The sequence below is a fragment of the Cryptomeria japonica genome, chromosome 2 (assembly GCF_030272615.1).
Source record: "Cryptomeria japonica chromosome 2, Sugi_1.0, whole genome shotgun sequence".
NCBI lineage: Eukaryota > Viridiplantae > Streptophyta > Pinopsida > Cupressales > Cupressaceae > Cryptomeria > Cryptomeria japonica.
Window position 1 is genome coordinate 430539833 of NC_081406.1, and position 71805 is coordinate 430611637.

The 71805-nt window shown below is 51.4% G+C and overlaps 7 non-coding genes across 7 annotated transcripts; 2 read left to right on the plus strand and 5 right to left on the minus strand.

Moving 5' to 3' along the window:
• Positions 1 to 500: 500 nt before the first annotated feature.
• Positions 501 to 619, minus strand: LOC131062248 (5S ribosomal RNA). The gene has a single exon (XR_009110842.2). It is a non-coding gene; the product is annotated as a 5S ribosomal RNA (ribosomal RNA).
• A 17382-nt stretch (positions 620 to 18001) lies between these two features.
• Positions 18002 to 18155, plus strand: LOC131062121 (5.8S ribosomal RNA). The gene has a single exon (XR_009110728.2). It is a non-coding gene; the product is annotated as a 5.8S ribosomal RNA (ribosomal RNA).
• Positions 18156 to 18382: 227 nt separating this feature from the next.
• LOC131062223 (28S ribosomal RNA) lies at positions 18383 to 21785 on the plus strand. Its single transcript, XR_009110824.2, has one exon. It is a non-coding gene; the product is annotated as a 28S ribosomal RNA (ribosomal RNA).
• A 5095-nt stretch (positions 21786 to 26880) lies between these two features.
• LOC131062039 (5S ribosomal RNA) lies at positions 26881 to 26999 on the minus strand. The gene has a single exon (XR_009110665.1). It is a non-coding gene; the product is annotated as a 5S ribosomal RNA (ribosomal RNA).
• A 4160-nt stretch (positions 27000 to 31159) lies between these two features.
• LOC131062035 (5S ribosomal RNA) lies at positions 31160 to 31278 on the minus strand. Its single transcript, XR_009110661.1, has one exon. It is a non-coding gene; the product is annotated as a 5S ribosomal RNA (ribosomal RNA).
• Positions 31279 to 63966: 32688 nt separating this feature from the next.
• Positions 63967 to 64085, minus strand: LOC131062263 (5S ribosomal RNA). Its single transcript, XR_009110856.1, has one exon. It is a non-coding gene; the product is annotated as a 5S ribosomal RNA (ribosomal RNA).
• A 1993-nt stretch (positions 64086 to 66078) lies between these two features.
• Positions 66079 to 66197, minus strand: LOC131062032 (5S ribosomal RNA). Its single transcript, XR_009110658.1, has one exon. It is a non-coding gene; the product is annotated as a 5S ribosomal RNA (ribosomal RNA).
• Positions 66198 to 71805: the final 5608 nt, after the last annotated feature.

Sequence of the window (71805 nt, forward strand, 5' to 3'; positions counted from 1 at the left end):
AACTTTTTTTGCCTTTTCAGGAAACTTTTGAATGGAGTGCATCATTGGTGCGCACCAAGGAGTGCTCCGAAGTGTGCTCCAAGGTGCACACCTCTGGTGCGCTCCAAAAATCTCTCCAGCTATGTGCACCTACTCCGGGCGCGTACCAGGCCCCGCCCAGCTTCGCTCACCTATCCCGAGCATCTGGTGCAGAACCTTAGAGTAAGAAACATCGTTGTGCACCTTGGCCAATGTGTGCAACTCGACCGAGTGCACACTGGCCGAGGTGCACATTGATTTCACCTAGGTGCGAGCGCAACACCTCAGGCGCACCGGGCTGCGCACACAACCCTTGGGTTGCATCGTGGCCTGTGTGCTCGGGGCGCCTCCGGTGCGTGCTCGGTGTCGCCCCCGCGCGCATGGTAGTGCGGGCACCGCACCCCGGCCTGGCCCCGATGAGAATGCAAACAGGTAAAATGTTAATTCAAATAGCATTGCGACACCTGATGAAAAACTAAAAAAGGGTGCAACAACAGGACTTCCCGGGAGGTCACCCATCCCAGTACTACTCCGGCCCAAGCGCGCTTAACTGCAGAGTTCTGATGGGATCCGGTGCACTAACGCTGGTATGATCGCACCCGTTACGAGCTTGTCGCAGTGTGTACTTAGCAAACCGCGACCCACGTGCGAATCCACCCCGACCACCCACCCCCACCGAGGTGCACACCCTCCCTCACCAAGCGTGCCCCGTTCACCAAGTGTGAACCCTGCCCGGGTGTCGGGTGTGCACTCGGCCTAGCCTACATGCGTGCACCTGGACGGGGCGTCGTGTGCGCACCCGACCCGGCCTGGGTGCGCACCCGACCGCCCAAGTGTGCGCAGTGTTCCGTCTGTACCGCAGTGCCCGCACACCACCTCGACGCAATGACCTGCGCTCACATGTGGGCCGAGTGCACCTTGGTGCATGTTCGGGGCGCCTCAGGTGCACGCTTGATCTTGCCTCGGTGCACCAAGGCGCTCGGTTTGCCCCGGGTGCGCACTTGGTGCAGGGTGGGCACCCAAAATAGGGATCAAGCACCAAAAACAAGTTTCGGGATGCAAAATGGGACCCAAGGACCACAAATGCGTTCCAAGACCCATGATGGGTCCACGAGAACAAAAATGTGTTCCGAGACTTAATAAATAAATATTGGTTTTTAAGAGAAGAAACATGCTCTGATGCCCAGAATGAGAATCGACCCGAAAAGGCCACAGGCCAAAAGTGGGATGCAAGACAAAAAAAATGGGACACGAGGACCAAAATTGGGTTCCCAGGTCGAAGACAGGGCAACCGGACAAGAAACGACCTCTGAGGCTCGAAATGAGTCCCGACGACTAAAACTTGACAAGAAGCACCCATCAGGCACCCAACTCGACACCCATGGGACGCCGACCCACCCCGACACCCACCCGAGCTTCCACCTAGCACACCTTGGCACCCACCCACCCTGGCACCCAACCTCGCACCCAACTTAGTACCTTTGAACCCACATTGGCACTCACCTTGACCCTGGCACCTTGGAACCCACATTGGCACTCACCTTGACCCTGGTACCCACCTTTGCACTCACCTTGGGACCCACCCTGGCTCCCACCTCGGCACCCACCCAGACACCCACCTTGGTTCCTTGGCACCCACCTTGCATCCTTGGCACCCACCCCGACACCCACCTTGGCACGCAACTTGGCTACTTGCCACCCACCTTGGCTCCTTGACGCCCATCCCGACAACCACCCCGTGACCTACCTTGGCCAGGGTTGGTGCACACCCACCCTGGTGCCCACCTTGGCACCCACCCTATGACCCACCTTGGCACGCACCTTAGTACCCACCCCATTACCCACCCTCGGACCCACCCCGTGACCCACCTTAGCTAGGGTGGGTGCACACCCACCCTGGTGCCCACCTTGGCACCCACCCATCCTAGCACCTAGCCTGTGACCGGCCTGGGAACCCACCCTCGCACCCATCTTGGCCAGGGTGGGTGCGCACCCATCCTGGCACCCACATTATGACACACCTTGGAACACACCCTGTGACCCACGCACCCTAGCACCCACCTTGGCACCCACCTTGGAACCCAACCTAGCAACTTGGCACCCACCCCGTGACCCACCTTGGCATCCACCATAGCAGTCACCCACTTGGCACCCACCTTGGAACCCAACTTGGCACCCACCTCGGCACCCACCTTGACACATGTGCACCCACCTTGCCACTCACCCTAGCACCGACCCATCCTAGCACCCAAGTTGTGATGCACCTTAGCACCCACCCTGGCACCTTTGCACCCTAGCACTCACCCATCCTAGCACCTAACCCGTGACCCACCTCAACACTTACCCTCACACCCACCTTGGAACCCAACCTAACACCCACCCACCCTGACACCCACCCTAGCACCTACCCACCCTTGCACCCACCCACCTCAGCACCCACCCTATGACCCATCTTGGCACCCACCCATCCTACCACTCAACCTATCACCCACCTTCTCACCCACCTTGGAACTCACCCTGGCACCCACCTTGGCATCCACCTTAGCACCCACCCAAACTCGCACCTTGGCACCCACCTCGGGCAAGGTGGGTGCACACCCACCCTGGCACCCAATTTAGAACCCACCGAGCCTATTACCCACCTTGGCACACACATTGCAGCCCACCCTAGCACCCACCCTATGAACCACATTGGCATCCACACCCTAGCACCCACGCACCCAGGCACCCACCTCGACACCCACCCTAGCACTTAACTTGTGACCCACCTTGGAACTCACCCTAGAAAGCACCCACCCTATGAACCACCTTGGCATCCACCTTAGCACCCACCCACCTTGGCACGCACTCTAGCACGCACCCATCCTAACACCCAACTTGTTACCCACCTTGGCACCCGCCCTCGCGCCCACCTTGAAACCCACCCTAGCACCCACAAACCCAAGAGCCCACCTTGGCACCCAACCTAACACCCACGCATCCTGGCACCCAACCTGTGACCCACCTTGGAACCCACCCTAGTACCCACCTTTGAACCCACTATATCACCAACCCACCTTGGCACCCACCCTATGACCCTCTTTTGAATCCACCCTAGCATGCACCCACCCTGGCACCCACCATGGAGCGCACCCTAGCACCCACCCACCCCGACATGCACCACAATACCCACCTTGGTGTGCGCACTATGCCAACCTCTCAAAGACCCTATGTGGTGCGCTCCAAAGTGTACACCTTTGGTGCGCTCCAAGGTGCACACCTTTGGTGCACTCCGAGGTGCACACCAAAGTCTGCACCGAGGTGAGCACCATTGTGCACTCCAGGGTGTACACCAAGGCGCGCACCTTTGGTGTAGTCAATGCAATTGAATTCAGAAGTTGGGGTCGATGTCCTAATCTCTATTGCAGACTACACATGTATGAGAATCGGACAAATAGCTTATATAGGGGAGGTGTTGGGTTTGATGGGTCGACTCCCCTCGTTGTGCGCACTGCGCCAACCTCAAAGACCCTGCATTGTGGAAGAAGTCGAAAGTCGGAGTTTGGTGAGCACCAAGGCGTGCACCTTTGGTGCGGTCAACGCAGACAAATTCGGAAGTTGGGGTCGATGTCCTAATCATTGTTGTTACAGGCTACACATGTATGAGAATTAGACAAATAGCTTATATAGGGGAGCTGTTGGGTTTGATGGGTCAACTCCCTTGGTTGTGCGCATTACGCCAACCTCAAAGACCTTGTTTTCGTTAAGAAGTCGAAAGTTGGGGTCAATGTCCTAATGGCTCCTACAGGCTACGCATGTATGAGAATTGGACAAATAGCTTATATAGGGGAGGTGTTGGGTTTGATGGGTCGACTCCCTTGGTTGTGTGCATTACGTCAACCTCAAAGACCTTGTTTTCGTTAAGAAGTCAAAAGTTGGGGTCGATGTCCTAATCGCTCCTGTAGACTACACATGTATGAGAATCAAACAAATAGCTTATATAGGGGAGGTGTTGGGTTTGATGGGTTGACTCCCCTAGTTGTTCGCATTACGCCAACCTCAAAGACCTTGTTTTCGTTTAGAAGCCGAATGTTGGGGTCGATGTCCTAATCACTCCTGCAGGCTACGCATGTATGAGAATCAGATAGATAGCTTATATAGCGGAGGTGTTGGGTTTGATGGGTCGACTCCCCTGGTTGTGCACATTGCGCCAACCTCAAAGACCCTACATTGCGGATGAAGTCGAAAGTCAGAGTTTGGTGTGCTACAAGGTGTGCACCCACCCACACTGGCACCTTGGCACCCACCTCAGGCAAGGTGGGTGCACACCCACCCTGGTACCCAATTTAGAACCCACCGAGCCTGTTACCCACCTTGGCACCCACATTGCAGCCCACCCTAGCACCCACCCTATGACCCACATTGGCATCCACACCCTAGCACCCACTCACCCAGGCACCCACTTCGACACCCACCCTAGCACTGAACCTGTGACCCACCTTGGAACTCACCCTAGAACCCACCCACCCTGTGAAGCACCTTGGCATCCACCTTAGCACCCACCCACCTTGGCACCCACTCTAGCACTCACCCATCCTAACACCCAAATTGTTACCCACCTTGGCACCCGCCCTCGTGCCCACCTTGAAACCCACCCTAGCACCCACCCACCCAGGAGCCCACCTTGGCACCCAACCTAACACCCACGCATCCTGGCACCCAACCTGTGACCCACCTTGGAACCCACCCTAGTACCCACCTTTGAAGCCACTATATCACCAACCCACCTTGGCACCCACCCTATGACCCTCTTTGGAATCCACCCTAGCACGCATCCACCCTAGCACCCACCATGGAGCGCACCCTAGCACCCACCCACCCTGACACGCACCTCAACACCCACCTTTGTGTGCGCACTGCGCCAACCTCTCAAAGACCCTATGTGGTGCGCTCCAAAGTGTACACCTTTGGTGCACTCCAAGGTGCGCACCTTTGGTGCGCTCCAAGGTGTGCACCTTTGCTGCACTCCAAGGTGCGCACCTTTGGTGCACTCCAAGGTGCACACCAAAGTGTGCACCGAGGTGAGCACCAAAGTGCACTCCAGGGTGCACACCAAGGCGTGCACCTTTGGTGCGGTCAATGCAAATGAATTCGGAAGTTGGGGTCGATGTCCTAATTGCTGCTGCTGATTACACATGTATGAGAATCAGACAAATAGCTTATATAGGGGAGGTGTTGCGTTTGATGGGTCGACTCCCCTGGTTGTGTGCACTGCACCAACTTCAAAGACCCTATCTTGTTTAAGAAGTCGAAAGTTGGGGTGGATGTCCTAATCATTGTTGTAGACTACGCATGTATGAGAATCAGACAAATAGCTTATATAGGGGAGGTGTTTCATTTGGTGGGTCAACTCCCCTGGTTGTGCACATTGCGCCAACCTCAAACACCCTGCATTGCGGAAGATGTTAGAAGTCATAGTTTGGTGAGCACCAAGGCGTGCACCTTTGGTGCGGTCAACGCAGACAGATTCAGAAGTTGGGGTCGATGTCCTAATCATTGTTGTAGGGTACACATGTATGAGAATCAGACAAATAGCTTATATAGGGGAGGTGTTGGGTTTGATGGGTCGACTCCCTTGGTTGTGCGCATTACGCCAACCTCAAAGACCTTGTTTTTGTTAAGAAGTTGAAAGTTAGGGTCAATGTCCTAATGGCTCGTGTAGGCTATGCATGTATGAGAATCGGGCAAATAGCTTATATAGGGGAGGTGTTGGGTTTGATGGGTCGACTCCCCTAGTTGTGCGCATTACGTCAACCTCAAAGACCTTGTTTTCGTTAAGAAGTCAAAAGTTGGGGTCGATGTCCTAATTGCTCCTACAGAATACACATGTATGAGAATCAAACAAATAGCTTATATAGGGGAGGTGTTGGGTTTGATGGGTTGACTCCCCTAGTTGTTCGCATTATGCCAACCTCAAAGACCTTGTTTTCGTTTAGAAGCCGAAAGTTGGGGTCGATGTCCTAATCGCTCCTATAGGCTACGCATGTATGAGAATCAGACAAATAGCTTATATAGGGGAGGTGTTGGGTTTGATGGGTTGACTCCCCTAGTTGTGCGCATTGCGCCAACCTCAAAGACCCTACATTGCGGATGAAGTTGAAAGTCAAAGTTTGGTATGCTACAAGGTGCGCTCAAAGGTGCTCACCTAGGTGTACACTTGTGTGCTCCAAAAGTGTGCACCTTTGGAGCACATGAAATGTGCACTCCAAAAGTGTGCACCTTTGGAGCGCACAAAAGTGTGTACCAAAAGTGCGCACTTTGGTGCGCACCTCTGGAGCGCACCAAGGCACTGGTGCGGTCAATGTAGGCGAGTTTGGAAGTTGGGGTTGATGTCCTGATTGGCGCTACAAACTACAGAGGTGTGAGATTCGGACAAATAACTTATATAGGGGAGGTGTATGCTTCGATAGGTCAACTCCCCAGGTGGAGCACACCACGCCAACCACAAAGACCCTGCGGTATGGATGAAGTCGGAAGTTGGGTCCGATGACCGATTCGATTAGTAGGTATGCTCATGAGGTCAGAATTTGGGTCCGATGACCTTCCATGTGCAGGAAGGCGAATGTCGACACTGTGCGTTGCAAGGTGCACACCAAGGCACTGGTGCGGTCATTGCAGCCGAGTTTGGAAGTTGGGGTCGATTTCCTGATCGGAGGTCCAAACTACGCAGGTGTGGGAATCGGACAAATAGCTTATATAGGGGAGGTGTATGCTTTGATGGGTTTACTCCCCGGGTTGAGCACACCGCGCCAACCTCAAAGACCCTACGGTATGGATGAAGTTGAAAGTTGGGTCCGATGACCGATTCGATATGTAGGCATACTCGCTAGGTCGGAATTTGGGTCCGATGACCTGCCATGCGCAGGAAGGCGGAATTTGGGTCGGATGACTGAGTTGATGGCCTGCCATGCGCAGGAAGGCAGAATTTGGGTTGGATGACTGAGTTGATGCCCTACCATGCGCAGGAAGGCAGAATTTGGGTCAGATGACTGAGTTGATGGCCTGCCATGCGTAGGAAGGTGGAATTTGGGTCGGATGACCGAGTTGATGGCCTGCCATGTGCAGGAAGGTGGAAGTTGGGTCGGATGACCAAGTTGATGGCCTGCCATGCGCAGGAAGGCAGAAGTTGGGTCGAATGACCTAACATATGCATGGAGTCCAACTCGGGGGCCGATGTTCAATTCGATGACTTGCATTATGGGTAAAGTCGGAAGTTGTGGTCTTTGACCCGATTCGATGACCAGACTTCGGCTATTTGAGAATCGGACAAATAACTTATATAGGGGAGGTATTGTTCTCGAGTATCCTCCCCCCATGCCCATTTATGTCGATTGATGCTGGTGCTTGACTGGTTGGAGTGGTCAGATGCAAAAATCTTGCACCAGGATTTATCGATTGTGATGGACACGACAAGTCTCCTAATTGCTATGCAGGAGCTCATCGGGAATCTCTATGCGGCCTCGGTATGGACTCAACTTGCGGAATGGTTCGGCAATGGTAGTCGCTCCAACATGTCCTTGCAGTGGCCACAGAGGTGATTCGACTAGAGCTCCAGTCTAGCTTTTTGGTTGCTTGGCGGACTGGTATAGCCGCGATCGAGTTCCGGCCATGAACATTTTAGATAGCTCTTGGGCTCTCTGGGACGGAAGTCGAAAGTTTGGGCTGTTGTCTGATTTGATGACCATTCTTTAGATGTGTGAGAATTGGACAAATAACTTATATAGGGGACTGTGTTGTCTCATGCAGCTCCCCCCGTGCCCCTCTATCTCGACCGATGTTGGTGCTCGAAAGGGTTGGATTGCTTGGATTTATAAACATGCACCACCATTTGTTGAGTGTGAGGGACGTCGCAGGTCACCTAAATGTTATGTGGGCACTCTCTAAGAATCTCTATCCGGCCTCGACACAGACTCGTCTTGCTGAATGGTTTGGCACTGGTAGTTGATCCAACATGTCCTTGTTGTGGCTGCCTAGGCGATTCGTTTGGAGCCCCCATCTAGCTTTTGGGTTGCTTGGCAGATTTTGCCCTATCTGCAAGTGAGCTCGGTCCCTAAACATTCGAGAAACCTGATTGCTATGTGCCAACTCTCTCTCTTGCAAGCCTCCATCTAGCTTTTGGGTCTCTACAGAATGGAAGTCAGAATCTGGGACCGTTGTTCAATTCGATGAGGTAGACTATGGTTGTGCGAGAATCAGACAAATAACTTATATAGGGGAGTTGTTGACTGGAGCATTCTCCCCCGTGCCCCTCTAACTCGACCAATGCTGGCGCTCAAACGGTGGTAGCACTCAGATTTTCATTGAGCGCCAGCATTGGTCGATTTAGAGGGGCATGTGAGATTCCCGAATGCTATGCGAGGGCTCTAACAAAAATGCCTATTGGTTTTGGTATGGATGCAATTACGAGAGTGGTTCGGTAGAGGTAGTCATTCCGATGCGTCCATGTCATGGCCAAATTGATAATTCGATTTGAGCCCTCGTATAGCACTTGGGTCTCTTGATGTGATTCCGCATTCCAGTTCCATTGGGCACTACTTGAGCCGCATCCCAGGGGGCTCCCTTCGCAATAATCTGCCTCGCAACCCGATTGCTATGCAGTGAGGCTCATCGGCCGCCTCAGAACTATCTCTGTATCGAATGCATCATAGGATAAGGGTTTGGCAACGGTAGCCGCCCCAAGCACGTCAGATGCTTGGACCATTCTGAGGTGGCCATGAAGCCTCTTCCATCTAGTCGTTGGGGCCTTCTCATTGAATCCCTCGCCTCGCACCCCGATTGCTATGTGGTGAGGCTCCTTGACCGCCTTGGAACTATCTTTGTATCGGACGCATCACGGGATAAGGGGTTGGCACTGGTAGTTGCCCCAAACGCGTCTAATGCTTGGACCATTCCGAGGCGGCCCTGCAGCCTCTTCCATCTAGCCGTTGGGGCCTTCTTGCCACATCCCTCACCTCGCACCTTGATTGCTATGCGGTGAGGCTCCTCGGCCACCTTAGAACTATCTGTGTATCGGACACATTGCGGGATAAGGGCTTGTCACTGGTAGTCGCCCCAAGCATGTCCGATTCTTGGACCATTCTGAGGTGGCCCTGAAGCCTCTTCCATCCAGCCATTGGGTCTTTCTTGCCACATCCCTCACCTCGCACCCCAATTACTATGCGGTGAGGCTCCTCGGTCGCTGGTCTTGCAACCTCTTCCATCTAGCCATTGGGGTCTTCTCGCTACATCCCTCGCCTCGCACCCTGATTGCTATGCGGTGAGGCTCCTCGGCCGCCTTGGAACTATCTGTGTATCAGATGCATTGCGGGATAAGGGGTTGTCACTGGTAGTCGCCCCAAGCGAGTCTGATGCTTGGACCATTCTGAGGCGGCCCTAAAGCCTCTTCCGTCTAGCTGTTGGGTCTTTCTCGCCACATCCCTCGCCTCGCACCCCGATTGCTATGCGGTGAGGCTCCTCGGCCGCCTTGGAACTATCTATGTATCGGATGCATCACGAGATAAGGGGTTGTCACTGGTAGTCACCCCAAGCGCATTCGATGCTTGGACCATTCCGAGGCAGACCTGAAGCCTCTTCTATCTAGCCATTGGGACTTTCTCACCGCATCCCTCGCCTCGCACCCTGATTGCTATGCGGTGAGGCTCCTCGGCCACCTTGAAACTATCTATGTATTAGACGCATCGCGGCATAAGGGGTTAGCACTGGTAGTCACCCCAAGCGCATCTGAAGGTTGGACTATTCTGAGGTGGCCCTGCAGCCTCTTCCGTCTAGCCATTGGGGCCTTCTCACCGCATCCCTTGCCTCGCACCCCAATTGCTATGCGATGAGGGTCCTCGGCCGCCTTGGAACTATCTATGTATCGGACACATCGTGGGATAAGGGGTTGTCACTGGTAGTCACCACAAGTGCATCCGATGCTTGGACCATTCTGAGGTGGCCCTGAAGCCTCTTCTGTCTAGCCGTTGGGTGTTTCTCACCGCATCCCTCGCCTCGCACCCCGATTGCTATGCGGTGAGGCTCCTCGGCCACCTTGGAACTATCTGTGTATCAGATGCATCATGGGATAAGGGGTTGTCACTGATAGTCGCCCCAAGCACGTCTGATGCTTGGACCATTCTAAGGCGGACCTAAAGCCTCTTCCATCTAGCTGTTGGGGCTTTCTCACCGCATCCCTCGCCTCGCACTCTGATTGCTATGCGGTGAGGCTCCTCGGCCACGTTGGAACTATCTGTGTATCGGACGCATCGTGAGATAAGGGGTTGGCACTGGTAGTCACCTCAAGCACATCCGATGCTTGGACTATTCCGAGGTAGCCCTACAGCCTCTTCCATCTAGCCATTGGGGCCATCTCGCCGCATCCCCCACCTTGCACCACGATTTCTATGCGGTGAGGCTCCTTGGCCACCTTGGAACTATCTATGTATCGAATGCATTGCAGGATAAGGGGTTGTCATTGGTAGTCATCCCAAGTGCGTCTGATGCTTGGACCATTCTGAGGTGGCCCTGAAGCCTCTTCAGTCTAGCTGTTGGGTCTTTCTCGCCGCATCCCTCGCCTTGCACCCCGATTGCTATGCGGTGAGGCTCCTCGGTCGCCTTGGAACTATCAGTGTATCGAATGCATCGCGGGATAAGGGGTTGTCATTGGTAGTCGCCCCAAGCGCATCCGATGCTTGGACCATTCCAAGGAAGACTTGAAGCCTCTTCCATCTAGTCGTTGGGGCTTTCTCGCCGCATCCCTTGCCTCGCACCTCAATTGCTATGTGGTGAGGCTCCTCGGCCACCTTGGAACTATCTGTGTATCAGATGCATCACGGGATAAGGGGTTGGCACTGGTAGCCGCCCCAAGCGCATCTGATGCTTGGACTATTCTGAGGCGGCCCTGCAGCATCTTCTGTCTAGCCATTAGGGCCTTCTCGCTGCATCCCTCACCTCGCACCCCGATTGCTATGCGGTGAGGCTCCTCGGCTGCCTTGGAACTATCTGTGTATCGGACGCATTGCGGGATAAGGGGTTGTCATTGGTAGTCACCCCAAGCGCATCCAATGCTTGGACCATTCCGAGGTGGCCCTGAAGCCTCTTCCATCTAGCCGTTTGGTCATTCTCGCCGCATCCCTCACCTCGTACCCCAATTGCTATGTGGTGAGGCTCCTTTAGCCATCTTGGAACTATCTATGTATCAGATGCATCACGGGATAAGGGGTTGTCACTGGTAGTCGCCCCAAGCACGTCCGATGCTTAGACCATTCTGAGGTGGACTTGAAGCCTCTTCTATCTAGCCGTTGGGGCTTTCTCGCCACATCCCTCGCCTCACACCCTGATTGCTATGCGGTGAGGCTCCTCAGCCACCTTAGAACTATCTATGTATCAGACACATCGCGGGATAAGGGGTTGGCACTGGTAGTCACCTCAAGCGTGTCTGATGCTTGGACTATTCTGAGGTGGCCCTACAACCTCTTCCGTCTAGCCGTTGGGGCCATCTCGCCGCATCCCCCACCTCGCACCATGATTGCTATGCGGTGAGGCTCCTCGGCTTCCTTGGAACTATCTGTGTATTGGATGCATAGCGGGATAAGGGTTTGTCACTGGTAGTCACCCCAAGCACGTCTGATGCTTGGACCATTCTGAGGCGGCCCTAAAGCCTCTTCCATCTAGCCATTGGGTCTTTCTCGCTGCATCCCTCGCCTCGCACCCTGAGTGCTATGCGGTGAGGCTCCTCGGCCGCCTTGGAACTATCTATGTATCAGATGCATCGCGGGATAAGGGGTTGTCACTAGCAGTTTCCCCAAGCGCATCCGATGATTGGACCATTCTAAGGTGGACCTGAAGCCTCTTCGGTCTAGCCGTTGGGGCTTTCCCTTGCCTCATACCCCGATTGCTATGCAGTGAGGCTCCTCGGCCGCCTTGGAACTATCTGTGTATCGAACGCATCATGGGATAAGGGGTTGGCACTGGTAGTAGCCTCAAGCACGTTTGATGCTTGGACCATTCTGAGGTGGCCCTGCAGCCTCTTCCATCTAGCCATTGGGGCCATCTCACTGCATCCCCCACCTCGCACCACGATTGCTATGCGGTGAGGCTCCTCGGGCGTCTTGGAACTATCTATGTATTGGACGCATCGTGGGATAAGGGGTTGGCACTGGTAGTCACCCCAAGCACGTATGATGCTTGGACTATTCCATGGTGGCCCTGTAGCCTCTTCCATCTAGCCATTGGGGCCATCTCGTCGCATCCCCCACCTCGCACCCCGACTGCTATGCGGTGAGGCTCCTCGGCTGCCTTGGAACTATCTTTGTATTGGATGCATCGCGGGATAAGGGGTTGGCACTGGTAGTCACCCCAAGTGTGTCCGATGCTTGGACCATTTCGAGGTGGCCCTAAAGCCTCTTTTGTCTAGCTGTTGGGGCCTTCTCACTACATCCCTTGCCTTGCACCCCGATTGCTATTCGGTGAGGCTCCTCGGCCGCCTTGGAACTATCTTTGTATCGGACGCATCGCGAGATAAGGGGTTGGTACTAGTAGTCAGCCCAAGCGCACCTGATGCTTGGACCATTCTGAGGGGGCCCTGTAGCCTCTTCCATCTAGCCGTCGGGGCCTCTCTGGTGCATCCCTCACCTCGCATCCCGATTCCTATGCGGTGAGGCTTCTCGGCCGCCTCAGAACTATATCTGTTATCGCTACTACATCCCTTGGCTGGTAGCCGCCTTGGAACATTCTCTTTGTCAGCTGCATCATGGGATAAGGGGTTGGCACTGGTAGTCACCCCAAGCACACCCGATGCATAGACCGCTCTGAGTCGACCTTGCTTACAGCCTCTCACATGCATAGACCTCTCTAAGTCGACCCTACAGCAACTCATGTTTAGCCTTTGGAATCTCGCCTCACAACATGATTTCTATCCTTGTTGCATCCCTTGCCTCAAGTCTTGATTGCTTTCTTGGCTACATCCCTCCTCTCCTCACAGCCTGGTTTTCATCACTGCTGCATCCGTCGCTTCATGCATCTAACTGCTGGGCCCTTCCCACCGCACCCTTCACCGCACACCTCAATTGCTATCTCTACTACATCTCACACCCCAATTGCTATCTCTACTACATCCCTTGCCTCTCACTTCTGCATCCTTCGACTCACACCTCGATTTCTATCAATGCTACATCCGTCACCTCACACCTTGATTGCTATGCAGGGAGGCTCCTTGGCCACCTTGGAAATTTCTATGTGTCGGATGCACCGCGGGATAAGGGGTTGGCACTGGTAGTTGCCCCAAGTGCGCCCAATTCTTAGACTGCTTCGAGGTGACCTTGTAGCCTCTTTCGTCCAGGCTTCCTACCTTCAACGCCCTTTTTACACCTCGACTGCTATGCGCGGGCTCATTGGCCTCTATCACCTCTCTGTGAAGAGTGGCACGATGATTGTTGTTGTAAACCGTAGCAGTCTGATCTTTGGCCTTGGGCCATTGTCAGGCCTGATCGATTTCTTGTGTGCATCTCGTGTTTGCACAGTAACAGACTCGATGACATGTAATCAGTCTTGTTCCTGATTGTTCCTGGAGGTAGTCTTCAGAACTCTTGGATTTGACCTGTCACTCAAGCTGACATCTTCTGAGGATGCTTGTGTGTGTGTGTGCTTGTGCCATTTCCTTGGCGGTATTAATTAGATATTAAAGAGCAGAGTGAGTGCCTTGCCCAGCTATGTTTGGGGCTCTCACTCCCTTACCCGGTGTGCGACCACTTTGCACGTAGGTTGCAGAGCATCACGACTCTTTCGATGTTTGGCGGTTGTCTTCTGGTGATGCGTTGGTCCCGAAGTGCACGTTACTATCATTTGTGCCATTTTTCTCGATCTTTGGCACGTTCCTTCATTGCAATTGGATATATATCTCCGTTTATACGTGCAGGCTTCTCCCTCCTATTCGGCACTGTCCCACTCTCAGTACTCTCGTGGTCTCCTTGGCTTCTCTCTCCCATGAGCGAGCTCTCTTCTCAAGTCTTTTCCATGTCCCATGGAGGTTTCCTTTCGAAATTCGGGCACACAAACGTGACCGGTTAAGAGTGGAATTGCCTATGAGGAGAAGTTCACCTTAGGGAGCAGCAATGCTGAGTGTTTTGATAGAGGGTAGAGGAGGTGTTGTTTGGGCGGTTGCACAAAAGACTGCTAAGGTTGCACTGAAGGTTGCTTCTTCGTCTCCGACAAACTCTTCGAGGCAAAAAAGCTTGTTTACGGGGTTGAGGTGGGACTATTTGTGCGAGGTGTGCCACCAAAAGTGCGTAGGGGGCATATACCTGGGAAATGGATGTCTCTGAGTGGCCTTACCTGGTCACATGCATGGTGCATTCTCTAACGGCAGGACTGTCGTGAGCATGTGCAGTTTGGATGTTTTCAGGTAAAGGGTTCCGTACGGGATGTTCTTCCCAGGCTCCTGTGAACGGAGACTCTGCATCGTCATGCTCCGGCTCCCATGGGTGCTTCATGCCTCATCGAGCTGTTTGTCATGGGCGATTAAGGCTGAGGCCTTCCTTTGAGAGGGGAATTATTCAAGCTGGTCAAGGCGGGATTGTTTGTGCGGGGTGCACCACTAAAAGTGCATAGGGGGCATATGCCTGGGAAATGGATGTCTCTAAGTGGCCTTACTCGGTCGCGTGCACGGTGCACTCTCTCATGGCATGACTATAATGAGCATCGATGATGTGGTGGTTTTTGGGTAACGAGTTCCGTACGGGATGTTCTTCCCAGGCTCCTGTGAACCGAGGCCCCTTGTCATCGTGCTCCGGCCTGCGGAGGGTCCTGTTCCCCCATCGAGAGGGTCACAGTGGTCACAGAGAATGGTTACCCAAGTCGCGCTCAAAAGGGAATGATTTGTGCATCGGTCGAGATGTGCTCATCTGTGCAGGTTGCACCACAACATGTGTGTAGGGGGCATATACCTGGGAAATGGATGTCTCTGAGTGGCCATACAATTGAGGTGGCTGCGTGCATGGTGTTGCCTGTTCAGATAGACGCGTCGCGAGTGGGGTCATTTGGGAGTTTTTGGGTAAAGGGTTCCATACGGGATGTTCTTCCCAGTTGCTTGTGAACCGGAGCTCCTTGATGCTACATTTCAACTTTCACACATCTTTTCCTTCCAGCGCGATGTTCTTTGTCGGCGCTTGGTGAGAGAGTCGGGCGACGGAAAATTGTTCTGTGCGGTTGAGGATGGCTTTTTTGTGTGGGTTACACCACTCCAAGTGTGTAGGGGGCATATGCTTGGGAAATGGATGTCTCTGAGTGGCCTTACAATTGAGGTGGTCGCACGCACGATATATTTTGCATAGATTTGACATTCACGAGAAGGTTTGGCTTTGAGACTGAGGGTAAAGGGCTCCATACGAGATATTCTTCGTAGGTGCTTGTGAAACGAAGCTCCCTATCGTACCTCTCCAGCCTGCACTCATGTTTTCCTTGCTCTGGGTCTTGAGGAGCACACTGCTCGGGTCCCTTATCTCCGTGCTTGGTCAACTTTGGGATGTGGGCGGGTTTTGTTCGATTGCAAGGTTGGGCCGCATGCTTTCTAATATTGGTTTCCCATGAGGGTAGGTCTACCTCGTGGTCTCTCTGGCAGAGGCCCGGGGTGGCTCGCTCATGGCCGGAAGCTACCTGGTCGATCCTACCAGTAGTCATATGCTTGTCTCAAAGATTAAGCCATGCATGTCTAAGTATGAACTATTTCAAACTGTGAAACTGCGGATGGCTCATTAAATCAGTTATAGTTTCTTTGATGGTACTTTTCTACTTGGATAACCATAGTAATTCTAGAGCTAATACGTGCACCAAATCTCAACTCTTGGAAGGGATGCATTTATTAGATAAAAGGCCAACGCGGGCTTTCCCGCTACTCCAGTGATTCATGATAACTCGACGGAGCGCACGGCCTTTGTGTCGGCAACGCTTCATTCAAATTTCTGTCCTATCAACTTTCGATGGTAGGATAGAGGCCTACCACGGTGGTGATGGGTGAGGTAGTGACAATAAACAACAATACTAGGCTCATCAAGTCTGGTAATTGGAATGAGTACAATCTAAATCCCTTAACGAGGATCCATTGGAGGGCAAGTCTGGTGCCAGCAGCCATGGTAATTCTAGCTCCAATAGTGTATATTTAAGTTGTTGTAGTTAAAAAGCTTGTAGTTGGACCTTGGGTCGTCACGTTCGGTCCGTCTACTTGGTGTGCACTGGCCCTCACGTCCCTTCTGTCGGTGGCGTGTTCCTGGCCTTAATTGGCTGGGTCACGGTTCTGGCACCGTTACTTTGAAAAAATTAGAGTGCTCAAAGCAAGCCTACGCTCTGAATACATTAGCATGGAATAACGCGATAGGAGTCTGGTCCTGTTCCATTGGCCTTGGGGATCAGAGTAATGATTAATAGGGACTGTCGGGGGCATTCGTATTTCATTTTCAGAGGTGAAATTCTTGGATTTATGGAAGACGAACCACTGCGAAAGCATTTGCCAAGGATGTTTTCATTAATCAAGAACGAAAGTTGGGGGCTCGAAGACGATCAGATACCATCCTAGTCTCAACCATAAACGATGCCAACCAGGGATCGGCAGATGTTGCTCTAAGGACTCTGCCAGCACCTTCTGAGAAATCAGAGTGTTTGGGTTCTGGGGGGAGTATGGTCGCAATGCTGAAACTTAAAGGAATTGACGGAAGGGCACCACCAGGAGTGGAGCTTGTGGCTTAATTTGACTCAACACAGGGAAACTTACCAGGTCCAGACATAGTAAGGATTGACAGATTAAGAGCTCTTTCTCGATTCTATGGGTGGTGGTGCATGGCCGTTCTTAGTTGGTGGAGCGATTTGTCTAGTTAATTTCGTTAACGAATGAGACCTCAGCCTGCTAACTAGCTACGCAGAGGTTCCCCTTCGCGACCAGCTTCTTAGAGGGACTATGGCCTCCTAGGCCATGGAAGTTTGAGGCAATAATAGGTCTGTGATGCCCTTAGATGTTTTGGGCCACACGCGCGCTACACTGATGCAACCAACGAGTTTTTCTCCCTGGCCCGAAAGGTTCGGGAAATCTTGCCAAATTGCATCATGATGGGGATAGACCATTGCAATTATTGATCTTCAACGAGGAATTCCTAGTAAGCACGAGTCATCAGCTCACATTGAATATGTCCCTGCCATTTGTACACACCTCCCGTCACTCCTACCGATTGAATGATACGGTGAAGTGTTAGGATCGTGCCAACAGTGGCGGTTCCTGTTGCCGACATCGTGAGAAGTTCATTGAACCTTATCATTTAGAGGAAGGAGAAGTCGTAACAAGGTTACCGTAGGTGAACCTGCGGTAGGATCATTGTTAGTTCTAGCCCCTGAATTGTGCAGGGGAGGAGGCAAGGGAGGCACACCAAGCTCGCCTCCTTCCCGACCCTCGCCCTCGATGATGTGTGGACGGTTGGGCCTCACTACATGGCTTGGCCCCGGGTTCCACATCGTCGGCTCAAGGTGATCGAATTCCGTGATCGGGTGCATGCCCTTTTCGGGCGAGGCCGAGTCTCTATCCCGTCAAGTTCGCATACCCCCAATTGCGCGCGCGGCGTCGTCCTGGCAATCCATTGATTCTACGATGGGAAGTCAGGACTGCTGCAACCCCCTGTTACGTTTCCCAGGGGAACAACATGTCGCTTGGAGTGTTCCCCACCGCTGACAAGTGCACTCTCGAGTGATCGCTCGTGGGGCAAGACCCATCCTTCGGCTGTAGGGTTCTCTCGAGGTGGCATCCTCTTGTGCAATGCAATGGGGCGGGGACACGCACCCTTCCAGTGCCCCCTTGCACTGGTAGATGGTTCGTGTCAAACACCCCACATCGTTGCAACCCGCACCAAGAATTCCAAAACATTAAAGCGTGGCCTAGGAACCTTTGTGCGTTTGGGTCACCAGAAAAAAAACATGAATAAGATAAAAGAATGACTCTTGGCAATGGATATCTTGGCTCTCGCCATGATGAAGAATGTAGCAAAATGCGATACTTAGTGTGAATTTTAGAATCCCATGAATCCTCGAGTCTTTGAACGCAAGTTGCACCCGAGGCCTCGGCCGAGGGCACGTCTGCTTGGGCGTCGTACTCCGAAATCGCCCTCCCACACGAAGGAGCAGAGATGGCCATCCGTGCCTACCAACGGTGCAGTCAGCTGAAATGAGCATGAGGTCCCTCGCCTCGTCGCAATGAGTGGTGGCCTATGCGGGTCGGCATTGGTTTGTGCAGGTCGAGCGAGGCCAAGTGTGGAACTTCAACCGGGCCATAGCGGCCTGCCAGCGTGTGGGTAAAATGTGCTTGGCCCCTTTGCCGCATCCCCAAGTCAGGCGTGAATACCCACTGAGTTTAAGCATATCACTAAGCGAAGGAAAAGAAACTTACCAGGATTCCCATAGTAATGGCGAGCGAACCAGGAAGAGCCCAGCATGAAAATCGGTGGCTTTTCCTTCCAAATTGTAGTCTGTAGAAGCGTCCTTAGCTACGGACTAGGCCCAAGTCCCCTGGAAGGGGGCACCGGAGAGGGTGAGAGCCCCGTCGGGCCCGGACCCTACCGCACCATGAGGCACTGTCGGCCAGTCGAGTTGTTTAGGAATGTAGCCCTAATCGGGTGGTAAATTCCATCCAAGGCTAAATACAGGTGAGAGACCGATAGCGAACAAGTACCATGAGGGAAAGATGAAAAGGACTTTGAAAAGAGAGTTAAAGATTGCTTGAAATCGCTGGGAGGGAAGCGGATGGAGGTCGGCGATGCGCCCCGGTCGGATGCAGAACGGTGTTAGCCGGTCCGCCACTCGGCTCAGAGGGCATGCCAGTGCGGGCCGTTGCAGCAGCACAAGCGCGGCCTTCTGGTTACACTGTACCTCCATTGCGGCAGTCGAGGGGCGAAGAGCATGCCTACTAGGGCAGGCCCTCAGGCACCTGCACGCTCATGGCACTGGCCAGCAGGCTTTCCATCCGACCCGTCTTGAAACATGAACCAAGGAGTCTAACATGTGTGCGAGTCGGCGGGTTGGGAAACCTGCGAGGCACAAGGAAGCTGACTGGCGAGATCCCCTCTCGGGGGGTGCACTGTCGACCGACCCTGATCTTCTGTGAAGGGTTCGAGTGTGAGCACACCTGCTGGGACCCGAAAGATGGTGAACTATGCCTGAGCAGGGCAAAGCCAGAGGAAACTCTGGTGGAGGCCCACAGTGATACTGACGTGCAAATTGTTCATCTGACTTGGGTATAGGGGCGAAAAACTAATCAAACCGTCTAGTAGCTGGTTTCCTCCGAAGTTTCCCTCAGGATAGCTCGAGCTCATGTGCGAGTTTTATCAGGTAAAGCAAATGATTAGAGGCATCGGGGGCGTAACGCCCTCGCCCTATTCTCAAACTTTAAATAGGTAAGGTGGTGCGGCTGCTCTGTTGAGCCACGCCACAGAATCGCGAGCTCCAAGTGGGCCATGTTTTGTAAGTAGAACTGGCGATGTGGGATGAACCGAAAGCCAAGTTACGATGCCAAATTGCGCGCTAACCCAGATCCCACAAAGGGTGTTGGTTGATTAAGACAGTAGGACGGTGGTCATGGAAGTCGAAATCCACTAAGGAGTGTGTAACAACTCATTTGCCGAATCGACTAGCCCCAAAAATGGATGGCACTGAAGTGCGCAACCTATACTCGGTCATCAGGGTAAGTGCCAGGCTTCGATGAGTAGGAGGACACGAGGGTTGTTGTGAAACCTTGGGCGTGAGCCTGGGTGGACCGGCGCCCGGTGCAGATCTTGGTGGTAGTAGCAAATATTCAAATGAGAACTTTGAAGACTGAAGTGGGGAAAGGTTCCATGTGAATAGCACTTAGACATGGGTTAGTCGATCCTAAGAGATGGGGAAGCCCTATTTCAAGGGCACACTTTGCGCGATCATCAAAAGGGAATCAGGTTAATATTCCCAAACCAAGACGTGGCAGCGGACAACAACGTTAGGAAATCCGAAGACGTCGGCGGGGGCCCCAGGAAGAGTTATCTTTTCTTTTTAACAGCCTGCCCACCCTGAAATCGGCTCAACCGGAGATAGGGTCTAGCGGTTGGAAGAGCACCGCACGTCCCGCGGTGTCCAGTGCACCTTTGACAGCCCTTGAAAATTTGGAGGACCGAGTACCATTCATGCACGGTTGTACTCATAACCGCATCAGGTCTCCAAGGTGAACAACCTCTTGTCAATAGGACAATGTAGGTAAGGGAAGTCGGCAAAATGGATCCGTAACTTTGGGAAAAGGATTGGCTCTGAGGGCTGGGCCTAGGGGTCTGTGCCCTGAACCCATGGGCTATTGGCAGCCTACCTGAGCTGCTACCGCGATGAGGGCAGGCCATCATGTGTTGATCAGGCGACAGACACAGGGCGCTCCCTTCGGGGGGCTTTCCCTAGGCGGTGAACAGCTGACTCAGAACTGGTATAGACAAGGGGAATCTGACTATTTAATTAAAACAAAGCATTGCGATGGTCCCTGCAGATGCTGACACAATGTGATTTCTGCCCAGTGCTCTGAATGTCAAAGTGAAGAAATTCAACCAAGCGCGGGTAAACAATGAGAGTAACTATGACTCTCTTAAGGTAGCCAAATGCCTCATCATCTAATTAGTGATGCGCATGAATGGATTAACAAGATTCCCACTATCCCTATCTACTATCTAGCGAAACCACAGCCAAGGGAATGGGCTTGGTAGAATCAGCGGGGAAAGAAGACCCTGTTGAGCTTGACTCTAGTCCGACTTTGTGAAATGACTTGAGAGGTGTAGAATAAGTGGGAGCCGTTTCGGCACAAGTGAAATACCACTACTTTTAACGTTATTTTACTTATTCCGTGACGTGGAGATGGGGAAATGCCCTTGTTTTTGGCCTTAAGGTGCGTCTAGGCGTGCCAATCCGAGCGGAAGACATTGTCAGGTGGGGATTTTGGCTGGGGGGGCACATCTGTTAAAAGATAATGTAGGTGTCCTAAAATGAGCTCAACAAGAATAGAAATCTTGTGTGGAACAAAAGGGTAAAAGCTCATTTGATTTTGATTTTTAGTACGAATACAAACCGTGAAAGCGTGGCCTATCGATCCTTTAGACTTTCAGAATTTGAAGCTAGAGGTGTCAGATAAGTTACCACAGGGATAACTGGCTTGTGGCAGCCAAGCGTTCATAGCGACGTTGCTTTTTGATCCTTCGATGTCGGCTCTTCCTATCATTGTGAAGCAGAATTCACCAAGTGTTGGATTGTTCACCCACCAATAGGGAATGTGAGCTGGGTTTAGACCATTGTGAGACAGGTTAGTTTTACCCTACTGATGATCCGCGCCATAATAGTATTTCAACTTAGTACTAGAGGAACCGTTGATTCACACATTTGGTCATCGTGCTTGGTTGAAAAGCGAGTGGCACGAAGCTACCATGTGTCGGATTATGACTGAACGCCTCTAAGTCAGAATCCACGCTAGATGCGGCGCATCTCTCTCTCTGGCTACATCGCAACTCACAGTAGGGGTGCTCTTGCACCCCCAGGGGCCCATGTCATTGGCTACCTTCAATCGGCGCAACCGCCTAGTTGGAGCGACCTTGGATAACAATTTCAAGCTACCGGCGAGAAGAATCTTTTGCAGATGACTTAAATAAGTGACAGGGTATTGTAAGTGGCAGAGTGGCCTTGTGCCACGATCCACTGAGATTCAGCCCTCTGTCACCTCGATTCAGCCCTTTGCTACCACGATCCAAAGTCCCCCAAGGCGGGGTTCCTGCGAGTGTGCCTCAAGGGGGCATGCGCCAGACTTTCTCATCCAAGTGCCAAGTGGGGTTGCCGACGGTGCGACCCTTCACCAACCTTTTCTTTGTCCAAGGGCTGAGCACAGTTTGTGGCGCACTCTTTTCTATCCCAAATGCCAAGTGTGGATGAAAATGATGCGACCCTGGGTTCGCCTTTCTGTCAAAGGGCTGAGTGGGGTTTTCCAAGCTCCAAAGAGAGGTTTCTCATCTGGGTGCCAAGCTGGGCAACCCTTGGGCCACATTTTTTTTGTCCAAGTGCTTGGTGGGGCTCCGAAGAGGGGTTTCGCATCCGGGGGCCGCATTTTTTTCGTCCAAGTGCTAGGAGGGGCTCCGAAGAGGGGTTTCTCATCGGGGTGCCAAGCTGGGCAACCCTTGGGCCGCATTTTTTTCTTCCAAGTGTTGGGCGGGGCTCCGAAGTGTGGTTTCTCATTCGAGGGCCGCATTTTTTTCATCCAAGTGCTAGGAGGGGCTCCGAAGAGGGGTTTCTCATCCGGGTGCCAAGTTGGGCAACCCTTGGGCCGCATTTTTTTCATGCAAGTGCTAGGCGGGGCTCCGAAGAGGGGTTTCTCATCCAGGGGCTGCATTTTTTTCATCCAAGTGATGGGCGGGGCTCCGAAGAGGGGTTTCTCATCTGAGTGCCAAGCTGGGCAACCCTTGTGCCACATTTTTTTCATCCAAGTGCTGGGCGGGGCTTTGGAGATGGGGGCTGCCTCGGTCGAAAGTGGAAGTGGGGTTTTGGGCATTACCCTCGAGCCACCTTTCCATCCGAGAGTTTAGTGAGGCTTTTTACCATTGCAACTCCCCATGTCCGAAGTGGGGATTTCTGGGTAGGGGCTTTGAGTGTGCATTATGTTTTTGCCCAAGTGTCCAATGGGGTTTCTGGTGCGCTCTGAAGCAGGGTTATTGGAGTGCCCCCTCTTTTTTTGTCCGAATGTTTGGTGGGGTTTCTTGCATTGGGGCTTCCCAGGCCCGGTTGTTCTGTGCGCACGAAGTCAGAAGTTGGGTTAATTGCTCGGTTTGCCCCGGGTGCGCACCTTCACCAGGGTTGGCACCTTGGTGCGCACACCTTGCCTCGGCTGCGCACAAGGGCGGGGTCAAGATGGCACCCACGTTCCATTTTTTTCACTATCTTTCAAAACGGAAATTTTAAAATCTCATTTTTTTTTGGCCTTTTCTGGAAATTAGTGAAGGCAGTGCATCCACCACGGTGCACAACGCTGGTGTGAACTTGGGAGCACTCCGATGTGTGCTCCAAGGTGCGGCATGCACGAAGTCGAAGCCCAGTTTGCCCCGGGTGCGCACCTCACGTGCACCTTTGCTGCGGTGGGCACATTGGTGTGCCGACCTTGGCTAGGTTGCATGCCCTGGTGCGCACCAAGGAGCGCTCTAAAGTGTGCTCCAAGGTGTGGCATGCACAAAGTTGGAGCCCGGTTTGCCGTGGGTGTGCACCTCGTGTGCACCTTCACCATGGTGGGCACCTTGGCTGGGTTGCGCGCCTTGGTGGGCACCATGGCATGCACAAAGTCAGAGCCTGGTTTGCCCCGGGTGCATACCTCCACCAGGGTGGGCACCTTGGTGCGCACACCTTGCCTGGGCTGCACACCAGCCCGGGCTCAAGATGGCACCTACGTTCCATTTTTTTCACTATATTTCAAAACAGAAATTTTAAAATATCATTTTTTTTTTCCTTTTCTGGAAATTAGTGGAGGCAACGCATCAAAGGTGCGCAACGCTGGTGTGAACCCGAGAGTTCTCTGATGTGTGCTCCAAGGTGCGGCGTGCACGAAGTCAGAGCCCGGTTTGCCCCGGGAGTGAACCTCGCGTGCACCTTTGTCGGGGTGCGCACCTTGGTGTGTAGACATTCACTGGGTTGCGCGCCCTGGTGGGCCCCATGGTGCACACCAAAGAGCACTCCAAAGTCTGCTCCAAGGTGCCGCGTGCACAAAGTCAGAGCCCAGTTTGCCCCGGGTGTGCACCTCCCGTGCACCTTCACCATGGTGGGCACCTTGGCTGGGTTGCATGCCTTGGTGGGCACCATGGTGCGCACCATGGCATGCATGAAGTCGGAGCCCAGTGTGCCCCGGGTGCGCACACCTTACCTGGGCTGCGCACCAGGGCGGGCTCAAGATTGCACCCGCATTCTATTTTTTTCACTATCTTTCAAAACGGAAATTTTAAAATCTCATTTTTTTTTGCCTTTTTTCTGGAAATTAGTGAAGGCAGGGCATCAAAGGTGCGCACCTCACTGCCCAACATGGTGCGCAATGCTAGTGCGAACTCAGGAGCGCTCTGATGTGTGCTCCAAGGTGCGGCGTGCATGAAGTTGGAGCCTAGTTTGCCCCGGGTGCGCACCTCGCATGCACCTTCACCGGGGTGGGCACCTTGGTGTGCAGACCTTGGCTGGGTTGCACGCCTTGGTGGGCACCATGGTGCGCACCAAGGATCACTCCAAAGTGTGCTCCAAGGTACGGCATCCACGAAGTCGGAGCTCACTTTGCCCTGGGCGTGCACCTCGCGTGCACCTTGGCTGGGTTGCGCGCCTTGGTGGGCACCATGGCGTGCATGAAGTTGGAGCCTAGTTTTCCCTAGGTGCGCACCTCTACCAGGGTGGGCACCTTGGTGCACACACCTTGCCTGGGCTGCGCACCAGGGCGGGCTCAAGATGGCACCCACGATCCATTTTTTTCACTATCTTTCAAAAGGGAAATTTTAAAATCTCATTTTTTTTTGCCTTTTCTGGAAATTAGTGAAGGCAGTGCATCAAAGGTGTGCACCTCACTACCCACCTTGGTGTGCTTCGAGGTGCCCACCATGGTGTGCAACACTGGTGTGAACCCGGGAGTGCCCCGATGTGTGCTCCAAGGTGTGGCATGCATGAAGTCGGAGCCCGGTTTGCCCCGGGTGCACACCTCGTGTGCACCTTCATCGGGGTGGGCACCTTGGTGCGCACACCTTGGCTGGGTTGTGTGCCCTAGTTGGCACCATGGTGCGCACCAAGGAGTGCTTCAAAGTGTGCTCCAAGGTGTGGCATACATGAAGTCAGAGCCCGGTTTGCCCCAGGTGTGCACCTCGCATGCACCTTCGCCGGGGTGGGCACCTTGGCTGGGTTTACCCCATGTGCGCACCTCGCATGCACCTTCACCGGGGTGGGCACCTTGGTGCGCACACCTTGGCTGGGTTGCGTGCCTTGGTGGGCACCATGGTGCACACCAAGGAGTGCTCCAAAGTGTGCTCCAAGGTGCGGCATGCATGAATTCGGAGCCCGGTTTGCCCCGGGTGCGCACCTTGCGTGCACCTTCACCGCGGTGGGCACCTTGGCTGGGTTGCACGCCTTGGTGGGCACCATGGTGCGCACCATGGCGTGCATGAACTCGGAGCCCAGTTTTCCCTGGGTGCACACCTCGTGTGCACCTTCACCGGGGTGGGCACCTCAGTGCGCACACCTCGGCAGGGTTGCACGCCCTGGTGGGCACCATGGTGCACACGAAGGAGCACTCCAAAGTGTGCTCCAGGGTGCGGCGTGCATGAAGTCGGAGCCTAGTTTGCCCCGGGTGCACACCTCACGTGCATCTTCACCACGGTGAGCACCATGGAGCGCTCCAAAGTGTGCTCCAAGGTGCGCACCATGGCCCTCCAAGGTGCTCCAAGGTGCGCAGCATGGTGTGCACGAAGTCGGAGCCCAGTTTCCCCCGGGGACGCACCTCACATGCACCTTCGCTAGGGTGGGTACCTCGGTGCGCACATCTTCTCAACGTTTTTTTCCCTTTTCTGGAAATTGGTGAAGGCAACACATCAAAGGTGCATACCTCGGTGTGCTCTAAGGTGCAAACTCGGGAGCGCTCCGAGGTGCGAACCTGAGAGCGCTCCGAGGTGCGCATGAAGTCGAAAGTCGGGTTAATTGCCTTGTTTTCCCTGGGTGCGCTCTGAGGTGCGCAACATCGATGCGCACCAAGGAGCGCTCTGAAGTGTACTCCAAGGTGCGCATGATGGCGTCCACCTCTGGTGCGCACAATTTAGAGCTCGGTTTTCCCGGGGTGCGCACACCTTGGCTGGGCTGTGCACCTTGGTGGGCGCCATGGTGCACTCCGAGGTGCACACCAAGGTTTGCTCCGAAGTGTCCTCCAAGATGCGCATGAAGTCGGAGCTTGATTTGCCCTGGGTGCGCACCTTCACCAGGGTGCGCACCTTGCTACACACACCTTGGTTGGGCTGCGCACCTTGGTGGGTGCCATGGTGTGCTCCGAGGTGCCCAAGATTGGTGCGCACCAAGGAGCGCTCCGAAGTGCGCTCCAAGGTGCGCACCTCTGGTGCGCGCGAAGTTGAAAGTTCGGTTGATTGTCCGGTTTGCCCCGGGTGTGCACCTTACGTGCACCTTCGCCAGGGTGGGCACCTTGGTGTGCACACCTTGGCTGGGCTGCACACCAGGGCGGGCACCCGGGCGCGCACACCTTGGCACCCACCTTTCCTTCAATTTTTTTTTATTTTTTATTTTTTGACAATCTCTCAAGTGGGAAATTCTATAATCTTAATTTTTTTTGCCTTTTCAAGAAACTTTTGAACGGAGCACATCATTGGTGCACACCAAGGTGCGTACCAAGGAGCACCCCGAAGTGTGCTCCAAGGTGTGCTCCAAAGTGCTCTCTAGGAGCGTACACCTACCCTGGGCGCGCACCCGACCCCACCCAGCTTCGCTCACCTGTCCCGGGCATCTGGTGCAGAACCTTAGAGTAAGAAAAATCATTGTGCACCTTGGCCAACGTGCGCGACTTGACCGAGTGCGCACTAGTCGAGGTGCACACCGATTTCACCTTGGTGTGTGCACAGCACCTTGAGCGCACTGGGGTGTGTGCACAATGCCAGGGTTGCACCGTGGCTTGTGTGCTCAGGGCACCTCGAGTGTGCGCTCGATGTCGCCCCGTCGCGTGCAGTAGTGCGGGCACCGTACCCCGGCCCGGCCTTGTCGAGAACGCAAACAGGCAAAAGGTTAATTCAAATAGCATTGCGACGCCTGATGAAAAACTAAAAAAGGGTGCAACACCGGGACTTTCCAGGAGGTCATCCATCCTAGTACTACTCCAGCCCAAGCGCGCTTAACTGCGGAGTTCTGATGGGATTCGGTGCACTAACGCTGGTATGATCGCACCTGTTATGAGCTTGTCGCAGTGTGTACTTAGCAAATCGCGACCCACGTGCGAATCCACCTCGGCCACCCACCCCCACCAAGGTGCACACCCTCCCTCGCCAAGTGTGCCTCGTTTGCCAAGTGTGAACCCTGCCTGGGTGCGCACACCTCGCCAGGGCGTCGGGTGTGCACCTGGCCCTGCCTACGTGCGTGCACCTGGAAGAGGCATCGTGTGCGTACCTGACCTGGCCTGGGTGCGCACCCGACCTGCCCAAGTGTGCGCAGTGTCCCATCTGCAACGCGATGCCCGCACACCACCTCGGGCGCAACAACCTGCGCTCAAATGTGGGCCGAGTGCACCCTGGTGCATGTTCGGGGCACCTCGGGTGCATGCTCAATCTTGCCCCAATGCACCAAGGTGCTTGGTTTTCTCTGGGTGCACACCTGGTGCACTCCGAAGTGCGGTTATTGGAGCGCCCCCTCTGTTTTTGTTCGAGCGTTTGGTGGGGTTTCTCGCATTGGGGCTTCCTAGGCCCCGTTGTTGGGTGCACACCCAACCTGGCGTGCATGAAGTCAGGAGTTGGGTTAATTGCCATGTTTGCCCCAGGTGCACACCTTCGCCAGGGTGGGCACCTTGGTGCACACACCTTGCCTGGGCTGCGCAACAGGGCGGGCTCAAGATGGCACCTGCGTTCCATTTTTCTCACTATCTTTCAAAATGGAATTTTAAAATCTTTTTTTTTTTTTGCCTTTTCTGGAAATTAGTGAAGGCAGTGCATCAAAGGTGTGCACCTCGCTGCCCACCTTGGTGTGCTCCGAGGTGCCTACCATGGTGTGTAATGCTGGTGCGAACCCGAGAATGCTCCGAAGTTTTCTCCAAGCTGCGGCATGCACGAAGTCGGAGCCCGGTTTGTCCCGAGTGCGCACCTCGCGTGCACCTTCGCCGGGGTGAGCACCTTGGTGCACACCTTGGCTAGGTTTGCCCCAGGTGCACTCCAAAGTGGGCTTATTGGAGAGCCCCCTCTTTTTTTGTCAGAGCATTTGGTGGGGTTTCTCGCATTGGCTCTTCCCAGGCCCGGTTGTTGGGTGCGCTCCCACCTTGGAGTGCACGAAGTTGGAAGTTGAGTTAATTGCCTGGGTGCGCACCTTCGCCAGGGTGGGCACCTTTGTGCGTACACCTTGCCTGGGCTGCGCACTAGGGTGGGCTCAAGATGGCACCCGCATTCCCTTTTTTTCACTATCTTTCAAAACAAAAATTTTAAAATCTCATTTTTTTTGCCTTTTATGGAAATTAGTGAAGGCAGCGCATCAAAGGTGCGCACCTCGCTGCCCACCTTGGTGTGCTCTGAGGTGCTCACCACAGTGCACAATGCTAGTGCGAACCCAGGAGCACCCCAATGTGTGCTCCAAGGTGTGGCATGCATGAAGCCTGGTTTGCACCAGGTGCGCACCTCGCGTGCACCTTGGTGCGCACACCTTGGCTGGGTTGCGCACCTTGGTGGGCACCATGGTGCGCACCAAGGAGCGCTCTGAAGTGTGCTCCAAGGTGCGGTGTGCATGAAGTCGGAGCCCAGTTTGCCCCAGGTCCGCACCTCACGTGCACCTTTGCTACGGTGGGCACCTTGGTTGGGTTGTGCGCCTTGGTGGGCAGCATGGCGTGCACAAAGTCAGAGCCTAGTTTGCCCTAGGTGCGCACCTCGCGTGAACCTTCACTGCGGTGGGCACCATGGAGCGCTCCGAAGTGTGCTCCAAGGTGTGCACCATGGCCCTCCAAGGTGCTCCAAGGTGTGCACCATGGTGTGCATGAAGTTTGAGCCCGGTTTGCCCTAGGTGCGCACCTCGTATGCACCTTCGCCAGGGTGGGCACCTCGGTGCGCACATCTTCTCAATGTTTTTTTCCCTTTTCTAGAAATTGGTGAAGGCAACACATCAAAGATCTGCACCTCGGTGTGCTCTGAGGTGCAAACCCAGGAACGCTCTGAGGTGCGCACAAAGTCGAAAGTCAGGTTAATTGCATTGTTTTCCCCGAGTGTGCTCTAAGGTGCGCAACATCGGTGCACACCAAGGAGCGCTCTAAAGTGTGCTCCAAGGTGCACACGATGGCGTGCATCTTTGGTGCGCACGATTCGGAGCTCGGTTTGCCCGAGGTGCGCACACGTTGTCTGGGTTGCGCACCTTGGTGGGCACCATGGTGCGCTCCGAGGTGTGCACCAAGGTTCACTCCGAAGTGTCCTCCAAGGTGCGCACCTTTTGTACGCTCCAAGGTGCACACAAAGTCGGAGCTCGGTTTACCCTGGGTGCGCACCTTCGCCAGGGTGCGCTCCTTGCTGCACACACCTTGGTTGGGTTGCGCACTTTGGTGGGCGCCATGGTCTGCTCCGAGGTGCCCAAGATTGGTGTGCACCAAGGACCGCTCTAAAGTGCACTCCAAGGTGCGGCGTGCACGAAGTCGAAGCCCGGTTTGCCCTGGGTGCACACCTTGCATGCACCTTTGCCACGGTGGGCACCTTGGCTGGGTTGCACGCCTTGGTGGGCACCATGGCGTGCATGAAGTCAGAGCCCGATTTTCCCCGGGTGGGCACCTCGCCTGCACCTTCATTGGGGTGCACACCTCGGTGCGCACACCTCAGCTGGGTTGCGCGCCCTGGTGGGCACCATGGTGCACACCAAGGAGTGCTCCAAAGTGTGGTCCAAGGTGCGGCGTGCATGAAGTCAGAGCCCGGTTTGCCCCGGGTGCGCACCTCACGTGCACCTTCGCCGCAGTGGGCACCATGGAGCGCTCTGAAGTGTTCTCCAAGGTGTGCACCATGGCCCTCCAAGGTGCTCCAAGGTGCGCAGCATGGCGTGCATGAAGTCGGAGCCCGGTTTGCCCCAGGTGCGCACCTTATGTGCACCTTTGCCAGGGTGGGCACCTCAGTGCGCACATCTTCTCAATGTTTTTTTCCCTTTTTTGGAAATTGGTGAAGGCAGTGCATCAAAGGTGCGCACCTCGGTGTGCTCTAAGGTGCGAACCCGGGAGTGCTCCGAGGTGTGCACAAAGTCAAAAGTTGGGTTAATTGCCTTGTTTTTCTCGGCTGCACTCTGAGGTGCGCAACATCGGTGCGCACCAAGGATCTCTCTAAAGTGTGCTCCAAGGTGCGCATGATGGCATGCACCTCTGGTGCGCATGATTCCAAGCTCAATTTATCCTGGGTGCGCACACCTTGGTTGGGCTGCGCACCTTGGTGGGTGCCATGGTGCACTCCGAGGTGCACACCAAGGTTCGCTCCGAAGTGTCCTCCAAGGTGCACACCTTTTGTGCGCTCCAAGGTGCGCACGAAGTCGGAGCTCAGTTTGCCCCGGGTGCGCACCTTCACCAGGGTACGCACCTTGTTGCGCACACCTTGGCAAGGTTGCACACCTTGGTGGGTGCCATGGTGCACTCTGAGGTGACCAAGATTGGTGCGCACCAAGGAGTGCTCTGAAGTGCGCTCCAAGTTGAGCACCATGGCGCGCACCTCTGGTGCGCGCGAAGTTGAAAGTTTGGTTAATTATCTGGTTTGCCCCAGGTGCGCACCTTGCTTGTACCTTCACCAGGGTGGGCGCCTTAGTGCACACACCTTGGCTGGGCTGCGCACCAGGGCGGGCACCCCGGCACGCACACCTTGGCACCCGCGTTTCATTCAGTTTTTTTTTTTTTTGACAATCTCTCAAGTGGGAAATTCTATAATCTCAATTTTTTTTGCCTTTTCAGGAAACTTTTGAACGGAGCGCATCATTGGTGCGCACCAAGGAGCGCCTCGAAATGTGCTCCAAGGTGCGCTCCAAAATGCTCTCCAGGTGCACGCACCCGGCCTCGCCCAGCTTCACTCACCTGTCCTGGGCGTCTGTTGCGGAACCTTAGAGTAAGGAACATCGCTGTGCACCTTGGCCAACATGCGCGACTCAACTGAGCGTGCATTGGCTGAGGTGCACACCGATTTTACCTGGGTGCATGTGCAGCACCTCGGGCGCACCGAGGTGCACGCACAATGCCCAAGTTGCACCGTGGCCTGTGTGCTCGGGGCACCTCGGGTGCGCGCTCGGTGTCGCCCCCGCATGCGTGGTAGTGTGGGCACCGCACCTCGGCCCGGCCCCAACGAGAATGCAAACAGGGAAAAGGTTAATTCAAATAGCATTGTGACGCCCGACGAAAAACTAAAAAAGGGTGCAACACTAGGACTTCCCGGGAGGTCACCCATCCTAGTACTACTCCGGCCCAAGCGCTCTTAACTGTGGAGTTCTGATGGGATCCAGTGCACTTACGCTAGTATGATCGTACCCATTATGAGCTTGTTGTAGTGTGTACTTAGAAAACCACGACCCACGTACAAATCCACCCCGGCCACCCACCCCCGCCGAGGTGCACACCCTCCCTCGCCAAGTGCACCCCATTCGCCAAGTGTGAACCTTGCCCGATTGCGCGCACCTCGCCAAGGCGTTGGGTGTGCACTCGGCCTGGCCTATGTGTGTGCACCTAGACGGGGCGTCGTGTGCGCACCCAATCCGGCCTGGGTGCGCACCCGACCTACGCTCACATGTGGGCCGAGTGCACCTCGATGCGTGTTTCGGGCACCTCAGGTGCACGCTCGATCTTGCCCCGGTGCACCAAGGTGCTCGGTTTGCCCCGGGTGCACACCTGGTGCAGGGTGGGCACCCAAAATAGGGATCAAGCACCAAAAACAAGTTTCAGGAAGCAAAATGGGACCCAAGGACCACAAATGTGTTCCAAGACCCATGATGGGTCCACAAGAACAAAAATGTGTTCCGAGACTTAATAAACAAATATTGGTTTTTAGGAGAAGAAACATGCTCTGATGCCCAAAATGAGAATCGATCCCGAAAAGGCCACAAGCCAAAAGTGGGATGCGAGGCAAAAAAAATGGGACCCGAGGACCAAAATTGGGTTCCCAGGTCGAAGACAGGGCAACCGGATAAGAAACGGCCTCTGAGGCTCAAAATGAGTCCCGACGACTAAAACTTGACAAGAAGCACCCATCAGGCACCCAACTCGACACCCATGGGATGCCGACCACCCCGACACCCACCCGGGCTTCCACCTAGCACACCTTGGCACCCACCCACCCTAGCACCCAACCTCGTACCCAACTTAGCACCTTTGAACCCACATTAGGACTCACCCTGACCCTGGCACCTTGGAACCCACATTGGCACTCACCTTGACCCTAGCATCCACCTTTGCACTCACCTTGGGACCCACCCTGGCTCCCACCTCGGCACCCACCCAGACACCCACCTTGGTTCCTTGGCACCCACCTTGGATCCTTGGCACCCACGCTGACACCCACCTTGGCACGCAACTTGGCTACTTGCCACCCACCTTGGCTCCTTGACGCCCACCCCGACAACCACCCCGTGACCTACCTTGGCCAGGGTTGGTGCACACCCACCCTGGTGCCCACCTTGGTACCCACCCTATGACCCACCTTGGCAAGCACCTTAGTACCCACCTTGGCTAGGGTGGGTGCACACCCACCCTGGTGCCCACCTTGGCACCCACCCTGTGACCCACCTTGGCACCCACCCATCTTAGCACCTAGCTTGTGACCGGCCTTGGAACCCACCCTCGCACCCGTCTTGCCCAGCGTTCGTGTGCACCCATCCTGGCACCCACATTGTGACTTAGCTTGGAACATACCCTATGACCCACACACCTTAGCACCTACCTTGGCACCCACCTTGGAACCCAACCTAGCAACTTGGCACCCACCCCGTGACCCACCTTGGCATCCACCATAGAAGTCTCCCACTTGGCACCCACCTTGGAATCCAACTTGGCACCCACCTCGGCACACACCTTGACACTTGTGCACCCACCTTGCCACTCACCCTACCACCGACCCATCCTAGCACCCAAGTTGTGATGGACCTTAGCACCCACCCTGGCACCTTTGCACCCTAGAACTCACCCATCCTAGCACCTAATCTATGACCCACCTCGACACATTCCCTCGCACCCACCTTGGAACCCAACCTAGCACCCACCCACCCTGACACCCACCCTAGCACCTACCCACCCTTGCACCCACCCAACTCGGCACCCACCCTGTGACCCATCTTGGCACTCACCCATCCTACCACTCAACCTATCACCCACCTTCTCACCCACCTTGGAACTCACCCTGGCACCCACCCTGGCATCCACCTTAGCACCCACCCACACTGGCACCTTGGCACCCACCTCAGGCAAGGTGGGTGCACACCCACCCTGGCACCTTGGCACCCACCTCAGGAAAGGTGGGTGCACACCCACCCTGGTACCCAATTTAGAACCCACCGAGCCTGTTAACCACCTTGGCACCCACATTGCAGCCCACCGTAGCACCCACCCTATGACCCACATTGGCATCCACACACTATCACCCAGCCACCCAGGCACCCACCTCGACACCCACCCTAGCACTTAACTTGTGACCCACCTTGGACCTCACCCTAGAACCCACCCACCCTGTGAACCACCTTGGCATCCACCTTACCACCAACCCACCTTGGCACCCACTCTAGCACTCACCCATCCTAATACCCAACTTGTTACCCACCTTGGCACCCGCCCTCGCGCCCTCCTTGAAACCCACCCTAGCACCCACCCACCCAGGAGCCCACCTTGGCACCCAACCTAACACCCACGCATCCTGGCACCTAACCTGTGACCCACCTTGGAACCCACCCTAGTACCCATCTTTGAACCCACTATATCACCAACCCACCTTGGCACCCACCCTATGACCCTCTTTGGAATCCACCCTAGCACGCACCCACCCTGGCACCCACCATGGAGCGCACCCTAGCACCCACCCACCTCGACACACACCTCAACACCCACCTTGGTGTGTACACTGCGCCAACCTCTCAAAGACCCTATGTGGTGAACTCCAAAGTCTACACCTTTGGTGCGCTCCAAGGTGCACACATTTGGTGCGCTCCAAGGTGCGCACCTTTGGTGCACTCCGAGGTGCACACCAAAGTTTGCACCGAAGTGAGCACCAAAGTGCACTCCAAGGTGCACACCAAGGCACACACTTTTGGTGCGGTCAATGCAAACGAATTCAGAAGTTGAGGTCAATGTCCTAATCGTTGCAGCTGACTACACATGTATGATAATCAGACAAATAGCTTATATAGGGGAGGTATTGCATTTGATGGGTTGACTCCCCTGGTTGTGTGCACTGCGCCAACTTCAAAGACCCTGTCTTGTTTAAGAAGTCGAAAGTTGGGGTGGATGTCCTAATCGTTGCTGTAGACTACGCATGTATGGGAATTAGACAAATAGCTTATATAGGGGAGGTGTTGCGTTTGGTGGGTCGACTCCCCTGGTTGTGCGCACTGCGCCAACCTCAAAGACCCTGGATTGCAGAAGAAGTCGGAAGTCGGGGTTTGGTGAGCACCAAGGCATGCACCTTTGGTGCTTGTCAACACAGACAAATTCGGAAGTTGGGGTCGATGTCCTAATCATTGTTGCAGGCTACACATGTATAAGAATCAGACAAATAGCTTATATAGGGGAGGTGTTGGGTTTGATTTGCTGACTCCCTTGGTTGTGCGCATTATGCCAACCTCAAAGACCTTGTTTTTGTTAAGAAGTCGAAAGTTAGGGTCAATGTCCTAATGGCTCATGTAGGCTACACATGTATGAGAATCGGACAAATAGCTTATATAGGGGAGGTGTTGGGTTTGATGGGTCGACTCCCCTGGTTGTGTGCATTACGTCAACCTCAAAGACCTTGTTTTCGTTAAGAAGTCAAAAGTTGGGGTCGATGTCCTAATTGCTCCTGCAGACTTCACATGTATGAGAATCAGACAAATAGCTTATATAGGGGAGGTGTTGGGTTTGATGGGTTGACTCCCCTAGTTGTTTGCATTATGCCAACCTCAAAGACCTTGTTTTCGTTTAGAAGCCGAAAGTTGGGGTCGATGTCCTAATCGCTCCTACAGGCTATGCATGTATGACAATCAGACAAATAGCTTATATAGGGGAGGTGTTGGGTTTGATGGGTCGACTCCCCTGGTTGTGCGCATTGTGCCAACCTCAAAGACCTTGCATTGCGGATGAAGTTGAAAGTCAGAGTTTGGTGTGCTACAAGGTGTGCTCGAAGGTGCTCACCTAGGTGTGCACTTATGTGCTCCAAAGGTGCGCACCAAAAGTGCACACCTTTAGAGCGCACAAAAGTGTGCACCTTTGGTGCGCACCTCTGGAGTGCACTTTGGTGCACACCAAGGCACTGGTGCGGTCAATGCAGGCGAGTTCGGAAGTTGGGGTTGATGTCCTGATCGGTGGTGCGAACTATAGAGGTGTGAGATTTGGACAAATAACTTATATAGGGGAGGTGTATGCTTTGATGGGTCGACTCCCCAGGTTGAGCGCACCGCGCCAACCTCAAAGACCTTGCGGTATGGATGAAGTTAGAAGTTGGGTCTGATGATTGATTCAATTAGTAGGTATGCTCATGATGTCGGAATTTGGGTCTGATGACCTTCCATGTGCAGGAAGGCGAATGTCAGCACAGTGCATTGCAAGGTGCGCACAAAGGTGTTGGTGCGGTCAGTGCAGCTGAGTTCGGTAGTTGGGGTCGATGTCTTGATCGGAGGTGCAAACTACATAGGTGTGGGAATCAGACAAATAGCTTATATAGGGGAGGCGTATGCTTCAATGGGTCAACTCCCCAGGTTGAGCACACCGTGCCAACCTCAAAGACCCTATGGTATGGATGAAGTCAGAAGTTGGGTCCGATGACCGATTCGATATGTACGTGTAGACACCCAAAAATGGTCAAAGCTTGCGAGGTCATACTTTAACATTTGCGCATTGCCTCATTTTAGGTTTTTGTGTCGCATTAACATTTCTCCTATGTCACGCACTTGATTTTTATCATTTGCGAGCATCGAGTCATTCTTCTGCATTCTTCAATCATCTCGTCCTCGAATTTGGTCTTGTCAACAACATTATCCAGTCATGATTTTGATCGATTTTATCTTATTGCATCAATGAGCATGCTTATTTGTCATCATTTTGGACATCGTCAATCCTAATTAGGGTTTTGTCCTCTTTTCAATCCTGTCAATCTTGCGATCAATTTGTCATCGATCGTTGTCCTCTTATCAATCTTGTCGATTTATCATCAATCCTTTAATCTTGTCGTTTTACGATCGATTTGTCATCGATCGTTGTCATGTTCGATCTTGTCAATCTTGCAATTCATTTTGTTGTCGATTCTTGTCCTTTTGTCAATCTTGTCATTTTGCGACCGATTTGTCATCATTTCACTATCAATCATTATCTGTCTCAATTGTGTCAATTTGGATCAAATCATGTCAATTGGCGTATTTCTCAATCAAATCATTTATCGCATTGGTCATTTATCAAAATCAAATCATGACATTAATTATCTTTAATCAAGACCTAATTTTCATTTTCGCATTTCTAATTCGTCTTCTAGGGTTTTATGATTTAGTCATTTAACCTAATTTGCCATTTCTTCCTTTAGGATTAAATAAATTACTTATTTATCCTAAGTTTCCTTATTACAATTAAATCTTCATTTAATTGTCTAATTATTCCTCTTTGTGAATTGATTAATAAATGAAAAATTATTAATTAATTCACTAAATCCTAATTTCTAATTTCTTTCAATTTCTAATTTCCTATTTTCATTATTCTCTAATTTCCTAATTTTCTAATTTATCCAAATTCAATTTTCTCCTATTTCTTTCCTAAATTTATGGCAATGACATAGAAATTTGTCATAAAATGTCATAAATTATCATAAAATTCTTGACATAGAAATGTGTCATAGAATTTGTCATGAAAATGTCATAAAATGTCATAAATTCTTGACATAGAAATTTGTCATGAATTGTCATAAGCCTTGCATAGCAATTTGTCATAGATATGCTATTATTGATTTGAATTTCTATTCAAATCTCTTTCATACTAATTGGCTCATTTATCCAATTTCTCTATAAATTGGATAATTTTCTTCAATCAATCCCTTCATGAATCTTGAATTTTTACCGAACCTTCGTTTCTAGTACTCTTGAGCCTTTTTGCTTTCAATTGTGTGAGCACTCGTAGGTGAGATCCACAAAACTATTGAAGAGGAAAGAACAACAATGGAGCCGCATGGAAGAAGCATATGGTTTGCATAATTTTACTTTTGAATGCTTTGTTTCCATACCTTTATTGAATGTGCTTTAGAATTAGGTTCATTGCAATGAGTATTTCTTTGATTGAGCTATCATGTTTAACGTTTTGATTTGATCTACTTATCTTGTAATGATTCCTAATTTCTACGCTACATTAATTGGTGAACCCGACGTGAAAACTAACCTTCTAACCATCTTACTGTGTTTTGGAGTGCTTCTAAGTTGATTTGCAGGTCAAAAACTCAAAAACAAAGCCGTGCAGTGCATTCTGGAAACTTCTGCGCTTGTGTGAAGCATCTTGCGCCTGTGTTGAAGAGTCTTGCGCCTGTGTCAAGACATTCTACACTTGTGTCAGACATCTTGCGCCTGTGTCATGTCTTCTGCGCTTGTGTAAAGTCCAGAACAGAGGTGAAAAATGCAGTTTTTACTTGAAAAATTTTATATGTTTTAGTAAATTGCAATTTTGAGGGTCTTCGGTGCATTTCTGGATAGATATGGTGCCCGTAAACATGACGAGACATCATTGATGTTTCCGAAATTTGGTTCTATATTATTTGAATACCTTTCCAACGCATCAAACGGTTTGTAATTCGGAGCTAGGATGAGAAAGTTATGCCTTCTCGAAGTGGACTGAAATTTTGATAGTTTTTATAAATTAGATCATCTGTGTTTTGGATTTTGGTACTAATTGTTGGTGCAGGATCTTGGCATACGCATGGCAAAGACTACAAATCAAACTACTAACATGTGTTATGCAGATTCGATGGTCAAAGACAACAAATCAAACTTCTGACATGTGTTTTGCAGGTTGCCTTGGAGAAACAACCAAATCGTGTGTTTGATTTCTAATTAGGCACTTAGTGATTTTTTTAAATAGGTTGGGAATGAACCCTTGTTTGCTTTGTTTTCTAAGTATGACATTGGAGTAGGAGAGTATGCTCTCATCCTTCATAGGGTGATCAGAAATCCAGATCTTCAATACCATGCTTGTCTTGTTGATTGTTTGTTTCCATTAGAGGGCCTGCCTTCCCGACCACTTTGCTTTAGCAAGCAGGTGATAATCGTGAGAAGGGAATGACCCAAAGTGAGTACGGCTAGAATTCCTGGGCATTCTAACTCACTATAAACAAATACCTGATGAGCGAAAGCTTTGAAGGAAGTGTTACGTGGGAATTGTAGTTACTTGGGAAGTGATGCCCCTTGAAACTCTTTCTCATATCAACATCTAAGTAGGGCCTCTTGGTCTAAATCGCGCTTGCGTGACTACATTTGTTGGTATCTTGATGGGCTTAATGTCTCAATCATGCTTGCATGACATCAAGAAGTAATGCTTAACAGAAATCCTTACTACATACCTTGTTTTTAGAGGCCAAAAACCCTTCTAGTTGCTTGAGAAGGACAAATTCGGATACTTGGAAGAGATACTAAGTTCGCCATGGGGAGATTCCATGGGGACTGATGCTTGGCTGCCCTGAGAAGTGAGTGCCGTGGAGGGGAGCCTGTGGGGTCAAGCATCTATGTATTCTCCTTGAATCCCATAATGAGTCTACCTCTCAAGTACCTAATGTCCTTGCCTACCATAAGAAATGTGGAAATGAGCATGATTGTCTTGAGTCTAAGTCGTAACATCTTGTATTCTTTGATTGTCAAAAGTTGAATGTTATCCCATTTCAAAAGCAAAACACATTGATCAAAACAAGATTAAACACAAGAGACATTCATCCAACAAACGTTCAACAAGATTCAAAGATCATACTTCAAGCATGGTTGTCCAACATTGGTCAAAAACTTGTCTCAACTCTTATGTCACTTGCATTTAGGTTCATCCTAGTTTGCATTTTGCAAGTTCATTATCAAATATCAAAGTGAGGTTTCACCTAAGTCATACTTCTTTTGCATACCAATTAGAGTCATCCATTTTCATATATCCTCTTGCATAAGAGTAATGTCATTTCATAATTACACCCTAGGTTTCATCTTAGGTGGACATTGTCATACATTGGCATTTGCATATCCCAAGTCTCTTCATTAAGCCTAAGTCATTGTCATATCATATTAAGATCATTTGCATATTAATTATCCTTTTGCATATAGTATCAAACCTAGGTCTTGTCATACTTGAGCAATCCAAATCTTTGGTAAACCCTAAGTCATTGTTAAGAAGTCTAGACCTTATCAAGTCTTTTGTCCTTTTTGTCATCAATATCATTTCGTCAAACCTAGCTTAGTATCCAAGCATATAGGGGAGACATTGTCATCTTGTCCTTTGTCTATTAAGTCCTTTTGTCCTTTGAGGTCTAGACATCATTCCAATTTCCCAAGGTTCCTCTCTTAGATTTGCATTTCAAAAGTTTGTCAAAATCTTCAAAAACAACCAAAAACATAGATTGCATTCTTAACATAGATTGCATTTTCATTTATTTAGTTCGCATTTAGTTGCATATCATACATTATACTTGAAAAATTCCAAAAATATTGCATTTGCATAGTGACATGTCTATTGAAACAAGGTTCCAAGCACCAATGATGCAACAAAGTTTGACATATCAACCGACAATGCAATCACAATTCTATTCAACCCAACAACAAAGCAACATTGGTCAAACTTATCATGATGATTTAAATGTCCAAATACAAAAACTAGAGGAGAAACTAGCTCAAGAAAAGGAGATATTGGAGCAAAAAGTGATAAATAGTGAGAAGATAAGATCTCAAATGTCCAAAATGTTTCAAAAATTTCCAGGTCAAAATTTTGAGCCAATTAATGTAAGATCTCTTCTTGAACGATCAGACATACCAGCTCTCCTCTCCCAAATAGAGATGATGAAACAATTACAAGAAAGGAGACAACATCAATTTCAACATTATGTGCCTCCACAACAAGAACAAGAAGGTGTTTACTATCAATCATATTTTCAACCATCACAACCAATGACACAACCAATTGTTCAACATATGCAACCAACACAACCAATGGTTCAATTTCAACAATATGTCCAACCAACTATACAATGTCAACAAATGGTTCAACCAATGGTGGAATATCAATGTCAACAACCACAATCACCAATTCAAAAACAAAACTTGCAACATGCACCAAGCCGAATTTTGAACATGTCAAACCAAAATGATCAACATCTAGTTCAATATCAGAAAATGACATCAAATCAAAAACAAGTTCAAGTTCAATCAACATATCAATGTCAACAACTGCCACAAAACATTCAAAAACAAAGGTTGCAACACACACCAACCCAAGTTTCAAACATGTCAAACCAATCTGATCAACATCAAGTCCAATATCAAAACATGACATCAAATCAAAAACAAGTTCAAATTCCAAGTCTAATCATGTCAAAACCTAAAAAGAAGGGTGGCCTTATTGCAATGCTCTTAAGGAAACGACTAAGTGAGTCTTTTGAGGAAGATAAAGATAATACACTCATGTCTAGCAATGCCTCATCCCCTCACAAGAAAATTGACTCTCCAGTGGCATCTATCCCTACACCTTTAAAAGTTTCACAAGAACCTTCCATATTCTCCTCATCAAACAATACACCCAAGGATGCAATTATCCAAGAGCTATCCATAATTGATTGCCACGATAATCCAATTTGTGACGCACATCCTTGTCATGTTTCAGAAATACAAGACCCAATGCCACCATGCACTTTATTGCCATTACCTGTTTTAGAGGACCCCATTCGAAGTCCCTCTTCCTCATGTTCAAGCATTAATTCCTTGCCAGAATCCATCGCAAATGTTCAAAGTGCATCCCCTTCATGCCAAAGCATTAATCCCTTGCCAAAATCCCCCATGCATATTCAAAGTCCAACTCCATGTCAAGAGAATAATTTAGAGCATGAAGAAATGAGTCCTAAAGCAAATCAAGATCAAGATCCTGAAACCTTATCACCCCATCCAATTGTTGACCAAGATCCCATTTCCCCAGACACTCATGATGATTCCCCTATTCTTGTCCATCCTATCCAAAGTCCTATTGACATTCCACTCCCCGAGCAAGATCAAGATATCCTAGTCCATCCAATCCCAAAGGATCCCATTCCATTTAATGAGCAAAATGTCCTTTCAAATCCCATTGACATTCCATTTCCTTGGAAAGATCAAGATATCCCTTCCATCCTTTCCGATGATCCCATTGAAAGTTCAGAGCAAAGCACCTTTAAAGAGGATTCCAATGATCTTTCTCCTTGTCAAGATCAAATCATTCCTTTAGATCCTCCACAAGATCCACTTGTCCCTCCATCTCCACATCCTAATCCAGCATATCCACTCAAAGAGTGCATTTCTTTTGGTGATCCCATTATTTCTCCCATCCCATCTCTTGAAGAGCCTATCATTGAACCATGTCCACTACATGATTCTAATCCCCCTCATGATCCTGATACCCTACATGATCCTAATCCCCCTCATGATCCTGATACCCTACACAATCCTAATCCCCCTAGTGATCCTAATACCCCTCATGATTCTAACATGTCAGTGCAAGATGTTCATGAACCCCCTACATGCATAATGGGTTCTTCCACTTTGGTGCAATCCGATCCACTTCAAGATCTCCTTATTTCTCTCATATCATATCCACCTCATAATGGACTCGCGTCTTCTTCCCAAAGCAAAGAGTATCCTACAAGTCAAAATATTGATAAAGGCAAAGGGGTAGATCTCCATAAGCAAGAACCCTTCCATATCAAAGAAAATATTAAGGGTCATGGCCTCAATAAAATCACTCAAGGCGTTGGTATCCCTTCAAAGTCAAAATCCAAATGTCCACCTTTCCCATCATCGCTTCCATCCATTCTAGGTCCCTATATCCCTCCATCTCCTATGCAACATCAACAAAGGCACACATCTTGGAGAACCTTCCATCCATCCCACATGCCTCCATATCATTCCCATCCACACCGACATTCATTCCCTCCTCCAAGCAATTTGGATGCCAAGTATAAAAGTCATAAGTCTAGCAATCCACATGTATTCAAAGATCAACATGTCCAATCTAATCGACATGTCAAAACAAAGAGCAATATGATCTATAAAGAAAAGGAAATATCCAAAAGGCCACAAAGGCCCACTGAGAAAAATAAAGCAAAGTCAAGATCTATATGGGTTCCTAAATCCCTTGTGCAAGCAATGCACTCCAAGGAACCACAAAAGCATAAAAAATCAAAAACCATGTGGATCCCTAAGAAGCTCCTTGAAGCACAAAAGCCTAAAGAACCATCCAACTTGGCATCCAAAATTGCTATTCCTCCATCCAACCCTCTCAAATTTGTTCCTCCATCACCTTCTTCATCCATTTTGGGCCCTTATGTCCCAAAATCCCAAGCCTTTCCTCCATCAAAATCTCAATATCCAAAATACATTTGTCCTCCATCAGTCCATCACCCCTCAAGGTGTGTGCCAATGTCGATCTTGCCTTCATTTCCATCCACTAAAGCCCAATTCTTCCAATACTCTATCCATTATCCAATGCATATTTTCCATCCTCCCATCCCTCTCGTCCAATCCTTTGCATAAATCCTCGCCTTAGTTTCATCTTATTTTACACGTCCTTATCCTACCAACGTCTTTGAGCATACTTTTAAAGGTCATGGTCCATTCTTTTCAAGGCTACTATCCAAATAAAAAGATGCTTGAGTCCTTCTTCCATCCCCTATCATGTGTCCATCTTCTTCTGAAAAAGACAAAATACAAAAAAAAAAAAAAAAAAAATGAAAAAAAGAAAGACAAAAGAAAAAAAAAAAAGTAAAGAAAAATAATTCGTCCACTGGTGAAAACCTGGCAAACAGGCGCTTTGGGCAAGTACCATGATGAAAACCTGGCAAACAGGCGTCATGCGTAATTTATGAACTTCCTGCACAATCACACTTGGGGGCAGGTTTCCTCCTTCATATCCTATTGCCCGTCATTATCCTATCATACCATGTCATTACCCTTCCTTGTCCTATCTTCCCTCATGTTCATTTTCCCTTTCCACATTTGATCTTGACAAGGCTGACGATCTTCATGAGCATCATGCATCTTGTTTGCAGCTTTTAGTCTATCATAGCTTTTGGTCATTTATCCATTTGCTTATTACAACCTTTCATCCATATTCCCTGTCTTATTGCAACTTTCTGCCACTATCCCTTAGCCTATCCTGACCTTCAGTCCATGTCCCTTATCCATTCTTGGTCTTGCTTATCCTATCCATATCTTATCGCTATCCATACACTCTATTTCATTCCTTGATCTTGATCTGACATAAGGACGCAAAAATTTAAACATGGTTTCAAAAACCTCTTGATATGTCCCTCATGCCGTGTCACTGATTTACATTGTCATATCCAGTCTCTTGTCCCATCATGCAATAGCCCTTGCAAATTGCATCCATATTGTCTCCATAATAAAAGGCCTTTGTCTTCCCTCTATCCACCATCATTTCAGCAAGCCTATTTATTCACCTGTCATATTCCTTGCCTTGCTAGACACTGGGGGCAAAAATTTGAAAAAATTCAAAAAAATCAAATAGTGTCCTGAAAAAAAGTCTTAAAAATTGAAAAATGACCTGAAATAAGATCATAAAAATTGAAAAAAGTCCTAAAAAAAAAAAAAAAATTCTAAAAATTTCAAAAATGTCCTGAAGAAATCCATAAAAATCGAAAAATGTCCTGAAAAAATTCTAAAAATCAAATAAAGTCCTGAAAAAAATAAACAAAAAAAAAATAAAATTGTAAAACTCCAAAAAACCAAAAACATGCATTTTTGCAATAATTATCCCTTTTGTGCATCGACAGATCACTGAGCATTCCTCCAATAACATTCGCAATCATACGCTATGCTTTAATGAAATCATGCTTTAACAGATGAACTTTTTCAATCCAAACCAAACATTCAACCTGATCACAATTGTCATCTCAATCGAATATCAACATCGATATCATTTGTCCTTGTCACATTATCATGGGTCTTATACAGGGTGTGGTATACTCGAAACCAGACTGTGTCCTGTCTTAGATGGGGTACCGCATTTCCTGAAACCAGACAGCATGATCGTCCTATCAGCACGTTCAACTTTTGATAATGAAGATCAAGATGTTTGTTTGATTGGCTTGAATTTGTGAGTCTTCTCTTTTTATTGATTTATCTTTGGCTTCGATCATGTCCCTATGTTGCTCGATGATGTCACCGAGTGATTTAGAGTGACCGGGATGGCTCATGATCCTTTTCTTTTTTTGATTGTGATTGTCGTTTGTCTATGATGTGTCTGTCTTTTGCAAATCGGGTTGCATTTCAGCTCTGGCCTTCAATGCCATGATGCTACGCATCCATTTTGCTAAATAAAAATAAAGGTTCTCACCTACAAAGTGCATTACTGAAAGCAAATTTTCATCATCTCTAGTTGTCCTCTGTCTTATTTCTTCTTACTAACACTTCTTCCGTCCGGTCGGATAGTCAGTTCGGTCTAGTGCTCCGATATCCAAAACCATATTGTGTCCTGCATACATTTGGTCAATGCATTTTCATTCCATTACATATTACATCACGCATTTTATACATTTCATATTATAAATACATCCAAAGTACATACAATGCATTCATACATGTTCATAAACCAGTACATAAGTCATCCATACATAGCAAAATCACTACATCAGTCATAACATATTGCATCCATCATATCGATGCCTATCATATCACATATCATCATAATGTCGGAGTACAAAATCGGACTGTTTGTCCTAAGTATGGCCCGCAGGCTGACTACATAATGGCAAACTACATGATGTCCACTGTCTGTCATATGGAGCACGTGCCTCTGTCACTGGGTGCTCCCTCTGTCCTCCTCATCCCTACCATGTCTCGCAGATGATGTCCCTCCTGGTCCTGGCTGCGGTGGTCTCATCGGTCCACTCACTCCTATGCTGCTCAATGTCCTCCGAGAGCGTGACCTGCTCTCTATCCTCGATCGTGCCCGATATGAAGGTGCTCTCCGCTCTGGTGGAACTGCACCCTCATATAGTGTCCTCCAGTACAGTCTCTCCTCGCCAATCCCAGTCCAGCTAATGTGTCTCTCTCTGTGCTCCTGAGTCTATGTCGTAGCATGAAACAGTCCGGTCGATTCTCCCGTGCGATCAATGGATATTGTCGACTCTGCATCACAATCGGGGCATCATTTTGTCAGTTTTAGGGTTTGTTCCTACGGGTTGCATGTCTTCATTTTCATGATCACATCAGGGTGTTTTTCATCCACATTACCCTATCCTACCCTTCCCCCCCCTGTCAGGTCATTTGCATGCAATTTCAAGTCAAAACTAAGGATTTTATGCCAACTTGCGCCTGTGTTTGATAAGCTGCGCCTGTGTTAGATGAATTGCGCTTGTGTCTTCCTACACAAGCGCAGAACATCATACACAAGCGTAGGTTTAGATGACACAAGCGCAGATGTCCATTTTGGTGCCTCCTGTGGGCCCCGCAATGTCCCGTAAGTCATCAAAATTCATGAAATTCAAAACATGGGTTTTCGAGATACATACCGCTGCTCCTGCGTCCTCCGGTCGTCTGAATGTGCGTACACGTTCTCCAAGGTGATCCTCCATTGGAATGTTCGCCATCTGTCTGCAAGTGTCCTTGTCCAAAGCAACAAATCCTCCTCTTTCGCTACTGCAAATGAGTCATTTTCACCCTCTTGGTCTCATTTATAGCTCTTTGTCATTGCATAGATGGACGTGTGTCCTCTCCATCTTATGTTGGTCACGGTCTTGTGCACCTTACATTGCTTTTCTATCATGCATCCGATCTCCGATTGTCGGTCCGTTCGATCCTGTCATTTTTATCAATCAATTGGCCTCTTTTCTGCATGTTTCCGGCCAATTCCTTGAGGGGGCATGCATATGTCATTGTTATTATCTAGGGCATTTTCATTATTGTTCTTTGAAACAACGCTCAGAATCGCATTGTCTCAAAGAGGGGCAAAATGTAGACACCCAAAAATGGTCAAAGCTTGCGAGGTCATACTTTAACATTTGCGCATTGCCTCATTTTAGGTTTTTGTGTCACATTAACATTTCTCCTATGTCACGCACTTGATTTTTATCATTTGCGAGCATCGAGTCATTCTTCTGCATTCTTCAATCATCTCGTCCTCGAATTTGGTCTTGTCAACAACATTATCCAGTCATGATTTTGATCGATTTTATCTTATTGCATCAATGAGCATGCTTATTTGTCATCATTTTGGACATCGTCAATCCTAATTAGGGTTTTGTCCTCTTTTCAATCCTGTCAATCTTGCGATCAATTTGTCATCGATCGTTGTCCTCTTATCAATCTTGTCGATTTATCATCAATCCTTTAATCTTGTCGTTTTACGATCGATTTGTCATCGATCGTTGTCATGTTCGATCTTGTCAATCTTGCAATTCATTTTGTTGTCGATTCTTGTCCTTTTGTCAATCTTGTCATTTTGCGACCGATTTGTCATCATTTCACTATCAATCATTATCTGTCTCAATTGTGTCAATTTGGATCAAATCATGTCAATTGGCGTATTTCTCAATCAAATCATTTATCGCATTGGTCATTTATCAAAATCAAATCATGACATTAATTATCTTTAATCAAGACCTAATTGTCATTTTCGCATTTCTAATTCGTCTTCTAGGGTTTTATGATTTAGTCATTTAACCTAATTTGCCATTTCTTCCTTTAGGATTAAATAAATTACTTATTTATCCTAAGTTTCCTTATTACAATTAAATCTTCATTTAATTGTCTAATTATTCCTCTTTGTGAATTGATTAATAAATGAAAAATTATTAATTAATTCACTAAATCCTAATTTCTAATTTCTTTCAATTTCTAATTTCCTATTTTCATTATTCTCTAATTTCCTAATTTTCTAATTTATCCAAATTCAATTTTCTCCTATTTCTTTCCTAAATTTATGGCAATGACATAGAAATTTGTCATAAAATGTCATAAATTATCATAAAATTCTTGACATAGAAATGTGTCATAGAATTTGTCATGAAAATGTCATAAAATGTCATAAATTCTTGACATAGAAATTTGTCATGAATTGTCATAAGCCTTGCATAGCAATTTGTCATAGATATGCTATTATTGATTTGAATTTCTATTCAAATCTCTTTCATACTAATTGGCTCATTTATCCAATTTCTCTATAAATTGGATAATTTTCTTCAATCAATCCCTTCATGAATCTTGAATTTTTACCGAACCTTCGTTTCTAGTACTCTTGAGCCTTTTTGCTTTCAATTGTGTGAGCACTCGTAGGTGAGATCCACAAAACTATTGAAGAGGAAAGAACAACAATGGAGCCGCATGGAAGAAGCATATGGTTTGCATAATTTTACTTTTGAATGCTTTGTTTCCATACCTTTATTGAATGTGCTTTAGAATTAGGTTCATTGCAATGAGTATTTCTTTGATTGAGCTATCATGTTTAATGTTTTGATTTGATCTACTTATCTTGTAATGATTCCTAATTTCTACGCTACAGTACGCATACTCGCGAGGTTGGAATTTGGGTCCGATAACCTGCCATGTGCAGGAAGGCGAAATTTGGGTCGCATGATCGAGTTGATAGCCTGCCATGCGTAGGAAGGCAGAATTTGGGTCGAATGACCGAGTTGATGGCCTGCCATGCGCAGGAAGGCAGAATTTGGGTCGGATGACCGAGTTGATGGCCTGCCATGTGCAGGAAGGCAGAAGTTGGGTCGGATGACCGAGTCGATGGCCTGTCATGTGCAGGAAGGCAGAAGTTGGGTCGGATGACCTGACATTCGCATGGAGTCCGAGTCGGGTGCCGATGTTCGATTCGATGACTTGCATTGTGCGTAAAGTCGGAAGTTGTGGTCTTTGACCCGATTAGATGACCAGACTTCAGCTATTTGAGAATCAAACAAATAACTTATATAGGGGAGGTATTGTTCTCGAGCATCCTCCCCCCGTGCCCATTTATGTCGATTGATGCTGGTGCTCGACTGGTTGGAGCGGTCGGATGCAAAAATCTTGCACCAGGATTTATTGATTGTGATGGACACGACAAGTCTCCTGATTGCTACGCAGGAGCTCATCGGGAATCTCGATGCGGCCTCGGTACAGACTCAACCTGTGGAATGGTTTGGCAATGGTAGTCTCTCCAACACGTCCTTGCAGTGGCCACAGAGGTGATTTGACTAGAGCTCCAGTCTAGCTTTTGGGTTTCTTGGCGGACTGATATAGCCGCGATCGAGTTCCAGCCATGAACATTTTAGATAGCTCTTGGGCTCTCTGGGATGGAAGTCAGAAGTTTGGGCTGTTGTCCGATTTGATGACCATTCTTCGGATGTGTGAGAATCGGACAAATAACTTATATAGGGGACTGTGTTGTCTCACGCAGCTCCCCCCGTGCCCCTCTATCTTGACCGATGTTGGTGCTTGAAAGGGTTGGATCGCTTGGATTTACAAACGTGGACCACCATTTGTCGAGTGTGAGGGACGCGGCAGGTCTCCTGAATGCTATGCGGGAACTCTCTGAGAATCTCTCTCCGGCCTCGACGTAGACTCATCTTGCTGAATGGTTTGGCACTGGTAGTCGATCCAACACATCCTTGTTGTGGCCGCCTAGGCGATTCGATTCGAGCCCCCATCTAGCTTTTGGGTTGCTTGGCGGATGTTGCCCTATCCGCAAGTGAGCTCGGTCCCTAAATGTTCGAGAAACCTGATTGCTATGTGCCGACTCTCTCTCTTGCGAGCCTCCATCTAGCTTTTGGGTCTCTATGGAATGGAAGACAGAATCTGGGACTGTTGTTCGATTCAATGAGGCAGACTATGGTTGTGCAAGAATCGGACAAATAAGTTATATAGAGGAGGTGTTGATTGGAGCATTCTCTCCTGTGCCCCTCTAACTCGACCAATGCTGGCGCTTGAACGGTGGTAGCACTCACATTTTCATTGAGCACCAGCATTGGTTAATTTAGAGGGGCATGCAAGATTCACGAATGCTATGCGAGGGTTCTAACAGAAATGCCTATTGGTTTCGGTATGGATGCAATTGTGAGAGTGGTTTGGCAGAGGTAGTCGTTTAGATGCATCCATGTCGTGGCCAACTCGATAATTTGATTTGAGCCCTTGTATAGCACTTGGGTCTCTCGATGTGATTCCGCATTCCAGTCCCTTTGGGCACTACTTGAGCCGCATCCCAGGGGGTTCCCTTCCCAATAATCTACCTTTCAACTTGATTGCTATGCGGGGAGGCTCCTCGGCCACCTCGGAACTATCTTTGTATCGGACGCATCGCGGAATAAGGGGTTGGCACTGGTAGTCACCCCAAATGCGTCTGATGCTTGGACCATTCAGAGGTGGCCATGCAGCGTCTTCCATCTAGCCGTTGGGGCCTTCTCGCCGCATCCCTCACCTCGTACCCTGATTGCTATGCGGTGAGGCTCCTCAGCTGCCTTGGAACTATCTGTGTATCGGATGCATCACGGGATAAGGGGTTGTCATTGGTAGTCGCCCCAAGTGCATTCGATGCGTGGACCATTCCGAGGTGGCCTTGAAGCCTCTTCCGTCTAGCCGTTGGGTCTTTCTCACCGCATCCCTTGCCTCGCACCCCGATTACTATGTGGTGAGGCTCCTCGACCGCCTTGGAACTATCTGTGTATCGGATTCATCACGGGATAAGGGGTTGTCACTGGTAGTCATCCCAAGCACGTCCGATGCTTGGACCATTCCGAGGCAGACCTGAAGCCTCTTCTGTCTATTCGTTGGGGCCTTCTTGCTGCATCCCTTGCCTCGCACCCCGATTGCTATGCGGTGAGGCTCCTTGGCCGCCTTGGAACTATCTGTGTATCAGACGCATCACGAGATAAGGGGTTGTCACTGGTAGTCACCCCAAGCACATCTGATGCATTGACCATTCTGAGGCAGCCCTAAAGCCTCTTCTGTCTAGTCGTTGGGTCTTTCTCGCCGCATCCCTCACCTCGCATCCTGATTGCTATGCGGTGAGGCTCCTCGGCCACCTTGGAACTATCTGTGTATCGGATGCATCACGGGATAAGGGGTTGTCACTAGTAGTTGCCCCAAGCGCGTCCGATGCTTGGACCATTCCGAGGTGGCCCTGAAGCCTCTTTCATCTAGCCATTGGGGCCTTCTCTCCACATCCCTCGCCTCACACCCCGATTGCTATGCAGTGAGGCTCCTCAGCGGCCTTGGAACTATCTATGTATCAGATGCATCGTGGGATAAGGGGTTGGCACTGGTAGTTTCCCCAAGCACGTCCGATGCTTGGACCATTCCGAGGTGGCCGTGAAGCCTCTTCCATCTAGCCATTGGGGCCTTCTCGCCGCATCCCTCGCCTCACACCCCGATTGCTATGCGATGAGGCTCCTCGATCACCTCGGAACTATCTTTGTATCGGACGCATCACGGGATAAGGGGTTGGCACTGGTAGTCACCCAAAGCGCATCCGATGCTTGGACCATTCTGAGGTGGCCCTAAAGCTTCTTCCGTCTAGCCATTGTGGCCTTCTCTCCACATCCCTCAGCTTGCACCCCGATTGCTATGCGGTGAGGCTCCTCGGCCACCTCAGAACTATCTGTGTATCAGATGCATCGCGGGATAAGGGGTTGGCATTGGTAGTCACCCCAAGCGTGTCCGATGCTTGGACCATTTTGAGGTAGCCCTAAAGCCTCTTCCATCTAGCCATTGGGGCCTTCTCACCGCATCCCTCAGCTCGCAGCCCGATTGCTATGCGGTGAGGCTCCTCGGCCACCTCGGAACTATCTGTGTATCGGACACATCACGGGATAAGGGGTTGGCACTGGTAGTTGCCCCAAGCGCTTCTGATTCTCGGACCATTCCAAGGCGGCCCTACAGCTTGTTCCGTCTAGTCGTTGGGGACTTCTCGCCACATCCATCGCCTCGCATCCTGATTGCTATGCAGTGAGGCTCCTCGGCCACCTTGGAACTATCTCTATATCGGACACATCGCGTCATAAGGGGTTGGCACTAGTAGTCACCCCAAGCGCATCGGATGCTCAGACCATTCCGAGGCAGCCCTGTAGCCTCTTCCGTCTAGCTTTTGGGGACTTCTAGTTGCATCCCTTGCCTCGCATCCCGATTGCTATGTGGTGAGGCTCCTCGGCTACCTTGGAACTATCTCTGTGTTGGACACATTGTGGGATAAGGGGTTGGCACTGGTAGTCGCCCCAATCATGCCTGATGCTTGGACCATTCCAAGGCGGCCCTGGAGCCTCTTCTGTTTAGCCGTCGGGGCCTTCCCGGCACATCCCTCACCTCGCATCCTGATTCCTATGCGGTGAGGCTTCTTGGCCGCCTCGGAACTATATCTATTATCGCTACTGCATCCCTTGGCTGGTAACCTCCTCGGCTGCCTTGGAATGTTCTCTTTGTTGGACGCGTCACGGGATAAGGGGTTGGCACTGGTAGTCGCCCCAAGTGTGCCCGATGCATAGACCGCTCTGAGTCGACCTTGCTTGCAGCCTCTCACATGCATAGACCTCTCTGAGTCGACCTTGCTTGTAGCCTCTCACATTCATAGACCTCTCTGACTCGACCCTACAGCCTCTCACGTTTAGCCTTTGGAATCTTGCCTCACAACATGATTGCTATCCTTGCTACATCCCTTGCCTCGAGCTTTGATTGCTTTCTTGGCTGCATCCCTCCTCTCCTCACAGCCCGATTTTCATCACTGCTACATCTGTCGCTTCATGCATCTAGCTACTGGGCCCTTCCCACCGCACCCTTCGCCACACACCTCGATTGCTATCTCTGTTGCATCTCACACCCCGATTCCTATCTCTGCTACATCCCTTGCCTCTCACTTCTACATCCTTCGCCTCACACCTCGATTTCTATCAATGCTACATCCATCACCTCACACCCTGATTGCTATATGGGGAGGCTCCTTGGCCGCCTTGGAAATTTCTATGTGTTGGATGCACTACGGGATAAGGGGTTGGCACTAGTAGTCGCCCCAAGTGCACCCAATTCTTAGACCGCTTCGAGGTGACCTCGTAGCCTCTTTCGTCCAAGCTTCCTGCCTTCAATGCCCTTTTTACACCTCGATTGCTATGTCCGATCTTTGGCCTTGGGCCATTGTGAGGGCTGATCAATTTCCTATGCAAATCTCGTGTTCACCCAGTAACAGACTCGACGACTTGTAATTGGTCTTGTTCTTGATTGTTCCTGGAGGTAGCCTTCGGAACTCTTGGATTTGACCTGTCACTCGAACTATCCTCTTCTGAGGATGCTTGTGTGTGTGTGTGCTTGTGCCATTTCCTCGGTGGTATTAACAAGATATTAAAGAGCGGAGTGAGTGCCTCACCCAGCTATGTTTGGGGCTCTCACTCCCTTATCTAGTGTGCAACCGCTTTGCACGTAGGTTGCGGAGCATCGTGACTCTTTCGATGTTTGGCAGTTGTCTTCTGCTGATGCGTTGGTCCTGAAGTGCACATTACTAGCGTTTGTGCCATTGTTCTCGATCTTTGGCACGTTCCTTCGTTGCAATTGGATATATATCTCTGTTTATATGTGCAAGCTTCTCCCGCCTATTCAGCGTTGTCCCACTCTCAGCACTCTCGTGGTCTCCTTAGCTTCTCTCTCCCGTGAGCGAGCTCTCTTCTCGAGTCTTTTCCATGTCCCACGGAGGTTGCCTTTCAAAATTCGGGCACACAAATGTGACCAGATAAGAGCGAAATTGCCTATGAGGAGAAGCTCGCCTTAGGGAGAAGCAATGCCAAGTGTTTTGATAGAGGGTTGAGGAGGCATTGTTTGGGTGGTTGCACAAAAGAGTGCTACGGTTGCACTGAAGGTTGCTTCCTCGTCTCCCACAAACTCTTCGAGGCAAAAAAGCTTGTTTATGGGGTTGAGGTGGGATTGTTATACCTGGGAAATAGATGTCTCTAAGTGGCCTTACTCGGTCGCGTGCATGGAGCATTCTCTAATGGCAGGACTATCGCAAGCATGTGCGATTCGGATGTTTTTAGGTAAAGGGTTCCGTACAGGATGTTCTTCCCAGGCTCCTGTGAACCAAGACTCTGCATTGTCATGCTCCGACTCCAGTGGGTGCTTCATTCCTCGTCGAGCTATTTGTCATGGGTGATTAAGGCTGAGGCCTTCCTTTGAGAGGGGAATTGTTCAAGCTGGTTGAGGCGGGATTGTTCATGCGGGGTCTACCATCAAAACTGCGTAGGGGGCATATGCTTGGGAAATGGATGTCTCTGAGTGGCCTTACTCGGTCGCATGCACGGTGCGCTCTCTCACAGTGTGACTATCATGAGCATCAACGGTGCGGTGGTTTTTGGGTAACAGGTTCCGTACGGGATGTTCTTCCCAGGCTCCTGTGAACCAAGGCCCATTGTCGTCGTGCTCTGGCCCGCGGAGGGTCCTGTTCCCCCATCAGGAGGGTCGGAGTGGTCATGGAGAATGGTTACCCAAGTCATGCTCGGAAGGGAATGATTTGTACATCGGTTGAGATGTGCTTGTCTGTGCAGGTTGCACCACAACATGTGTGTAGGGGGCATATACCTGGGAAATGGATGTCTCTAAGTGGCCTTACAATTGAGGTGGCTCCGTGCACGGTGTCGCCTATTCAGATAGATGCATTGTGAGTGGGGTCATTTGGGAGTTTTTGAGTAAAGGGTTCCGTATGGGATGTTCTTCCCAGGTTCTTGTGAACCGGAGCTCCTTGATGCCACATTCTGACTTTCACACGTCTTTTCCTTCCAGCGTGATGTTCTAGCGCTTGGCGAGAGAGCCGGGCGATGGAAAATTGTTCTGTGCAGTCGAGGATGGCTTTTCTGTGTGGGGTGTGCCACTCCAAGTGTGTAGGGGGCATATGCCTGGGAAATGGATGTCTCTGAGTGGCCTTACAATTGAGGTGGTCACGCGCACAATGCATTTTGCAAAGATTTGGCATTCGCGAGTAGGTTCGGCTTTGAGACCGAGGGTAAAGGGCTCCGTACGGGATATTCTTCCCAGGTGCTTGTGAACCAAAGCTCCTTGTCATACCTCTCTAGCCCGCACTCATGTTTTCCTCGCTCCGGGTCTTGAGGAGCACACTGCTCGGTTCCCACATCTCCATCCTTGGTCAACTTTGGGATGCGGGCGGGTTTTGTTCGATTGCAAGGATGGGCCGCATGCTTTCTAATTTTGGTTTCCCATGAGGGCGGGTCTACCTCGCGGTCTCTCTGGCAGAGGCCCAGGGCGGCCTGCTCATGGCCGAAAGCTACCTAGTCGATTCTTCCAGTAGTCATATGCTTGTCTCAAAGATTAAGCCATGCATGTCTAAGTATGAACTATTTCAGACTGTGAAACTGCGGATGGCTCATAAAATCAGTTATAGTTTCTTTGATGGTACTTTTCTACTCGGATAACCATAGTAATTCTAGAGCTAATACGTGCACCAAATCCCGACTCCTGGAAGGGATGCATTTATTAGATAAAAGGCCGGCGCAGGCTCACCCGCTACTCCGGTGATTCATGATAACTCGATGGATCCATTGGAATGAGTACAATCTAAATCCCTTAAAGAGGATCCATTGGAGGGCAAGTCTGGTGCCAGCAGTCGTAGTAATTCCAGCTCCAATAGCGTATATTTAAGTTGTTGCAGTTAAAAAGCTCGTAGTTGGACCTTGGGTTGTCACGGTCGGTCCGCCTACTTGGTGTGCACTGGCCCTCACGTCCCTTCTGCTGGTGGCGTGTTCCTAGCCTTAATTGGTTAGGTTGTGGTTCCGACGCCATTACTTTGAAAAAATTAGAGTGCTCAAAGCAAGCCTACGCTCTGAATACATTAGCATGGAATAACACGATAGGAGTCTGGTCCTGTTCCATTGGCCTTCGGGACCGAAGTAATGATTAATAGGGACTGTCAGGGGCATTCGTATTTCATTGTCAGAGGTGAAATTCTTGGATTTATGGAAGACAAACCATTGCAAAAGCATTTGCCAAGGATGTTTTCATTAATCAAGAATGAAAGTTGGGGGCTCGAAGATGATCAAATACTATCCTAGTCTCAACCATAAACGATGCCAACCAGGGATCGATGGATGTTTCTCTAAGGACTCCGCAAGCACCTTCTTAGAAATCAGAGTGTTTGGGTTCTGGGGGGAGTATGGTTGCAAGGCTGAAACTTAAAGGAATTGATGGAAGGGCACCACCAGGAGTGGAGCCTGCGGCTTAATTTGACTCAACATAGGGAAACTTACCAGGTCTAGACATAGTAAGGATTGATAGATTGAGAGCTCTTTCTTGATTCTATGGGTGGTGGTGCATGGCCGTTCTTAGTTGGTGGAGCGATTTATCTGGTTAATTCCATTAACGAATGAGACCTCAGCCTGCTAACTAGCTATGCAGAGGTTCCCCTTCGTGGCCAGCTTCTTAGAGGGACTATGGCCTCCAAGGCCATGGAAGTTTGAGGCAATAACAAGTTTGTGATGCCCTTAGATGTTCTGGGTTGCACGCGCGCTACACTGATGCAACTAACGAGTTTTTCTCCTTCGCCCGAAAGGTTTGGGAAATCTTGCCAAATTGCATCGTGATGGGGATAGACCATTGCAATTATTGATCTTCAATGAGGAATTCCTAGTAAGTGCAAGGCATCAGCTCACGTTGACTACGTCCCTACCCTTTGTACACACCGCCCGTCACTCCTACTGATTGAATGATCTGGTGAAGTGTTCAGATCGCGCCGACGGCGGTGCTTCCTATCGCCAACGTCGCGAGAAGTTCATTGAACCTTATCATTTAGAGGAAGGAGAAGTCATAACAAGGTTACCGTAGGTGAACTTGTGGTAGGATCATTGTCGGTTCTAGCCCCTAAATCGTGCAGGGGAGGAGGCGAGGGAGGCAAACCAAGCTTGCCTCCTTCCCGACCCTCACCCTCGATGATGTGTGGATGGTTGGGCCTCGCTGCATGGCTCGGCCCTGGGTTCCACACCGTCGGCTTGAGGTGATCGAATGCCGTGATCGGGTGCATGCCCTTTTCGGGAGAGGCCAAGTCTCTATCCCGTCGAGTTCGCATACCCCCGATTGCGTGCGCGGCATCATCCCGATGATCTGTCGGTTCTACAATGGGAAGTCGGGACTACTGCAACCCCCAGTTATGTCTCCCAGGGGAACAACATGTCGCTTGGAGCGTTCCTCGCCACCGACGAGTGCACTCTCGAGCGATCACTCATGGGGTAGGACCCATCCTCTAGCTACAGGGTTCTCTCGAGGTAGCATCCTCTTGTGCGATGCAACGGGGTTGGGACACGCACCCTTCCAGTGCCCCCATGCACTGGCGGATGGTTCGTGTCAAACACCCTACATCGGTGCGACCCGCACCAAGAATTCCAAAACATTGAAGCGTGGCCCAAGAGCCTTTGTGCATTTTTGGTAAGCCAAACTGGCGATGCGGGATGAACCGAAAGCTGAGTTACGGTGCCAAATTGCACGCTAACCCAGATCCCACAAAGGGTGTTGGTTGATTAAGATAGCAGGACGGTGGTCATGGAAGTCAAAATCTGCTAAGGAGTGTGTAACAACTCACCTATCGAATCAACTAGCCCCAAAAATGGATGGCACTGAAGTGCGCAACCTATACTCGGCCGTCAGGGCAAGTGCCAGGATTCGATGAGTAGGAGGATGCGGGGGTTGTTGTGAAACCTTGGGCGTGAGCCTGGGTGGACCGACCCCCGGTGCAGATCTTGGTGGTAGTAGCAAATATTCAAATGAGAACTTTGAAGACTGAAGTGGGGAAAGGTTCCATGTGAATAGCACTTGGACATGGGTTAGTCGATCCTAAGAGATGGGGAAGCCCTATTTCAAGGGCGCACTTTGTGCGATCATCGAAAGGGAATCAGGTTAATATTCTCGAATCGGGACGTGGCAGCGGACGACAATGTTAGGAAATCCAGAGACATCGGCAAGGGCCCCGGGAAGAGTTATCTTTTCTTTTTAACAGCCTGCCCACCCTAAAATCAGTTCAACCAGAGATAGGGTCCCACGGCTGGAAGAGCACCGCATGTCTCATGGTGTCCGGTGCGCCTTTGGCGGCCCTTGAAAATCTGGAGGACCGAGTACCGTTCACACCCAGTCGTACTCATAACTGCATCAGGTCTCCAAGGTGAATAACCTCTAGTCAATAGAACAATGTAGGTAAGGGAAGTTGGTAAAATGGATCCATAACTTTGGAAAAAGGATTGGCTTTGAGGGCTGGGCCTAGGGGTCTGCGCCCCGAACCTGTGGGTTGTTGGCGGCCTGCCCGAGCTGCTACCGCGATGAGGGCAGGCCATCGCGTGTCGATCGGGTGATGGACGCAGGGTGCTCCCTTAGGGGGCTTTCCCTAGGCGGCGAACAGCTGACTCAGAACTGGTACGGACAAGGGGAATCCGACTGTTTAATTAAAACAAAGCATTGCGATGGTCCCTGCAGATGCTAACGCAATGTGATTTCTACCCAGTGCTATGAATGTCAAAGTGAAGAAATTCAACCAAGCGCGGGTAAACGGCGGGAGTAACTATGACTCTCTTAAGGTAGCCAAATGCCTTGTCATCTAATTAGTGATGCGCTTGAATGGATTAATGAGATTCCCACTATCCCTATCTACTATCTAGCGAAACCACAGCCAAGGGAATGGGCTTGGTAGAATCAGCGGGGAAAGAAGACCCTATTGATCTTAACTCTAGTCTGACTTTGTGAAATGACATGAGAGGTGTAGAATAAGTGGGAGCCGTTTCGGCGCAAGTGAAATACCACTAATTTTAACGTTATTTTACTTATTATGTGAGGCAGAGATAGGGCAATGCCCCTGTTTTTGGCCTTAGGGTGCGTCTAGGCGCGCTGATCCAGGCGGAAGACATTGTCAGCTGGGGAGTTTGGCTGGGGCGGCACATCTGTTAAAAGATAATGCAGGTGTCCTAAGATGAGCTCAATGAGAACAAAAATCTTGTGTGGAACAAAAGGGTAAAAGCTCATTTGTTGGATGTACTAATTTAGACCGTCGTGAGACAGGTTAGTTTTACCCTACTGATGATCTGCGCAGCGATAGTAATTCAACTTAGTACGAGAGGAACCGTTGATTCACACATTTGGTCATCGTGCTTGGTTGAAAAGCGAGTGGCACGAAGCTACCATGTGTCAGATTATGACTGAACGCCTCTAAGTCAGAATCCATGCTAGATGCGACACATTTCTCTCTCCAACTACATCACGACTCGCAGTAGGGTTGCTCTTGCACCCCCAGGAGCCCGTGTCATTGGCTACCTTCGATCGGTGCAATCGCCTGGTCGGAGCAACCTTGGATAACAATTTCAAGCTGTCGGTGAGAAGAATATTTTGCAAACAACTTAAATAAGCGATGGGGTATTGTAAGTGGCAAAGTGGCCTTGCTGCCATGATCCACTGAGATTCAGCCCTCTGTCGCCTTGATTCATGTGACCTCCTTTTTTGTCTCTGTCGTAGGTGGGGTTTATAGTTATAACCTTCTTCGTTGCTCGCTGACCCACATTTCTCTCCAAAGTCCCCCGAGGCAGGGTTCTTGCTAGTGTGCCTCGAGGGGGCACGCGCCAGACTTTCTCGTCCAAGTGCCAAGCGGGGTTGTCGACGGTGTGACCCTTCACTGACCTTTTCTTTGTCCAAGGGCTAAGCGCGGTTTGTGGCGCACTCTTTTCTTCCTCGGATGCCAAGTGTGGATGAAAATTATGCGACCCTGGGTCCGCCTTTCTATCAAAGGGCTGAGTGGGGTTTTCCAAGCTCCGAAGAGGGGTTTCTCATCCGGGTGCCAGGCTGGGCAACCCTTGGGCCGCATTTTTTTCATCCAAGTGCTTGGTAGGGCTCGGAGGAGGGGTTTCTCATCCGGGGGCCACATTTTTTTTGACCAAGTGCTGGGCGGGGCTCCGAAGAAGGGTTTCTCATCTAGGGTTTTCTGTCCAAGTACTGGGTGGGGCTCTGAAGAGGGGTTTCTCATTCGGGTGCCAAGCTGGGAAACCCTTGGGCTACATTTTTTTCGTCCAAGTGCTGGGCCGGGCTCGAAAGAGGGGTTTCTCATTCGGGGGCCACATTTTTTTCATCCAAGTGCTGGGCGGGTCTCCAAAGAAGGGTTTCTCATCTTGGGTTTTTCATCCAAGTGCTGGGTGGGGCTCCGAAGAGGGGTTTCTCATCCGGGTGCCAAGCTGGGCAACCCTTGGGCCACATTTTTTTTGTCCAAGTGTTGGGCGAGGCTCCAAAGAGGGGTTTCTCATCCGGGGGCCGCATTTTTTTCATCCAAGTGCTGGGCGGGGCTCTGAAGAAGGGTTTCTCATCTGGGGTTTTTCGTCCAAGTGCTGGGCAGGGCTCCGAAGAAGGGTTTCTCATCTGGGTGCCAAGCTAGGCAACCCATGGGCCGCATTTTTTTCATCCAAGTGTTAGGCGAGGCTCCAAAGAGGGGTTTCTCATTCGGGTCCCAAGCTGGGCAACCCTTGGGCCGCATTTTTTTCATCCAAGTGTTGTGCGGGGCTCCGAAGAGGGGGCCTGCCTCGGTCAGAAGCAGAAGTGGGGTTTCGGGCATTACCCTCAAGCCACCTTTCCATCTAAGAGTTTAGTGAGTCTTTTTACCATTGCAGCTCCCCATGTCCAAAGTGGGGATTTCTAGGTAGGGGCTTCAGGTACGCATTACATTTTTGCCCAAGCATCCAGTGGGGTTTCTGGTGCGCTCAGAAGCGGGGTTATTGGAGCACCCCCTCTTTTTTTGTCCAAGCGTTTGGTGGGGTTTCTCGCTTTGGGGCTTCCTAGGCCCAGTTGTTGGGTGCGCACCCACCTTGGCACGCATGAAGTTGGAAGTTGGGTTAATTTCCTAGTTTGCCCTGGGTGCAAACCTTCGCCAGGGTGGGCACCTTGGTGCGCACACCTTGCCTGGGCTGTGCATCAAAGGTGCGCACCTCGCTGCCCACCACAGTGCACAATGCTGGTGTGAACCCAAGAGCGCTCCGATGTGTGCTCCAAGGTGCGGCGTGCATGAAGTCAGAGCCCGGTTTGCCCCAGGTGCCCACCTCGTGTGCACCTTCGCGCGGGGTGGACACCTTGGTGTGCAGACCTTGGCTGGGTTGCGCGCCCTGGTGGGCACCATGGTGTGCACCAAGGAGCGCTCTGAAGTGTGCTCCAAGGTGTGGCATGCACGAAGTCAGAGCCCAGTTGTGCACCTTGGTGGGCACCATGGCGTGCACAAAGTCGGAGCCTTGTTTGTCCTGGGTGCGCACCTCTGCCAGTGTGGGCACCTTGGTGTGCACACCTTGCCTAGGCTGCACACTAGGGCGGGCTCAAGATGGCACCCGCGTTCCATTTTTTTCACTATCTTTCAAAACGGAAATTTTAAAATCTCATTTTTTTTTGCCTTTTCTGGAAATTAGTGAAGGCAGCGCATCAAAGGTGTGCATATCACTGCCCACCACGATGCGCAACGCTGGTGTAAAGCTGGGAGCACTCCAATGTGTGCTCCAAGGTGCAGCATGCACGAAGTCGGAGCCCGGTTTGCCCCGGGTGCGCACCTCATGTGCACCTTCGCCGGGGTGGGCACCTTGGTGTGCAAACCTTGGCTGGGTTGCGCGCCCTAGTGGGCACCAAGGTGCAGCGTGCACGAAGTCAAAGCCCAGTTTGCCCTGGGTGCGCACCTTGCGTGCACCTTGGTTGGGTTGCACGCCTTGGTGGGCACCATGGCGTGCACGAAGTTGGAGCCCGGTTTACCCCGGGTGCACACCTCTGCCAGGGTGGGCACCTTGGTGTGCACACCTTGCCTGGACTGCGCACCAGGGTGGGCTCAAGATGGCACCCGCGTTCCATTTTTTTCACTATCTTTCAAAACGGAAATTTTAAAATCTTATTTTTTCTGCCTTTTCTGAAAATTAGTGGAGGCAGCGCATAAAAGGTGCACACCTCGCTGCCCACCTTGGTGTGCTCTGAGGTGCCCACCACGGTGCGCAACACTGGTGCAAACCTGAGAGCACCCTAATGTATGCTCCAAGGTGTGGCATGCATGAATTTGGAGCCCGGTTTGCCCCAGGTGCACACCTCACGTGCACCTTCACCGGGGTGGGCACCTTGGTGCGCACACCTTGGCTGGGTTGCGCGCCCTGGTGGGCACCATGGTGCGCACCAAGGAGCGCTTGAAGTGTGCTCCAAGATGTTACGTGCACGAAGCTGGAGCCCAATTTGCCCCGGGTGTGAACATTGCGTGCACCTCGCCGGGGTGGGCACCTTGGCTGGGTTTGCCCTGGGTGCGCTCCGAAGCGGGGTTATTGGAGCGCCCCCTCTTTTTTTGTTGGAGCGTTTGGTGGGGTTTCTCGCATTGGCTCTTCCAAGGCCCGGTTGTTGGGTGTGCACCCACTCTGGTGCGCACGAAGTCGGAAGTAGGGTTAATTGTCCAGGTGCGCACCTTCGCCAGGGTGGGCACCTTGGTGCGCACACCTTTCCTGGGCTGAGCACCAAGGCGGGCTCAAGATGGCACCCGCGTTCTATTTTTTTCACTATTTTTCAAAACGGAAATTTTAAAATCTCATTTTTTTTGCCTTTTATGGAAATTAGTGAAGGCAGCACATCAAAGGTGCGCACCTCGCTGCCCACCTTGGTGTGCTCCGGGGTGCCCACCACAGTGCGCACCCGGGAGCAATTCGAAGCGTGGTCCAAGGTGCGGCGTGCACAAAGTTGGAGCCCAGTTTGCCCCGGGTGCGCACCTCGCATGCACCTTTGCTGGGGTGGGCACCTCGGCTGGGTTTGCCCCGGGTGCGCTCCAAAGTAGGGTTATTGGAGCACCCCCTCTTTTTTTGTTGGAGCGTTTGGTGGGGTTTCTCGCATTGGCCCTTCCAAGGCCCGGTTGTTGGGTGCGCTCCCACCCTGGCACGCACGAAGTCAGAAGTTGGGTTAATTGTCCAGGTGCGCACCTTCACCAGGGTGGGCACCTTGGTGTGCACACCTTGCCTGGGCTGTGCACCAGGGCGGGCTCAACATGGCACCCGCATTCCCTTGTTTTCATTATCTTTCAAAACGGAAATTTTAAAATCTCATTTTTTTTGCCTTTTATGGAAATTAGTGAAGGCGGCACATCAAAGGTGCGCACCTCGCTGCCCACCTTGGTGTGCTTTGAGGTGCCCACCATGGTGCGCAACGCTGGTGCGAACCCAGGAGTGCCCTGATGTGTGCTCCAAGGTGCAGCGTGCACGAAGTCGAAGCCTGGTTTGCCCCGAGTGCGCACCTTCACCGGGGTGGGCACCTTGGTGTGCACACCTTGGCTGGGCTGACCGCCCTGGTGGGCACCATGGTGTGCCCTAAGGAGCGCTCTAAAGTGTGCTCCAAGGTGCGGCATGCATGAAGTCGGAGCCCGGTTTGCCCCGGGTGTGCACCTCGCGTGCACCTTCGCTGCGGTGGGCACCATGGAGCGCTCCGAAGTGTGCTCCAAGGTGCGCACCATGGCCCTCCAAGGTGCGCAACATGGTGTGCATGAAGTCGGAGCCTAGTTTGCCCTGGGTGCACACCTCATGTACACCTCGGTGCGCACCTCGCGTGCACCTTCACCAGGGTGGGCACCTCAGTGCGCACATCTTCTCAATGTTTTTTTGCCTTTTATGGAAATTGGGGAAGGTAGCGCATCAAAGGTGCACACCTCAGTGTGGTCCGAGGTGCGAACCTGGGAGCACTCTGAGGTGCGCATGAAGTCAAAAGTCAAGTTAATTGCCTTGTTTTCCCTGGGTATGCTTCGAGGTGCGCAACATCGGTGCACACCAAGGAGCGCTCCGAAGTGTGCTCCAAGGTGCGCACGATGGCGTGCACCTCCGCTGTGCACGATTCGGAGCTCAGTTTGCCCGGGGTGCGCACACCTTGGCTAGGCTGCGCACCTTGGTGGGCACCATGGTGCGCTCTAAGGTGCACACTAAGGTTCACTCCGATGTGTCCTCTAAGGTGCGCACCTTTTGTGCGCTCCAAGGTGCGCGCGAAGTGGGAGCTCGGTTTGCCCCGGGTGCACACCTTCGCCAGGGTGCGCACACCTTGGCTGGGCTGCGCACCTTGGTGAGTGCCATGGTGCGCTCTGAGGTGCCCAAGATTGGTGCGCAGCAAGGAGTGCTCCAAAGTGCGCTCCAAGGTGCACTCCTCTTTTGCGCTCCAAGGTGCGCACCATGGCAGGCACCTCTGGTGTGCGCGAAGTCAAAAGTTGGGTTAATTGTCCAGTTTGCCCCAGGTGCACACCTTGCATGCACCTTCGCCAGGGTGGGTGCCTTGGTGTGCACACCTTGGCTGGGCTGCGCACCAGGGTGGGCACCCGCGCGCGCACACCTTGGCACCCGCGTTTCCTTCAATTTTTTTATTTTTTTTTGACAATCTCTCAAGTGGGAAATTCTATAATCTCAATTTTTTTTGCCTTTTCAGGAAACTTTGAACGGAGTGCATCATTGGTGCGCACCAAGGAGCACCCCGAAGTGTGCTCCAAGGTGCACTCCAAAGTGCTCTCCAGTTGCATGCCCCTACCCCAGGCGCGCACCCGACCCTGCCTAGCTTTGCTCACCTGTCCTGGGCGTCTGGTGCAGAACCTTAGAGTAAGAAACATCGCTGTGCACCTTGGCCAACGTGCGCGACTCGGGTGCACCGGGGTGCGCGCACAACGCCCGAGTTGCACTGTGGTCTGTGTGCTCGGGGTGCCTCGGGTGCACGCTTGGTGTTGCCCCCACGCGCGCGGTATTGCAGGCATCGCACCTCGGCCCAGCCCCGATGAGAACGCAAACAGGCAAAAGGTTAATTCAAATAGCACTGCAACGCCCGACGAAAAACTAAAAAAGGGTGCAACACTGGGACTTCCCAGGAGGTCACCCATCCTAGTACTACTCCGGCCCAAGCACGCTTAACTGCGGAGTTCTGATGGGATCCGGTGCACTAACGCTAGTATGATCGCACCCGTTATGAGCTTGTCGCAATGTGCACTTAGCAAACCCTGACCCACGTGCGAATCCACCCCAGCCACCCACCCCCGCCGAGGTGCACACCCTCCCTCGCCAAGCGCGCCCCATTCGCCAAGTGTGAACCCTGCCCAGGTGCGCGCACCTCGCTCGGGCGTTGGGTGTGCACCTGCCCCAGCCTACGTGCGTGCACCTGGACTGGGCGTCATGTGCGCACCCGACCCGCCCAAGTGCACGCAGTGTCCAGTCTGCACCGCGGTGCCCGCACATCACCTCGACGCAATGACCTGCGCTCACATGTGGGCCGAGTACACCCTGGTGCATGTTCAGGGCGCCTCGGGTGCACGCTCGATCTTGCCCCAGTGCACCAAGGCACTCGGTTTGGCCCGAGTGCGCATCTGGTGCGCTCCGAAGCGTGGTTATTGGAGCGCCCCCTCTATTTTTGTCTGAGTGTTTGGTGGGGTTTCTTGCATTGGAGCTTCCTAGGCATGGTTGTTGGGTGCGCACCTACCCTGGCATGGACGAAGTCGGAAGTTGCGTTAATTGCCCTGTTTGCCCTGGGTGCGCACCTTCGCCAGGGTGGGCACCTTGGTGCACACACCTTGCCTGGGCTGCGCACCAGGGCGGGCTCAAGTCGGAGCCCTGTTTGCCCCGGGTGCGCACCTCGCGTGCACCTTTGCCAGGGTGGGCACCTCGGTGTGCACATCTTCTCAATGTTTTTTTTCCTTTTCTGGAAATTGGTGAAGGCAGCGCATCAAAGGTGCACACCTCGGTGTGCTTCGAGGTGCAAACCGAGGAGCACTCTAAGGTGCACACAAAGTTGAAAGTCAGGTTAATTGCCTTGTTTTCCCCGGGTGCACTCCGAGGTGCGCAACATCGGTGCACATCAAGGAGTGCTTTGAAGTGTGCTCCAAGGTGCGCACAATGGCGTGCACGTCTGCTGCGCACGATTCGGAGCTCGGTTTGCCTGAGGTGCGCACACCTTGGCTGGGCTGCGCACCTTGGTGGGAGCCATGGTGTGCTTTGAGGTGCACACCAAGGTTTGCTCCAAAGTGTCCTCCAAGGTGCCCACCTTTTGTGCGCTCCAAGGTGCGCGTGAAGTCGGAGCTCGGTTTGCCCCGGCTGCGCACCTTCGCCAAGGTGCGCACACCTTGGCTGGGCTGTGCACCTTGGTGGGCGCCATGGTGCACTCTGAGGTGCCCAAGATTGGTGCGCACCAAGGAGCGCTCCGAAGTGCGCTCCAAGGTGCGCACCTCTCGTGCGCTCCAAGGTACACACCATGGCCCGCACCTCTGGTGCGCGCGAAGTTGAAAGTTGGGTTAATTGTCTCGTTTGCCCTGGGTGCGCACCTTGCGTGCACCTTCGCCAGGGTGGGCACCTTGGTGCGCACACCTTGGCTGGGTTGTGCACCAGGGTGGGCACCCGGGCGCGCACACCTTGGCACCCACGTTTCCTTCAATTTTTTTTTTTTTTACTATCTCTCAAGTGGGAAATTCTATAATCTCAATTTTTTTTTCCTTTTTAGGAAAATTTTGAACGGAGCGCATCATTGGTGCGCACCAAGGAGTGCCCCGAAGTGTGCTCCAAGGTGCGCTCCAAAGTGCTCTCCAGCTGCGTGCCCCTGCCCCGGTTGCGCACCCGACCCTGCCCAGCTTCGCTCACTTGTCTCGGGCGTCTGGTGTGGAACCTTAGAGTAAGAAACATCGTTGTCCACCTTGGGCAACATGCGTGACTCGACCGAGTGCGCACTGCCTGAGGTGCACACCGATTTCACATGGGTGCACGCGTAGCACATCGGGCACACCGGGGTGTGCGCACAATGCCCGGGTTGCACCGTGGCCTGTGTGCTCGGGGCACCTCTGGTGCACGCTCGGTGTCGCCCCCCGCGCGCGCGGTAGTGCGGGCACCGCACCCCGGCCCGGCCCCAATGAGAACGTAAATAGGCAAAAGTTTAATTCAATTAGCATTGCGATGCCCGACGAAAAACTAAAAAAGGGTGCAACACCGGGACTTCCCAGGAGGTCACCCATCCCAGTACTACTCTGGCCCAAGTGCGCTTAACTGCGGAGTTATGATGGGATCTGGTGCACTAACGCTGGTATGATCACACCCGTTATGAGCTTGTCAGAGTGTGTACTTAGCAAATTGTGACCCACGTGCGAATCCACCCCAGCCACCCACCCTCGCCGAGGTGCACACCCTCCCTCGCCAAGCACGCCCCGTTCGCTAAGTGTGAACCTTGCCCAGGTGCGTGCACCTCGCCCGGGCGTCGGGTGTGTACCAGGCTCGACCTATGTGCGTGCACCTGGATGGGGCATCGTGTGCGCACCCGACCCGGCTTGGGTGCGTACTCGACCCGCCCAAGTGCGCATAGTGTCCCATCTGCACCGTAGTGCCCACACACCACCTCGGCGCAATGACCTGCGCTCACATGTGGGCCGAGTGCACCCTGGTGCATGTTCGGGGTGCCTCGGGTGCACACTCGATCTTGCCCCGGTGCACCAAGGCGCTCGGTTTGCCCCGATTGTGCACTTGGTGCAGGGTGGGCACCCAAAATAGGGATCAAGCACCAAAAACAAGTTTCAGGATGCAAAATGGGACCCAAGGACCACAAATGCATTCCAAGACCCATGATGGGTCCACGAGAACAAAAATGTGTTCCGAGACTTAATAAAGAAATATTGGTTTTTAGGAGAAGAAACATGCTCTGATGCCCAAAATGAGAATCGACCCCCAAAAGGCCATAGGAGAAAAGTGGGATGCGAGACAAAAACAATGGGACCCGAGGACCAAAATTGGGTTCTCAGGTCGAAGACAGGGCAACCGGACAAGAAATGACCTCTAAGGCTCGAAATGAGTCCCGACGACTAAAACTTGACAAGAAGCACCCATCAGGCACCCAACTCGACACCCATGGGACGCCGACCCACCCCGACACCCACCCGGGCTTCCACCTAGCACACCTTGGCACCCACCCACCCTGGCACCCAACCTCACACCCAACTTAGCACCTTTGAACCCACATTAGGACTCACCCTGACCCTGGCACCTTGGAACCCACATTGGCACTCACCTTGACCCTGGCGCCCACCTTTGCACTCACCTTTTGACCCACCCTGGCTCCCACCTCGGCACCCACCCAGACACCCGCCTTGGTTCCTTGGCACCCACCTTGGATCCTCGGCACCCACCCCGACACCCACCTTGGCTCCTTGACGCCCACCCTGACAACCACCCCGTGACCTACCTTGGCCAGGGTTGGTGCACACCCACCTTGGTGCCCACCTTGGCACGGACCTTAGTACCCACCCCGTTACCCACCCTAGGACCCACCACATGACCCACCTTGGCCAGGGTGGGTGCACACCCACCCTGGTGCCCACCTTGGCACCCACCTTGGCACCCACCCATCCTAGCACCCAGCCTGTGACCGGCCTTGGAACCCACCCTCGCACCCTTCTTGGCCAGGGTGGGTGCGCACCCATCCTGGCACCCATGTTGTGACACACCTTGGAACACACCTTGTGACCCACGCACCCTAGCACCCACCTTGGAACCCAACCTAGCAACTTGGCACCCACCCCGTGACCCACCTTGGCATCCACCATAGCAGTCGCCAACTTGGCACCCAACTTGGAACCCAACTTGGCACCCACCTTGACACCCACCTTGACACTTGTGCACCCACCTTGCCACTCACCCTAGCACCGACCCATCCTAGCACCCAAGCTATGATGCACCTTAGCACCCACCCTGGCACCTTTGCACCCTAGCACTCACCCATCCTAGCACCTAACATGTGACCCACCTCGACACTTACCCTCGCACCCACCCACCCTGACACCCACCCTAGCACCTACCCACCCTTGCACCCACCCACCTCGGCACCCACCCTGTGACCCATCTTGGCACCCATCCATCCTACCACTCAACCTTTCACCCACCTTCTCACCCACCTTGGAACTCACCTTGGCACCCACCTTAGCACCCACCCACACTGGCACCTTGGCACCCACCTCGAGCAAGGTGGGTGCACACCCACCCTGGCACCCAATTTAGAACCCACTGAGCCTGTTACCCACCTTGGCACCCACATTGCAGCCCACCCTAGCACCCACCCTAGCACCCACATTGGCATCCACACCCTAGCACCCACGCACCCAGGCACCCACCTCGACACCCACTCTATCACTGAACCTGTGACCCACCTTGGAACTCACCCTAGAACCCACCAACCGTGTGAACCACCTTGGCATCCACCTTAGCAGCCACCCACCTTGGCACCCACTCTAGCACTCACCTATCCTAACACCCAACTTGTTACCCACCTTGGCACCCGCCCTCGCACCCACCTTGAAATCCACCCTAGCACCCACCCACCCAGGAGCCCACCTTGGCACCCAACCTAACACCCACACATCCTGGCACCCAACCTATGACCCACCTTGGAACCCACCCTAGTACCCACCATTGAACCCACTATATCACCAACCCACCTTGGCACCCACCCTATGACCCTCTTTGGAATCCACCCTAGCACGCACCCACCCTGGCACCCACCATGGAGCGCACCCTAGCACCCACCCACCCCGGCACGCACCTCAACACCCACCTTGGTGTGCGTACTGTGCCAACCTCTCAAAGACCCTGTGTTGTGTGCTCCAAAGTGTACACCAGGGTGTACACGAAAGTGCACTCCAGGGTGCACACCAAGGCGTGCACCTTTGGTGCGGTCAATGCAAACGAATTCGGAAGTTGGGGTCGATGTGCTAATCGCTGCTACAGACTACACATGTATGAGAATTGGACAAATAGCTTATATAGGGGAGGTTTTGCGTTTGATGGGTCGACTCCCCTGGTTGTGCGCATTACGTCAACCTCAAAGACCTTTCTTTCGTTAAGAAGTCAAAAGTTGGGGTTGATGTCCTAATCGCACCTGCAGACTACACATGTATGAGAATCAGACAAATAGCTTATATAGGGGAGGTGTTGGGTTTGATGGGTCGACTCCCCTAGTTGTTCACATTACGTCAACCTCAAAGACCTTGTTTTCGTTTAGAAGTCGAAAGTTGGGGTCGATGTCCTAATCACTCCTGTAGGCTACGCATGTATGAGAATCAAACAAATAGCTTATATAGGGGAGTTGTTGGGTTTGATGGGTCGACTCCCCTGGTTGTGCGCATTGCGCCAACCTCAAAGACCCTGCATTGCGGATGAAGTCGAAAGTTAGAGTTTGGTTTGCTACAAGGTGTGCTTGAAGGTTATCACCTAGGTGTGCACTTGTGTGCACCAAATGTGTGCACCTTTGGAGTGCATGAAAAAGTGCGCTCCAAAAGTGCGTACCTTTGGAGCGCACAAAAAGTGCGCACCTTTGGAGTGCACCAAAAGTGCGCACCTTTGGAGCACACCAAAAGTGTGCACTTTGGTGTTCACCAAAAGTGCACAGCTCTGGAGCACACTTTGGTGCACACCAAGGCGCTGGTGCGGTCAATGTAGGTGAGTTCGGAAGTTGGGGTTGATGTCCTGATCGGCAGTGCAAACTATAGAGGTGTGAGATTCGGACAAATAACTTATATAGGGGAGGTGTATGCTTCGATGGGTTGACTCCCCGAGTTGAGCGTGCCACACCAACCTCAAAGACCCTGCACTATGGATGAAGTTGGAAGTTGGGTCCGATGACCGATTCGATTAGTAGGTATGCTCATGAGGTCAGAATTTGGGTTCGATGACCTGCCATGTGCAGGAAGGCGAATGTTGGAACTGTGCATTGCAAGGTGCGCACCAAGGCGCTGGTGCGGTCGTTCCAGCCAAGTTCAGAAGTTGGGGTCGATGTCCTGGTCGAAGGTGCAAACTACATAGGTGTGGGAATCGGACAAATAGCTTATATAGGGGAGGTGTATGCTTTGATGGGTCGACTCCCCGGGTTGAGCGCATCGCGCCAACCTCAAAGACCCTACGGTATGGATGAAGTCGAAAGTTGGGTCTGATGACCGATTCGATATGTAGGCATACTCGTGAGGTTGGAATTTGGGTCCGATGACTTGCCATGCGCAGGAAGGCGGAATTTGGGTCGGATGACCGAGTTGATCACCTGCCATGCGCAGGAAGGCGGAAGTTGGGTCCGATGACCGAGTTGATGGCCTGCCATGTGCATGAAGACGGAAGTTGGGTTGGATGACCGAGTTGATGGCTTGCCATGCGCAGGAAGGTAGAAGTTGGGTCCAATGACTGACTTGATGGCCTGCCATGCACAGGAAGGCAGAAGTTGGGTCGGATGACCTGACATACGCATGGAGTCCAACTCGGGGGCCGATGTTTGATTCGATGACTTGCATTGTGGGTAAAGTCAAAAGTTGTGGTCTTTGACCCGATTCGATGACCAGACTTTGGCTGTTTGAGAATCAGACAAATAACTTATATAGGGGAGGTATTGTTCTCGAGCATCCTCCCCCCATGCCCATTTATGTCGATTGATGTTGGTGCTTGACTGGTTGGAGCACTCGGATGCAAAAATCTTGCACCAGGATTTATCGATTGTGATGGACATGGCAAGTCTCCTGATTGCTATGCAGGAGCTCATCGGGAATCTCTATGCAGCCTCGGTATGGACTCAACCTGCGGAATGGTTTGGCAATGGTAGTCGCTCCAACACGTCCTTGTAGTGGCCACAAAGGTGATTCAACTAGAGCTCCAGTCTAGCTTTTGGGTTACTTGGTGGACTGGTATAGCCATGATCGAGTTCCGGCCATGAACATTTGGGCTGTTGTCCGATTTGATGACCATTCTTCGGATGTGTGAGAATCAGACAAATAACTTATATAGGGGACTGTGTTGTCTCACGCAGCTCCCCCCCTGCCCCTCTATCTTGACCGATGTTGGTGCTCGAAAGGGTTAGATCGCTTGGATTTATAAACGTGCACCACCATTTGTCGAGTGTGAGGGACGCGGTAGGTCTTTTGAATGCTATGCGGGCACTCTTTGAGAATCTCTATCCGGCCTCGACAAAGACTCATCTTGCTAAATGGTTTGGCACTGGTAGTCGATCCAACATGTCCTTGTTGTGGCTGCCTAGGTGATTCGATTCTAGCCCCCGTCTAGCTTTTGGGTTGCTTGGCAGATTCTGCCCTATCCACAAGTGAGCGTGGTCCCTAAATGTTCGAGAAACCCAATTGCTATGCACCAATTCTCTCTCTTGCGAGTCTCCATCTAGCTTTTGGGTCTCTACGAAACGGAAGTCCAAATCTGGGACTGTTGTTCGATTCAATGAGGTAGACTATGGTTGTGCGAGAATCGGACAAATAACTTATATAGGGGAGATCATGACTGGAGCATTCTCCCCCATGCCCCTCTAACTCGACCAATGCTGGTGCTCGAATGGTGGTAGCGCTTGGATTTTCATTGAGCGCCAGCATTGGTCGATTTAGAGGGGCATGTGAGATTCCCGAATGCTATGCGAGGGCTCTAACAAAAATGCCTATTGGTTTCGGTATGGATGCAATTGCGAGAGTGGTTCGGCAAAGGGTAGTCGTTCTGATGCATCCATGTTGTGGCCAAATTGATAATTCAATTTGAGCCCTCTTATAGCACTTGGGTCTCTCGATGTGATTCCGCATTCCAGTCCCTTTTCGCACTGCTTGAGCTGCATCCCAGGGGGTTCCCCTTCCCAATAATCTGCCTTGCAACCCGATTGCTATGCGGTGAGGCTCCTCGGCCACCTCGG